General features: G+C 35.0%; 8 protein-coding genes across 13 annotated transcripts; 7 read left to right on the forward strand and 1 right to left on the reverse strand.

The window, feature by feature from the left end:
• Positions 1–1060: 1060 nt before the first annotated feature.
• Positions 1061–8311, forward strand: GLR3.4 (glutamate receptor 3.4). 4 transcript variants are annotated; one of them, XM_059593490.2, is made up of 7 exons: positions 1061–1288; positions 1946–2335; positions 3158–4497; positions 4709–4986; positions 6038–6069; positions 6194–6603; positions 7607–8311. In XM_059593490.2, exons 2-7 carry the CDS (start codon positions 2023–2025, stop codon positions 8063–8065), a joined length of 2832 nt encoding a protein of 943 aa, XP_059449473.2. In that variant the 5' UTR covers positions 1061–1288; positions 1946–2022; the 3' UTR covers positions 8066–8311. The 4 variants fall into 4 exon arrangements, with proteins under 4 accessions (XP_059449473.2, XP_059449472.2, XP_059449474.2 ...); XM_059593489.2 differs by having other exon boundaries at positions 1061–1274; XM_059593491.2 differs by lacking the exon at positions 1061–1288 and adding an exon at positions 1593–1715.
• Positions 8312–13955: 5644 nt separating this feature from the next.
• LOC132180957 (septum-promoting GTP-binding protein 1) lies at positions 13956–16878 on the forward strand. The gene is made up of 6 exons (XM_059593972.2): positions 13956–14378; positions 14585–14705; positions 14839–14935; positions 15247–15286; positions 15391–15474; positions 16635–16878. The coding sequence occupies exons 1-6, from the start codon at positions 14055–14057 to the stop codon at positions 16797–16799; spliced, it is 831 nt and encodes a 276-aa protein (XP_059449955.2). The 5' UTR covers positions 13956–14054; the 3' UTR covers positions 16800–16878.
• A 646-nt stretch (positions 16879–17524) lies between these two features.
• On the reverse strand, positions 17525–20865 carry LOC132180959 (hexokinase-1 protein). The gene is made up of 3 exons (XM_059593974.2): positions 20670–20865; positions 18168–18247; positions 17525–17815 (listed from the first exon to the last, which is right to left on the reverse strand). Exons 1-3 carry the CDS (start codon positions 20781–20783, stop codon positions 17746–17748), a joined length of 264 nt encoding a protein of 87 aa, XP_059449957.2. The 5' UTR covers positions 20784–20865; the 3' UTR covers positions 17525–17745.
• Positions 20866–22683: 1818 nt separating this feature from the next.
• LOC132180958 (uncharacterized) lies at positions 22684–25903 on the forward strand. Its single transcript, XM_059593973.2, has 2 exons — positions 22684–23162; positions 24777–25903. Exons 1-2 carry the CDS (start codon positions 22839–22841, stop codon positions 24957–24959), a joined length of 507 nt encoding a protein of 168 aa, XP_059449956.1. The 5' UTR covers positions 22684–22838; the 3' UTR covers positions 24960–25903.
• Positions 25904–26557: 654 nt separating this feature from the next.
• LOC132182902 (tryptophan synthase beta chain 1-like) lies at positions 26558–29315 on the forward strand. Its single transcript, XM_059596269.2, has 5 exons — positions 26558–26869; positions 27102–27458; positions 28075–28517; positions 28625–28719; positions 29011–29315. Exons 1-5 carry the CDS (start codon positions 26558–26560, stop codon positions 29184–29186), a joined length of 1383 nt encoding a protein of 460 aa, XP_059452252.2. The 3' UTR covers positions 29187–29315.
• An 8774-nt stretch (positions 29316–38089) lies between these two features.
• Positions 38090–41790, forward strand: LOC132169268 (uncharacterized). 3 transcript variants are annotated; one of them, XM_088516931.1, is made up of 3 exons: positions 38090–38148; positions 41296–41477; positions 41560–41790. In XM_088516931.1, exons 1-3 carry the CDS (start codon positions 38102–38104, stop codon positions 41757–41759), a joined length of 429 nt encoding a protein of 142 aa, XP_088373057.1. In that variant the 5' UTR covers positions 38090–38101; the 3' UTR covers positions 41760–41790. The 3 variants fall into 3 exon arrangements, 2 of the variants coding, with proteins under 2 accessions (XP_088373057.1, XP_088373056.1); XM_088516930.1 differs by lacking the exon at positions 38090–38148 and adding an exon at positions 40169–40439 and having other exon boundaries at positions 41238–41477; XR_015912166.1 differs by lacking the exons at positions 38090–38148; positions 41560–41790 and adding an exon at positions 39214–39814 and having other exon boundaries at positions 41238–41494.
• Positions 41791–45164: 3374 nt separating this feature from the next.
• Positions 45165–45716, forward strand: LOC132181578 (uncharacterized). Its single transcript, XM_059594828.2, has one exon. It carries the CDS (start codon positions 45165–45167, stop codon positions 45714–45716), a length of 552 nt encoding a protein of 183 aa, XP_059450811.2.
• Positions 45717–58692: 12976 nt separating this feature from the next.
• LOC132181580 (uncharacterized) lies at positions 58693–59286 on the forward strand. The gene has a single exon (XM_059594830.2). It carries the CDS (start codon positions 58693–58695, stop codon positions 59284–59286), a length of 594 nt encoding a protein of 197 aa, XP_059450813.2.
• The last annotated feature ends 11557 nt before the right edge of the window (positions 59287–70843 follow it).

Below are 70843 nucleotides of genomic sequence, written 5' to 3' on the forward strand. Positions count from 1 at the left end.
TATTTATTTTTTTATCAACGGTCATATTTTGAGCTGCGGATGATTTTGCTAATTAAAGTGTTGTTGAGAAAAGAAACAATCAAATAACCAAAGACAAATGTTGATGAGAAATTGAGAATGAATAAAATAAAGAAACATTTTGTTAGATTTATTGCTCAAAGATTATTAATCAATGTAACAAAACATGTATTGTACAAAAGCTTTTTAGATAAGTTGCTGGACCTAATTTTTGTCTCGTATTAATCAAATAAGTAATGTTTTTCTTGTCATCTCAAAATCGATGTACTTTTTAAAATTAACACTAAATTTGTCATAAATTACTATTAAATTTTGATCAAATGGTGATTTTAAAAGTGAAACATGACCCTCTTCAGTTCAAATGAATTGAATAATATCTAGTTAGTTAGAATAATGTTAGGGACCATCTTTTTATTCTTCTAAAGCTGATGTAGCTTTTAAAATCACTATTAAATTTTAGATGAATCATCCTTGAATTTTGACGCAATAGTGATTTTAAAAGCCACATCAGCTTTAAGAGGATAAAAAGAAAATAAAAATATGGTCCCTAGCATTACTTAATTAGTTATAATAGAGGGGTATTTTTGTCATTTTACTTTTTGAAGGGACAAAAATACCCGTAAATAATAAGATATTATCCAGTTCAAAGAAAATGGAGATGATCTTAATTCTAAGACCCAAGAAAGACACGGATATTCATTTTAGCATTAGTTAATACTATATACTTATATTTTATCCCACTTCTATATTAGTGGGCCGACCATTGAGATAATTGCTATTAATCAAAAGACTGGTGAATATGCTAGTACCTAAAATTACTCTATTTAAATTTACATGGTATATCTTACAAAAAATAAAAATAAAAATAAAAATTACATGGTATGGGAGATATATAAGCAACTGCAAACGTAACTATCCTGTTGGCTTTAACTAAAACAAGAAAAAACTGATAAACTACAGCTTGATTAATTTTATCCTTTTGTAAAACAGCAGTCGTACAGTAAGATCTAGCTACTCCTATATCTAAAAAGAAAGAAAAAGAAATAACTTCACCTTTTATTCTGGAAAGGAAGGTTAGACAAATAAATGTACAGTAGATACTAATAAAAAATAAAAGAGAGAATAATTCTTTGCTTGAGCTTGCTGGACTGTTAGGAGCTTTGAGGTTGAGTTTCCCTTTGCGTTTTTGGTTCTGTTCTGTGTCCTTGACCATACACGTTTATATGGAGTTTGGCGTACCCAAATATAGAGTTCAGGTAATCTGGAAATGGTAAATCTTTCCACCCAACTTCTTCTTGATATCTCTCTTTCAATATTAATATTGCTTTCTGTTCATGCATGTGGGTTCAATTCAGTACACTCAAGTATTGGTTCCCAAACCTGTTTATATAACATGATTATATTCTTTCAAAGTTTTCTGTTTTTTTTTTTTTTTTTTTTTGGGTTTGGCAATGATAGTACACTAATGGGCATATAATATAGGCAGTGTTGAATATATCCATTTTTAATATTGTTTTTTTTTTTTTTTTGTTCTTTAATGCTGGTTTCTCATGTGGGTATCAATTTTTAGTATCCAAGTTGGTGTAGCGGGCTGCTTAAGAAACAGGATTTTGATTCTGTTAGCTGGTGCTGAATTTACATGGTGGAGATAGGGTGACGAGCCATCTTGGGTGCTGAAAAATTTTGAACCTTTTGTGGTGGGGAATGGAAAAAAATTATATTAGAATATATGTTAAATGAATAAATTATTATTATTTTTATCAGTTTAATTTTTATGTTAGTGGGTGATTTAAGATGTTAATGGGGAAAATGTCTGCTTTTTGGCTTTTTGGATAACTGGTATTTAAGACTGAGATTTTGTTTCTTCAAACTCTTTGTTCACTGGCTCTCTGTGGGGTTTCTTATTCACACTGAAAATGGGTGACAGGTGCTTGAAGTAATGCTGGCCTGAGCTTCAGAACAAGAGCCAATCTAATAGTTGCAATTTGCAAAGCTTTATTAGATATGGAGAACCTCTTGACTCCTAGGCCTGATCATATTCTCATGAGAAGAACGCTGCTTTTAGTGATTTTTTGTATGTGGGTTCCAATGGGTGTGATGGGTATCTCTGGGAGTGCCAATGTTTCTTCTTCAAATCAGAGTGTCGTGAATATTGGAGCTCTGTTTACTTTTGATTCGGTTATTGGAAGGTCAGCAAAACCAGCAATTCTAGCTGCAATTGATGATGTCAATTCTGATTCGAGTGTTCTTCCAGGAACAAAATTGAACCTCATAAAACACGACACTAATTGCAGCGGATTTCTTGGAACTGTGGAAGGTATTTCGTGAAGCTCAACACTTTTAGAGTAGATGTAGAACTATTCCTTTCTTGGGTTGCCGAATTTTTCATTGATCTATTTAGATGAGGGGAATCTTTTGCCTTTGAATTCAGGGACTCTCTTATTTATCATATATTAGTTTCCATTTCCTTGTTCAAATTTGCTTTTGTATTTATTGCTTTGATGGGAAGGGACTATAATCTTGATAGCCTTACATAATAGTTTGGATGTTTTTTTTTTTTTTTTTTTTTTTTTTTTCTCTAGCTTAACTGCTAACAACACAAATGGCTATGAAATTATTTGTTAAGTATACAAAAAGAAAAACTTGGTGAAGGAGAAGTCACATGATGTCTAACTTTCCCCCCCAATCTTCCTGCTTTGAGAGTTAATAGTCACATGTTCTCATTTTATGGCAAAAAAAATTGTTAATAGTATTGCCAGTGAGTTCCAGCTTAAATGGCACTTCTTCCTCTCCTCTTAAGAAGGGTGTAGAGGGTAAAGTTGTGACTGTAAGACTACTGGACGCGTGTGTGACTTATCAATAAAAGAAATCGTTATGATATCAAAATGAGGTAGAGCAGATTTGAAGTTTATCCTTTTAGTAGAGTCATCCAATGGATATAACAATTATTTGATGTCAACTTCTTGTTGCTATTTAACAACCATCTGTGATCATCAGCACTTTCTAAAATGGAGTCTTAAGCAAGCTAAGCATTAACTAGGACTATATGTATCATGTATGATAATTATTTTGCTGTGTGCCTCTCCTGAAGGAGGGGGGAAAAATAACTAAAGTTTGATGGGTGTCCTTAACAATGTAGCTTTGCAGCTGATGGATGATGATGTAGTTGTCGCAATCGGCCCACAATCATCTGGCATAGCTCATGTCATCTCCCACGTTGTTAATGAACTCCATGTGCCACTTCTGTCATTTGGAGCAACAGACCCAACTCTTGCTGCACTGCAATACCCATATTTTGTCCGCACTACACATAGTGATTATTTCCAAATGTATGCAATAGCTGATTTGGTTGAATATTGTAATTGGAGGGAGGTGATTGCCATCTTTGTAGACGATGATTATGGCAGAGGTGGAATTTCTGTATTGGGTGATGCCCTGGCAAAGAAACGTGCCAAGATCTCTTACAAAGCCGCCTTTCCTCCTCACGCCCCTGACAGTAAAATCAATGACTTGCTGGTTGGAGTAAACCTCATGGAATCTCGGGTGTATGTCGTGCATGTAAATCCTGACTCTGGTTTGAAAATTTTCTCTATTGCTAAGTCTCTTGGGATGATGGCCGGTGGGTATGTTTGGATTGCAACAGATTGGCTTCCTTCCTTCCTAGATTCATCAAAAACAGCTGACCCTGACATAATGAATCTCTTACAAGGGGTCATTGCACTTCGCCATCACACCCCAGATACTGATCTCAAAAAGAATTTTAATTCTAGGTGGAACAGCCTAAAACACAATGAGAGTGTAAGCTTCAATTCATATGCGCTCTATGCATATGATTCTGTTTGGTTAGCAGCCCGTGCACTTGATGTTTTTTTGAAAGAAGGTGGAAATATATCTTTCTCTGATGACCCAAGGCTGCGAGAAACAAATGGAAGCAACCTGCGGTTAACATCACTCCGTATTTTTGATGGAGGCCAACAATATCTCCAGACAATTCTAAGGATGAACTTTGCAGGTGTAAGCGGTCAGATTCAATTTGATTCAGATAAAAATTTACTTCATCCAGCATATGATATTCTGAACATTGGTGGGACTGGGTCTCGTAGGGTTGGCTATTGGTCAAATTATTCTCAGCTCTCAATCATTTCTCCAGAGCTCTTATATACTAAGCCTCCTAATACTTCATCCAGTAATCAACGTCTTTACAGTGTAATATGGCCTGGTGAAACTATAACAAAACCTCGGGGATGGGTATTCCCAAACAATGGTAAGCCACTGCAAATAGCAGTGCCAAACCGAGCAGAGTACAAAGAATTTATGGCTAAAGACAAGGACCCTCCGGGGGTAAAAGGTTACTGTATCGATGTCTTTGAAGCTGCCATAGCCTTGTTGCCTTATCCTGTTCCCCATACATATATCTTATATGGAGATGGTAAAAGAAATCCTTCTTACAACAATCTTGTGAATGCGGTTGCAGAAAATGTGAGTGTTTGGGTTTCATTTGTAACTTTAATTTTTTGGTGAATTTTCTGAATATTTAAGTTTTGTTAGCTATAATATGGATGTCAACTTGTGCATGTGTACTTTTCTTATTACTCCTTTTGAGGACTTTCTGAACTAGAGATTATCTGATAATTTGATGAAATGTGGTGTTTGAATCATAATAGTCATTTTGACCTACTTCCTTCTTCAGAAGTATGATGCAGCTGTTGGGGACATTACAATTGTTACAAATAGGACAAGGATTGTGGATTTCACACAGCCTTACATGGAATCAGGACTTGTTGTTGTTGCTCCTGTCAAACAGCAAAAGTCAAGTCCTTGGGCTTTCCTCAAGCCATTTACCATTGAAATGTGGTGCGTCACTGGCGCCTTCTTTCTTTTAGTTGGAGCTGTTGTTTGGATTCTTGAGCACCGGATTAATCAGGAGTTCCGTGGTCCACCGAGCCAACAACTTATGACAATTTTTTGGTCAGTATGTTACTAACTCATTTAATGTCATTTTCATTTTTGCCAGAGATGGAAGCCCTCTAATTTGTATAAAACTACATGATATGTCTCTAGAAAATGATGTCAAAGCCCCTTGCCAATGGACTTTTCTATTGCCTGGGTGTCAATGAAATAATTTGGTTATGCATGAGACATAAAGTACAAAAATATTGCAGACTCTGAAGATCATGACTGCAACATATGCCTGTTATTGCATGTTAGAGCTGAAGTTGTCATGAGGGTATATAATGATTGTCTATTCGAGTATGGTAATAGACTATGATAAAAGTAAAAATATCAGTTCTACCTTTTCCCATGAAAATATTTCCATCATATGCACTTACTATATGTATGCCTTGTTGGAAATAATTTTGGATGGTGCACAAAATTCTTATAGAAATAAAATAATACAAATTTGAAAATTAACAATAAAATAAATAAAATACAAGAGATGAAAAGTAGAGTATGGAAAGATCTCACAATGCTATAGAATCACACAAGTGCGTTGTTCTTAAAGGTTGATTCGTGCCTCCCGGAGTATATAACTCGATGCGATCGGATCCTTTGACACGCAAGTTCCCAAGATTAGACTATAGCGTCTATCTTTATTAAGAACGCACTTTTAATAACGAAGTTTAATAGAACAACCATTTTGATCAACGTGAATTATAAAATGCAACAGCAAAAAATCGTTGCTAGTGGGGCAAAAACAGAGAAACAAAACAAGGCTCAAAACCAAATGTATGTAGCCAATATATCAAATCATTTGAACCAAAATAAGTAATTATATAAAATACTCCTTTGATGATATATATAAACAAACGTGATGTGGTTCTCTTAAAAGTCATCAATAAGACAAAATAATGACCATATCAATTAAAGAATCAAAAGCCATAAAATAGCGTAAAAGTCCTGCCTAAGCAGGGTTCTGCCATGGTCTAGATGCTTGCTATTAGATCTGCTTACCATGCTTGCTTTGCTTCATTATATCTTAGAAAATATCTACTGATTGAAATTGCTTCTCACCTTGCAGGTTTAGTTTCTCAACAATGTTTTTCTCGCATAGTACGTATTTCAAGCCTAATCTCTTGTGCTTTTGACAATAACTCTATGACATAATCCTTCTAGTGTTGATGGGGAGTCCATATTTGAAACTCCTAATATCCTTTGCTGCTTGGATCTGGCACAGGAGAAAACACTGTGGGCACTCTTGGACGGTTGGTACTGATCGTATGGCTATTTGTAGTGCTAATTATAAATTCAAGCTACACAGCTAGTTTGACGTCAATCCTCACAGTGCAGCAGTTAACGTCACGGATTGAAGGAATTGACACCTTGATAGCAAGTACTGAGCCAATTGGGATTCAAGACGGGTCATTTGCATGGAATTATCTAATTGATGAGCTCAACATAGCAGAATCTAGGCTCGTTAAGTTGAAAACCCAGGAAGAGTATGTTGATCTTCTTCTGCGTGGACCAAGAAATGGTGGTGTAGCTGCCATTGTTGATGAGCTTCCTTACATTGAACGCTTCTTGTCCAGCACCAATTGCGAATTCAGGACTGTTGGGCCAGAGTTTACAAAAAGCGGATGGGGTTTTGTAAGTATTTGTTTTCCTGCCATAAGTTAATTAACTGGCTTACGCCAAATGTGATCTTGATCTTAAATCGCATGTAGGGAGTTGGAAATTGAAATTTCCAGCTCCAGGCTTTTAAGTGAATTGCGGCAGAATTTCCAACTCCTTACAGAAGAAGTATATATGTATCATTCTATATCTAGATAAATGCCTTAATATGCTAGATATTGCACATAATAGTAGCCTCCTCTGTTAGACCTTTTATATTCCATCTTCTGTATCAATAAGCTACATGTTTTATGTAAAATATTCCTAGTAATGTTAATATTCTGATATATAAATAAATCATCAGATGACTCTTTTTTCTTTATATTTATTTATGCTCTTTCTATATATTCTTTTTGTTTCTAAGTTCAAGTATTGTTAATTACTTTCTGTTGTATTTAAAACATATCAAGGAATTTAAATTATTGGGGAAAATACACTTTGCCCCCCTGAACTATCCACCCATTTGCACTTTTAACCTCAATGTTTAAAAAGTGACACTTTATTCATCCAAAGCATCTGACATTGACACTTAATCCCATAAAGTATACTTTACCCCCTGAAGTATTTTGAATTGACACTTACTCAATTCAAAATACTTTTGGGGGGTAAAGTTTACTTCATGGGGTCAAGTGTCAATGTCAGATACTTTTTTGGGGGGGTAAAGTGTCACTTTTTAAATATTGGGGTTAAAAGTGCAAATGAGTGGATAGTTCAGGGGGTAAAGTGTATTTTCTCCTAAATTATTTTATAATATTATACTTAAGTTTAGATGCCAAAAAAGGGACAAAAAATATCGATAGATTTACACCTGATTCCCTTTGTAAAACAGTCTAGGCCCCTCATGGTCTCCTGTTCTAAACTTAATGAAAACTCTAGTTTACCCAAATGATTTCAGAATCTCTTTCTTAAGATAGGAATTCATGAGACGTGCACAATGGTCCAATATCTTTCTAATTATTCAATTTTTCCTTTGTCTCAGGCATTCCAAAGGGACTCTCCTCTTGCAGTTGACTTGTCAACTGCCATTCTTCAGCTCTCAGAGAATGGTGATCTTCAAAAGATCCATAATAAATGGCTGACACATTCCGAGTGCACTATGCAAATTAACGAAGTTGATTCAACCCAACTATCTCTGAAGAGCTTCTGGGGCCTGTTCCTTATCTGTGGCATTGCATGCTTCATTGCTCTTATTTTCTTCTCTTGTAAGGTCTTATGTCAATACCGCAGGTTTATCCCCGAGGCTGAGGAAGGGGATGTGGAGGAGATTGAACCGACAACACGGTCCGGACGCTCAATCCGAACAACTAGCTTCAAAAACTTGATTGATTTTGTAGATAGGAAAGAAGTAGAGATCAAGGAGATTCTTAGGCGAAAGAGTAGCGATAGCAAACGACAAGCCAGCCATAGCTCAGATGGGCAGTCCAATTCACCCCCTTAAGGAAAATTTGTTCTTTGGCTGGTGGAGCTTCTAATGCTTCTCTTTGGCAACAAAACAGATCAATACATTTTCATCTATACTTCAGATATCTGCTTCTCCCTCTTAACACTTAAGGTTAGGCAAGCTATATATATATATAGAAAGCATTGAGAAAATCTTTCATAGTTATAGACCACTTTGTACCTGTTTTTTCAATGAAGCAATGAAGCTATATTCAAGATGTAGATTGTTTTTACCATGCATGGTTTGAATGGAGAAAAAAGAGTACTTGTTCTTTAGAATTATAAGAAATGTTCTCTGTTGATCTTTTGTCTTATCCAAAATAGAACGATATGCTGTAATCATGTTGGCTCCCATTCGGCTTCATTTTCAGAGAACAAGAAAAATTGGCCATTTTTAGAATGTTCTTCTTCGTGGCAAAATCTGAAGGGATCCCATTTCTTTTCCATTCCTAAAGATATCTTTAAGAGCTTATGCCATGCCAGAAACATTATAAATTCCCCTCTGCGACCTAACCTGCAATATCCACATGTTCAGCAAATTCCGTTGAACTTGACAACTTTGTGTAACATACCATTGGCTTTGTTTGATATCACATTTTTCTTTTAAAAAAATATTAATAAATAATAATAAAATATATATAATTCTCATAGAATATTCAAAACTATTTTTACTTTTATGTTATATCAGAACATTTTTTTCAATTTACAAAAAAAAAAAAAAAAGTACCATCTAAAAAGCATTAATAAACAGAGCAATTGTCTTGAGGCTTGTAGATAGACTTGGTTAATCGAATGTCTACTACATGCCCAATGATATGTGCTCCTTTGTACACAAGTTATCCGATTCATTTTTAATTATTTTAGAAATTTGTGGGTAAGGATTTTTTATTTTTATTTTTTATTATTTTTTTTAAAAAAATTTTAATTTTTTTTTTAATAAAATTGGAAAATGGTTACAAGTGATCAAAATACCGAAAATAGGTGGGCTCCCCTACAATAGACCTAAACACAGAAATAAACAATACAAATAACCAGAACAAAGTAAGAAATGGGCCAAACAGTTAGCCATGTCCTCTCTAAGGGACCGAATAAAGCGGTTTTAAAAGCAAAAGAAGTGTAGGAAGAGTCATAAACCTCATGAAGTTTACAAACCCTAATTACAGGTGTAAGAACCCCATGAGGTCCAAACCCATCTGCACTCTTAGCAAAGAACAACATCGACCACCCGGAGGAAGCCAATATAGGGAAGGAGTTTAAGCGCACACTTACGTGGACCTTTTTTTTTTTTTTTTTTTTTTTTTTTTCAAACTAGCTTGATTCAACCCAATTTATAAAACCGACATCTATCCTTAAAGTATTTTATTTTTTTTAAATGCATTTTTAATAGAATTAACAATATGAACGTGAGAATTGCATATTCTAAGAATAGATGTCAGTTTAATAAACTAAATTGAAAGAACCCGACCGTCATAAGAGATGGAGTTTGAGGGCACAATTTAATTGATGCAAGCAATAGAAGAATCAAAACCCTAGGGCCTAGCCCGTTTAATTAAGGCTAAAGGACCAAACATCTTTTTCTTAATTAACATATGGTTAATTTGATTATCTATAACTTCTTGCCACATAATTCAAATCTACTTCATTTATTTATATATATGTATTTATTTTAAAACCTTCATCATCATGAGTCATGAGGGCACGTCACTCCGATATTCCTTTTATTAATTAAACATTATTTAGTTTGTATTTTTCCCTAAGAACACCCGTTTAACGTTGATAGGAGTCGTAGAATTTTGTAAGAATTAAAGTTAATCATATGACCCATGAGGTTGGTGACATGTTATTATATTAAAATATTACGTGCAGTAATGGGATTAATCCACGTTAATTTTTTTTTGGTTCGGTAAGAGACCGACCTTTGTGGTGCTGCATCAAGGTCACTATTGGAATTTTGTTTTTTTAAAAGTAGATTGCATTAATAAAAGAAAAGAGTTTACAAAAGGTTGAGATAATATTTGTTTGCCCGTCATAAATTAAATAATTTAATTAATACTTTAATATTTTTCCTCACATGTAATTTCAAAATTGCTCCGATTAAATGAGGCCTAATGTGTAAAATATTTAATTAAAATGAAAGGTAGATAATGAAACCATTAATTTTTTTTTTTTTTTTTTTTTGACATGTCCACACAAGGGAAGGGGGAGGGGGGATTCGAACTAGTGACCTCCGCTTCATTAGGCGTGGTCCACAGCCAATTGAGCTACTCCTTAGAGACATGAAATCATTAATTTTAATACCACGTTAAATTACCAGTTCTCCACCCGTAAGAAACAGTGTAAAGTCTTTGAAAAGAAATGGAGCATTAGAACAAAATATTTCAATACAACATCACAGTACAAGATGAAGCAGTTCAACACATAAGTTGTCCCAACAAAAAAACTATTGTTTTTTTTTTCCTTATCACTATTGAATTTTGACTCATTGTTAAAGTGGGTATACCATTTTTTTCCCGCCATTTTGTATGGTTGAGATGTCGAGCTTTCTCGCATCATCCCAATCAAGATTCCATATTTTATATATATATATTAGTTAGATCACTTTATACTTTTGATCTAGGAATGTACACATCACCAGATTGCCAGTAGGTAAGCCCCATTAAATAAGCTGACGAATAAAATAGAAGCATCATAGATACCACTTGTATCACAATTATATATCAATTTATATATGTAAGAGAAAGAGATAAGAAAGATGCTTGTTATTCAATTATAGTTCTATTGTTTAAGTGTTTTTTTTTAAAAAAAAAAGGTAAAACTGACCACATTTCATGAGGGGCAGAAGTATAATTTGAGAAATGATAAAAATTATTCTCTATCTCATCTTTCACCAATCTCCTTATAGTGAGCGGGTAAATCCATCGTTGAATTTATGTAAGATACACATGAATTTACAAATTCAATAATAGATTCATTAGATTTGCAAAAAGAGATAGTTGAAAGAATGATGTGTAATATGTTTCGTATAATTATTTTACGTGATGAACAAAACTGAAAGAAACTTTTTTTTTTGAAAGCATCCCTTTTAACTTATGGTAAATCTATGTGTTTATCTATATTGTCTTTCTTTCGCAGGCATATTCTTGATTGGAGGTCAATAGTAGTGTGATTTACAACATCATCAATATTAATGTTATTTACTTTCCTCTATGATTTTGTTGATTTTTTGTTCCTAAAACTTTTTTAAATCATGTTTAGAGTTAGTTTGACCTCTTGAACATTACACAATTCCTTCAAAATTAATATTGATGGAATTAGTAAAAATATCAAAATATATGGGAGACACAATTAAGCTTATACATTTGAGTTAAGATTATATTATATCAAAATTAGTTCATCCTTTTAACTTTATGACTGTGGAAGAGAAATTGTAGAAATTATATTTTTATTTTATAACTATTAATCTCACAATGTGGATTTGACAATCCCAACTAATCATTTGATCATTTCGTTGTTAAAAAATAAAAATTAAGAATTGATTGACACTGCCATGTTAACATCATGAAATAGTTATGAGATAAAAATGTTGTTTATAGTATTATTTAAAAAGAATTATAACAAAAGTAACTTTAATGTCTCTAATTAACACCAAAGCCCTAAACAAATAAATACAATATTGTCTCCAAGAGGTAGCTTAATCAGCTGTGGACCACGCCTAATGAAGCGGAATTCACTAGTTCGAATCTCCTCTCCCCCTTTCCTTGTATGGACATGTCAAAATAAATAAATACAATACAATACAATACTATACTTAATAAAAACTAAAACAAATAACTGAAAATTGGTCATAAAATAACCCAATCCATCGTTTCTTTGACTGAATGCCAAAAAAGAGCCGCCTTGAATAACAATATTTTTTTTCACTCAATTATGGAGTACACATAATCTCTTTACTTTTGTTAATTTTCGTAACTATATATAATTTTTAATTGACTAAGAGTACGTTTGAAATTGCGATTTCAGTGACAAAAACTGGAATTTTTAAATCAAATCACAAAAAGTGTATCATCTAGGAACATGTTTTTTAAAAATTGTAATTTAAAAATGTAAAAAAATCTACGTTTTCAAATCGCAGGTAATAAGGTGCAATGTTAAAAATGCACAATTTTAAAAGACTAAACTATGATTTTACCAAACGCTTAACTATGTTTTCATCCCTATTTTTAAATAGTGTTTTTTTTAAAAAAAAAAAATTGCCAACCCAAACAAATCATATATAGTACGAGAAACTCTAGCAAAAAAAGAAGAAGTGAGTAATGCTATTTAGTAGACTTTTATGATTGCCATAGAACTTGATGATATAGCCGTGAAAATTAGCCCTTAGATAAGCACTTAAAAAGAATGAGTGAGTAATGTTATTTAGTAGACTTGCACGATTGTCTTACAACTTGATGATATAATTGTAAAAATTAACCATTAGATAAGCACTATATCATTTCAATTCTGTAAGATATTTTTTTAAAAAAATATCTTATCTTCCCATTTTTGTCGTATATCGGTCTACGAAAAAAACATTAAAACAAAAATTGTTCTGATTGCTATCTAAAAGGTTTACACAAAAATGGGAAGAAAAGATATTTTTTAAACTAAAGAGATATAGGTTTCGGGAAATTAAATGTACAATCTAAGAAAGTCAACGATCCAAAATGGTTTCTCACCTTTTATAGTTAATATTGAATATAATAAATAGAGAGTAAGTGTGTCCATTAATTATTATTTTTTCGATTATTAGGATATAAATAAGTAGGTTGGAGAAATTTTCTTCAATTTATTGTATTATTATTATTTCTTTTGAAAGAAAATCATAGACTCTTCTATTGATCAATCAAAGTGAAATCGAGAGGACAATCATGACAAAAGCATCCGTCCAGCAAACTCTAATTTTTTCCTAATGGCTTTGACGGACAACAAGTAGCGCCACCTCAAAGGCTACACCCTCCATTGTCCCCATTAGTTTCTGCGAAATCAGAGCGGGATAGGCTTCTCAGTGTGAATTATTGAAAATCAAGCATATAGAGCAGATTGCTCTAGACAAATTAAATTAGAGATTGACTAGTAATGCTATATATATCATCTTTTTATTTACTGAAAGTTAATATGACTTTTAAAATTACCATTAAATTAAAGATGAATCATTATAGAATTTTATAATGATTAAATTAACATCTTTCTTTAAAACATGTAATTCTCCTCTCTAAGTTGTGCAAAATGCGCTCCTCCTCCTCCGAGCCACATTAAAGCTAACTATAATGTGGACTTTAGAAAGTCCTCAACTGCGGCTATCACTGTTCTCAACCATGATCAGAGAGTAATTCTAGCAAATTCAATAGATGTGCCAATTTTAGAGCACACGCTTAATAACCAAATGGACCACTTCTCATTATCAACTCATTGCCCGTTTTCTCCATTCGAATCAATAGGAGCAAAGACTTACCGGCCACCGCTCCCTTAGCCCTTTCCTCCTTTCTATTGATTAGGAATAAAAAAATCAAATAATTTCTTTCGACTTAATTTATAGAAAAACTTTATTTCCATTTAAAAAAAAAAAAAAAAAAAAAACCCTCAATGAAAGGAAAATTTACAGAAGAAAAGCCCGACCAACCGACTTAAAAATATTAGACAGAAGCCGGCAATCGGAAGTATTAAAATCATTAGATCTTGTCCATATTACCGGTCAACCGTCCCGTAAAAGCAGTCACATTGATCGCAAAAGGTCGTTGTAACTGAACAGAAAAATTAAAAAAAAAAAAAAAACACCCAATAAAAGCATATACTAAAAATAACCAGAGACGACCCTTTTGAGATCTCTCTTATGAGAGCCATTACAATCTCATCAGCTTCCATTCCCTCAAGGAGAAGAGAGAGAGACTCAGTCCCCAGCCTGCCATCATCCATATCCATCCAACCTTCTTCTCCCATAAACCTCTCAAATGACTGAACTTTGTCGAAAAGTTGTTCAGCTCAGCCTGCGGAGGAGATTTCGTCGTCGCATGTTGATCCTCCGCCGATGGTTCCGGCGGCTGTTGGACCGGCTTCTCTTGTGCTCCCTAGGGAAACCTATCCGGTACCGCATGTTGCCGCATACCATGGTGCCGTCTCCGTCGCCTCTAGGCACTCCCGAGGCCGCCGAGTTCGCGGCGGAGGAGCATGTTGACACACCCGTGTTTCATAACCACGACGTCGACAGCTCCGACTTGGTTGCCTTGAAGATCACTCTCTTGGGTGATCGTCAAATTGGAAAGACAAGTTTTCTGGTTTGTGTTTTGTGTTTTAAGTTGTTTGTTAATGTTTTCATTCAGAGAAAAAAAAAAAACAAAAAACAAAAAACAAAAAAATGCTTTCTGGGTTGTGTTATAGATTTTCATCAACATAATGGGTGTGTATTTTTCTTTGGGATTTTATCTCCGCTGCCATTGATGACTCATAAGGTTTCTGGTGATCATCTTGTTAATGGTTGAAGGAGAAGTATGTAGGGAAGCATGAAGAACAGAGAGCCCAGCAGAAGAAAGAATTGAATATAGTGGATAAGACATTATTGGTTGGAGGTGCACGTATTTCTTATTGTATTTGGGAAGTAGGAGGTATGCTGGATTTCTTTCTTTCTTTCTTTTATTTTTTTATTTTCTCAACGTGAATCCATGTCTATGTGTTTCTTTTAGGCATCATTTGTTTATATATATATAATATATCATGATTGTATATATATTCTTGCAGGTGATAAAAAAGCTTGGGATCACGTTCCTGCTGCTTGTAAGGATTCTGTTGCCATTTTGCTCATGTTTGATCTAACAAGTCGGTGTACTCTAAATAGGTGAGCCTTTTAAGTTTGGTTCCGTTTAACCGTTTTAAAACGTGCGGTTTAAAAAAATAGTAATCGGTAAAATCACGGTTCGATCTTTAAAATCGTGCCTTTTTAAAAAGACAATCAAACCGTCGATGCTTTCTAATGCACTCTGATTTTGTTTTAAAACCCATTTGGCTTACAAAATCGAGGGATAAATGCAATCTAAATCATCAATTTTTTACTTTTTTGCATTGATTATGAATTTGAAGGAATTTAGGGGTAAATGGATATGGTTTTCTTAAACTTGATTTTGATGGGTTTAATTTCCTTGATTGCAGCGTCATAAGGTGGCATCAAGAAGTGAGAAAATGGAATCAAGTATGCATATTTTTAATTTTTTTTCACAAATTCTTTGTTAGATATTTTTTGTTTGCTGATGCTCATCATGTATGTGATATTTCTTGTATGCATGATTTTTATAGACGGCAATTCTTGTTTTAATCGGAACAAAATTTGATGACTTCATCCAACTCCCCATAGATTTGCAGTGGACGATCGGAAGTCAGGTAAAAATTATAATTTGAGTTAAAAAATTCTTTCAATTCAGTCTATTAAATTAATGTCTGTGTGATAATTGCATGGTCTGAAAACAAATATAAATTTAATAAATTGATCGGAGGAATTTTCCCCTGCCCATTTTAGAGAAAAAACTTTATCCTTATTATTATTATTATTGTTTTTGTTGTTGTATTCATGGGATAATGAATTGAAATAAAGATCATAAAATTAAGAGAAGAATGGGAAGATGGTTCAGTTTGATAAGCCTTCAAATAGTTCATGATTTCTTAATTATCATCCCACTGTTCTCTTATAATTTTAAGCAATCAAATCAGTATTATTTCACCTAATATTCTCGAATACTCATTTAGATGTTAATTGTCAAGATTATGAATTATTATAGGCATTTTCTAGGGTAGAATATGAGCTAGACTAGATTTGTCAATCTTGGAGAATAGACAGACATGGATAAGGATTGAGAAGACTGCGCATTCTCATGAGTTATGAATGGATAAGGACGTTGCATCCTCCTCACGCCTAAGCAAAAAAATCACCTAGAATTGTTAGAAATTGCATTTTTATCTTACAACTATTTTACGACCCTGACTGATCTGTCAGTCTCATGAGTTGGTTAGAATTGACACATTAATATTGTGAGATAACAATGTTATTTTTAGCTGAAATGATTTGAATAATGTTAAAATTTACTTCTTATCTCACAATGCTGACATGACAGTCTCAACTAATTCTTGAATCAGTCATTATTAAAAAAAGAAAGAAAAAAAAAAATTTAAGAGTTTGTTGAGATTGACAGATCAACATCATGAGATAGTGATGTGATAAAAATGCGGTTTCTAACGTTTCTCAAATGATTTTTGTGCCATGCAAACAGTGACCACTCATTTTAAGGATAGTTTTGGTTTCATAAAACTAACCAACAACTCACTTTAAGGAGACATCCAATTCAAGGAACAATGGGGCATACTGTCACCCTATTTTAAGGAGACACCATCAATCCAACCACTATTTTCAGTGATGGTAGAGGCTCTCTAACTACCTCCTTTAAGGACAACAGGGGCTCACAAACTAACCAAGTTAACCATTTTGAAGCTCATATGATCTGCATAATGTGATATGATGATTTCTAATTAATCTTATTTCTTGGCAGGCAAGAGCATTAGCAAAGGCCCTGAATGCGACCCTATTCTTTTCAAGTGCAACCTACAACATCAATGTCAATAAGATCTTCAAATTCATCACTGCAAAGCTCTTTGACCTGCCATGGACTGTGGAGAGGAATCTGACTGTGGGAGAGCCCATGATTGATTTTTAGAAGATTAATCTGTAGATATAGCAAAAAAATAAAAGAAAAGAAAAAAAAAAAATCTGTCTAAATCCCAAGAAAATGACCTGGAGTCAGCATGTCACCGGATTTTTCATGGTTGTCAATCCACCTCCTGCAGCTTTGAATGTCATGGAGAAAGGCAGAGGCGGGAAGAGCCCGCATCTCCAACTATGAATAACATCTGTGTTGTTCATGTTCAGCAATTGTAGAAAGACTTCAAAGCAGAAAGAGAGAAAAAAAAAAAAAAAAAGAAATAGCAGAGATTTTGCATCGCTGTTTACAGAGATAGTCCATTTCTAACAATCAACCACCTCCCTCTACCAACACAAATGTCGGAAAATACTTGTTTGATTTTTTTTTCTTATCAAATTTATGCCTTTAATATGTAATTACCCATGAAACTCTTGTCATCAATTAAACAGCACTCAAGGAGAAACCATATTTCAATCAAGACAGATCACATCTTTCTTAGTATGTTCAAAAAAAAAAAAAACCCTTTAAGCATAAAACATTCAAGCAGCAGTAATCTTTTTTATTCTAAATTGTGGCCTGTGATATTTTAGATTAGCAAAAGGTTTCTTAAAGCCTGAAATTCCCACATTTGAGTTACAGGAACATTTGAAAATTGATCAATGGCAAATCTTTCATTGTTTGGCAAGGGACATTTTGTGATGCAGTATAAGCAACCAAGTAGCAATACATAAGATAAAAAAGGACAAACAGTTATGCCTGACAGATGGTATAAATTATGATCACTTTGGTAAATTTTGGGGTGCACGTAACATCTTTATTATCAAATAGAAAGCCAAAATCTTAGTGTCACTCCAACTTCATGTAAGCCTTATATTTGATAGACAAGAAAACTGGAAGTTTGGAAATTATAAAACTGCACCTAAAACTAAAATTGTCTTGAAGGCTTTCTGCATAAGTAGCTTCACTCAAGTTTCACCTCTGTCTTCGGGGGATCCAACTGCAAATAGGTATATGGCTCTGTCGGCTCCTCCCTGCACCACCACAAACACTGTTCACATAATGGTGGCATTAACATAAATCTAAAGATTTTGCTGAATGCACTTCCACAAACATAACAATAACCTTCAGATCAATGTGCCACCATAACAGGCCTCAACTTGTGGAGTGCTGAAAATAGAAAATCGTGGCCACAAGAGCAGCTCTAAAGAGCCATCTTTCTTTTTTAGCCATCTTTCATCAACTAAATTGAGGGCATTTATGAGATATGTTTAGCATTTAATGGTTCGTATTTAAATGTGAATAGATTCCATGGATCTATTCATACATAGTTGAGTATACATTTAAAAGAATAGATTGGAACTGCATACTAAACATCAACCATACCCAGGTTTAGAACGCATGCATTGCCAGAAGAGCTTGAAGGGTCCTGGAACTGTCTTAAATGGGTTTCCCTCAAAACATGCCTACAAAACAAACCAATGTTAATTGAACCCAAGACGAGTAAAGGCAAATCTCCCATTTCTTAAACCACGCATGAAAGGAAACTGGAAGAAAGAAACAGTCAACAACCCTTTTTACATGACTTTTCCATTAGCTGCACATTGCAGGGGGACAAGGAGAGATTCTAATTAACTAAAAACAATAAATAAGATTGATTATTTTCCTCCATACAAACATCAACCCAGAAAAATCAACTATGCACTTAAAAAAAAAATACAATATGCATGTCCTACCAAATCTCCATTACAATTGAAAATTTCACCTAAATCAACTCAAAGATGATCATTTTCTGAAGAAATCAATTATGCTACTGAGTGAAACGCATATGACCTGTAAAACCACAAATTCAAGATAAATCCTCTGACCAAAGAGCTTATGTTTCACCACCCTCTCGCAATTCATCCTCTAAAATCCCTTGCCCTCTACCAGCGCAATGGATTCTCCATGTTAAAATGTAATGGCCACTTATTACATGTTCCATGCTATATTTGCTGTTAATGTTATTTTCTATTTAAGTTTTTCTTCTTCTTCTTTTGGTTGCTTGAGTAAAGAGTGTTCATTTTTGCTTCTAAATTAAAAAGAGCGGCACTTCACAATATAGTTTGGCAGGTAAGAATACCGAAGCAAGTTCAATTTCAAAATGTTGATAGGTAATGAAAGGGTTCTCAACTAAAAAAAAAAAAGGCATTCCCATCCATTCTCACTCCCACACCAAAAAATTCCAACTTAAATCAAGCACAAACATGAAACCTTGATGTGATAGAAGTGGATTGAAGAAAGGTACAAGGACATCAAAGGAAGACGAAAAGCTAATAGCTTCTGTTACCATGTATGGCAGGTAAGATATTCAGTGGAAAGGCCTGTTTTTAGCTCTTGAAATGGTGGATTGGAACAATCTTTAATTTGGTTTTCTTAATCTATCTCCAACATTAGTTCTTGACTTATTTGTTTCTGTCTCATAAAGCTACTAGTGCCTCTGTTGTTGTTCGCCCAAATATAAAATTTTCTTCAATGAAGGACGGTTTTCATTTTCTTATTGTTGTCATTGCTGTTGCATATGTTATCATCATTCTTCATCTTCTTCCCTGTCAAAATTCTTCAACAATTTCTATAACAGTCAAAATTGAATGACCTCCTTTGTTCTTTAACTCCAGTATTATCACCTATTATTTCACTCCTCATTACACTTCCAAGTTCACAATATGTTCTCATTGGTGAAAATATACATGTATCTTCATCTTCTTCCCTGTCAAAAATCTTCTTCAATTTCTATAACAGTCAAAATTGAATGACCGCCTTGGTTCTTTAGCTCCAGTATTATTACCTATTATTTCACTCCTCCTCATTGCACTTCCGAGTCCATAATATGTTCTCATTGGTGCAAATATATATAACCTCTCTTCTAAATCCAACAACTACCCAAGTAATTGATAGCTCACAATCATCCACACGACCATCCTCAATTGAGTTCTCCTCTGTCACCAAAGATATTGAAATGGCAACTAGGACAACTATTGTTGTGGACGCTAGTGTTACATCCTTAGAAGCATGTACAGAAACCAATGGGAATTTTTGGACAGAGCCCCTATGAATAGTGATATAAGGAGGACTAGAGTTCTCCTAGAATCTTCCCAAATATGATGTGGCTTTTAAAATTACCAACAGATCGAAATTCAATAATGACCATCTCAAATTCAATGGTGATTTTAAAAGCAACATTATATTTGGTAGGACTCTAGTCTTCTTTATATCATTACTCGAGGCCCAATGAAAAAAGCAAACCAAAGAGACTAAAGAAGGACAAATAGTTCTCCTCTAAATCCAAACCCACAAGCCAGTGTTTTATCCTGTTTATGTCTTTCTTTTTCTTTATTTGGTCGGGGGGTAACGAGAGCTTATTTTAGCTCCTAAACCAAAAAAAAAAAAAAAAAAAAAAAAAAGAGGATGGCACTTCATTATACTAATTTGGCAGGCTAGAATCCAAAAGTGAGTTCAATTTCATTAATTTGATAGGTAAGCAAAGAGTTTTCAACTAAAACAAATAACCAAAAGGGCCATCCCCTCTATCATACACACAAATTCCCACTAAAAAAAGCACAAACATAAGCCCCAATTAAAACCCACAAACCCTCAACTTCCCAAGAGTACCCAACACCCCCATTCACACACCAGATCCCTATAAATGTACAATCAAATTAACCAAGACAAACCCAAGAAACCCAAGTAAAAGACTGAACTTTAAAGATTACTATCACCAGAACCAGATATTATAAATACAAGCACTTAGAAGGTGTAGCTTTTTAGCAAATCAGTAAGTGAATAGGTGAAAAAATTGACAAAAGTGTACGCAAAGAGAGGGTTTTGGTTTAAGAGTATGAGGATTACTTGGATGACATCCTCGGCTCTGTCATTGCATCTATGGGCCTTTGGCTGACGGTGCGCCTCCTCTGGCGTCCCCCATGGGCTCTCTCTCCTCGGCACCGGCCTTGTCTCGCCCATTTCTCTTCCTCTCTCTGATCCTCCAAAAGAGTCACAGAGAGGCAATTGGCAACAGTTTTTGTCTTTCGAGCCTTTCTCCAAGACGACACCGCTTTTGGCTTTTACACGTGTTTTCTTGCCCTTTTCAAGGTATTTTACCAGATAGATTTCCTTCACTTCTAGTCATCATTTTTATTTTTTAATCTGAGTATTTTATATTTTATTATTTCTTACAAATTCTTAATTTGTAACAAATATAAAATTAATAAATATAATAATTATGGAGTCAATAACTATGATAAATACTAAAATTATAAAATAGGACTAATTTAATTTAAAAGCAATAATTAAATGATAAGATACTCTATACATTATAAATATTATATAACTTATTTACTGTTCAGCAACATTAAATCGTTGGGTTCACAGAGAAATTAGTTTAATCTTGATTCTTAGATATTATCTTAGAAATTAAAGCAATACTACAAGCTTAACTCTTATTCAATATTTATTAAAAAAATAGTTATAAATCCAATGGTTTATGGGTACTCCACATTAGCCCAACTGTATAGAAGTTTTATGAGAGTTAAACTTTTAGATTTATTCTAGAAATAAAAGTGATGTATCTAGATATACCATTTACTAGAGGCTCTCTCGAATCCTGCAAGACTTACTTAAGCTAGCAAGGCTTAGTTTAGCCTAATAAAGCCCGTTACTTCTTGGATTATGATCGACGAATCATTCCTTCATCGAGGGAGTTATTAATCGATGATCACCTATTTGATAGACATGTAGTGAGAGGACATAAAAAGAAAGATATCCAATCATTTATGATTTTGCATATTTAAACTCAATTGAAGCATCTCTTGGAAAAAAAAAACAATTCATGAGTAAATGCCGCCTTTCTATCGGTCCATTTACCTTTGGCCATTGCCAGTCAAATTACCATGTCCATATTGGTTGAAGTCCTATAAATGAAGGTAATGGTCCCTACGTTGAGGTATGCTTATCTTTTTCCTATACTCTCTTATCATTAGGTTTTCTTTAGAATACTTCATTGAGTTAAGCGTTCTAGTGTTTTATACTCACACTTTCGACAAGTCATCTTTGCCTACTTTGTTGTCTTAATAAGTCTCATTAAGTAGACTACCGATGTGCCATCAACTATAAAAACAATATCTATAATTTTATGCTTATCTCTTTCCTATACTCTCTTATCATTGGGTTTTCTTTAGAATACTTTATTGAGTTAAGCGTAAGTGTTTTCTGCTTGCACTTCCGACAAGTCATTTTTGCCTAGTTTGTTGTCTTAATAAGTCTCATTAACTAGACTACCGATGTGCCATCAACTATAAAAAACAGTATCTATAATTTTTATATTACAATAATGATATGTTCATATTTTTAAAAGATACTAGACATGGCAAATTCGATTCAAGAAGTTGATTCCATAAATACAACCCTTTGATCAGGTAATGGAGCCAAATTGTCATGATATAAAATTTAAGGGTTAAATATGAATTTGATTCATATGGTTTATCACTTTATCAAAAAGTTTTTTTTTTTTTTTGGATTTTCAAAAGCACCTTTATTAAAATGAGTTTTCTGCCTATGACCACTTTGACAAAAATTTTATATTTGGTGACAAATGGACGGATGGATAGTGATAATCATAACATCGGTATAAGTGACTATTTATTCCCGTTGGTGTATTATAATATTATTATATTATTAAAAAAAATTTTGAACAATAATATTATAAAATATACTATCGTAAGTGACTATTCACTCATGCCGATGTTATGATTATCACTGTTCTAAATTTGCCGCTCTTAAAATTTTAAATAGCTCTTTAATATAATAATAATAATAATAATAATAATAATAAACAACCCAAATTGGCCGGGGAATTCCACTTTTCCTTCCTATTCTTCTTCTTCTTGTAGCCTACTCGGCGCCCATATAAATATCAGTCCCCGTTGAATTTTCAACGTTCCAGATCCCCATTTTGCTCTCTCTCTCTCTCTCTCACAGACAAGCACAAACACAAGCAATCTCCAGAACAAAATCATCAAAATGGGAGCTTTACTGAAGCTCACAGACGCCGTGCTCTTTCTCTTCTTTCTGGTGATCGCACTCGCAGCGCCGCTGATAGACGCGCAGACGTGTCTTCCTCTCAGCTTGTTCCCGCAAGTGATCGTCGACCTCAAGAACTGGTACTCCCACGAGTACGGCGACTATCTTGTGGCGGAGAAGCCCCATTTCTTCGTGGGGATTGTGTGGCTCGAGCTTCTCTTTCAGTGGCCACTCGCGTTGCTCAATTTGTATGGGATTCTCGGTGGGAAGCCTTGGTTTGATACCACGTGCCTGCTCTATGGGGCCTCTTGCTTCACCTCCATGGTAATTCCCCACCCCCCACCCCCACCCACCCCCCACCCCCTCCTCTCTCTCTCTCTTATGCTTTGTTGGGTTCCATCCATTCCATAGTAAAATCAATTTTTTTACCATTATGATTGGTTTTAGGTCCCAGATTCAGCTGATGATAATTCTTTTTGGTATTGGTGAAATGGGTTTGTTGCAAATTTTCCAATAAATCAGCCTGTCTAAAACAATCTGCGAAACTCGTAATCTTGCTAGTTTTATCTGATATAAGCTGTCGACTAAATCCTTCCAAAATGGTGAACTAGCTTGAAAAAACACAGATCTGATGCATTGAGCAACGGCGGCTGCATAGTTGGATCCCATCCATCCATCATATGATGATAATTTGTCTTGGTTAGTTACACTTAAGTTCTTAGAGAGCTGCTGCCATACGGTTGTGACAGAAAACATGGGTTTTCTGCCCACCAATCACAACATGACACATCAACATTTTAAGAAAAATGCAAAAACTTAAAATGAGAACAAAACACCAAAACAAAAAAAAATGAGGACAAAAATGAGGAACCACTAGCCCCATCTGGGTGGCCGGCGTGGCCACTCCCAGGCCACGGGGTGGCCGGCGCGGCCACACCCAGGCCACGGGGTGGCCGGCGCGGCCACACCCAGGCCACGGGGTGGCCGGCGCGGCCACATCCAGGCCACGGGGTGGCCCGCGCGGCCACTCCCAGGCCACGGGGTGGCTCGCAGGCCACCCCAGATCTGGCTGGGGTGGGCCCGCGCGGCCATTCCCAGGCCACGGGGTGGCCGGCGCAACCACCCCATGGCCACGGGGTGGCTCGCAGGCCACCCCAGATCTGGCTGGGGTGGCCTGCGCGGCCACTCCCAGGCCACGGGGTGGCTGCGCCGTGGTGGCTGGGGTGGCTACGGGCCACCCCTAAGGGGCGGAAGCGGAAGCGGCGTTTTCGGGGCGGCGGCTTCAGGCGGAGGTAGGCGGCAGGTCAATGTGGGAGGAATAATATGGTGTTTTGTTCTCATTTTGAGTTTATGTGCTAAGCTGAGGTGTCAGCTTGTGAGTGGTGGGCAGAAAACCCTCCCTTTTTGCCTTGACCGAATTGAAGTTATTCCCAAGTTCTTAACCCATCAACTTTACATCTGCCGAAAAAACCCCTCCTGTTTGGTCTAAAAAACGCACGTGCATGACACATGATCAAGATTCTATCTGATTTAAAGAGCTGGCCTAAAGGAAGTTTTTTTTTTTTTTTTTTTTTTTCATAAATGATAGTTTAAGGCAGATGGTAGTTCGTGCTAAGAAAAATGTATAAATGAGTGATAGTTGAAGGGGTTAAGTTTAATTAACTTTTTGTGTACTTATAATTTATCATTTTAAGGGTTCATTCAGGATGAAAACTAGATTAGTGAAGCTGCAAGTATTGTGGTCAGTAGCAGAGTAGGATATGTCGCATAAACTCCTAAACTTTCTTGCCTAACCTTTCTATAAATTGTAATGGGAATTGTTTGTTTGGTAAATGTGTAGGTCTGCTGGCTTCCACACCAAAGTAGACTTTGTCACATTGGTAGAAATCCACTTTAGATTATTGATCTCTTTCTTCTGTGCATTTGTCTAAATTTCAGGTTACAATATTATCAGAACTAATGGGGTCTGGAAAGGCATCTGATAAGCTGTTGATGATGTACTTCCCTTTCTTGGGTCTAGGTGTTTTAGCCATTCTGCGTGGGCTGCTGCCACACTCTGGCAAGACCACTTCTTCAGCCATTGGCAAGAGACCTCTGTTGGGCAGGAAAAAGAGGGTTTGAGATACAACTAAGCTGCTCAAATTTTGTAACTTTGAGTGGGTTTGAAATCATTTTGGTGACTTCCTGATTTAGTCTTGATGTGTTTTGAAGGTTTTGATGTAGTGGTGGAACCCCTAACCAAGATATGGTGTTATTTTTAACTGGTTTGATTGTCATCCATTTTCGATTTATGAGTAAAAGGAATTTGTATGGTTGGACTTAGAGATGGTTTCTCTTAAGCTTGACCCTGGAGCTTATTGCTGTTATTCTCCCAAATTGTTTGTGTAAATTTCGTGTCTACCTTATTAGAAATGGTATTTGGATTCTCTGTGCAATGTATCCCTTCACCACTCTGTTAATTTCATTGAAGATGAAAGATCCCTTAATTACAGAAAGGCAGGCTTTACTTTATATGAAGAAAAGAACAAAAGGATCATGTGATTGTTAAAGCAGATGGCTAGCATGACTGGCAGAGTCTCAAAGCATGTGGCTTTCTATAGATTGTTGGTATCAGTGGATTTGTGTGAGAGATTAAGATATTTAATTGGCCACTGGGGGAACACAGGACCTTAATTCTTGAAGGTGCATGGAAAAGCTAGACTTCCCCATTATATTAGAAGATCGGGCAAACGGTTGTGTGAAGTTTTACAGGTCTTACCATTGTTCTCTTGGCATGCATGTATAGCAGCTCTGTTCCAAGATATCTTTTTGGCATTATACTTCCAAAGATTCATCAGGTACAACTAGGGATGTAATTGAGCCAAGTATCGACCATTTGAATTGAGCTTGGTAAAACCGTGTAGATGATTGAACTTGGCTCGGCAGAACCTATCGCGTACTACAGACTACAGTTTAGAAAGGTTGAGTATACACGTGTAAGTGTAGACATGTTTTGAGTCTTACATTGGAAATATGTCATGAGTGTGAGTGATTAATAATAAAGCATAGTTGAGTTTAAACGTTTATGCATTTGGGTTGAGTGGTATTTCAGCATGCTTTAATAATGGTCGTACTAAAAGACTCCTAAGACATCAACCTCGGTAACAAGTGGTTCATACAATGCTTAAAAAGTGGTTCATATAATGATGCGGCATGAGTAATGCTAGATGTGAAGTAGTTTTTAAATACTGTAATAGATTAAAATTTAATAATAATTATCTCAAATTTAATAGTGTTTTTAAAAGTTATATCACATTTGAGAAGATACAAGGAGGATTCCTCTTTTTAGCATTACTCGATTTGACATAATGTATATTGTTATACGCAATAAAACGAAATCTAAACGATAAAATGAGTGAAATGAATAAGCATTCCATTTGGGACAAAAAGCCATTATTTGCGAAAAGAGAAAAGCTTGGATCCATACTATTTATTTGTCTATTTATGGTAGTGTTTTAATGTACCAACCATCATCCAAAATCAACACTCTTGTACAAAATAAATCAGATTTCTTTCCTAATTTTTCTCAATGGGTGCCTCTCACCAACCTCTAATAAACACAATTATCAGGTCCTAAGTCCTATTAAAAACCAAAAAACGGATACCCAACAAAGCACCAAATTTTCTGTCTTTTGCTAATCACGTTGTTTGTCTCCCTCTCTCTCTCTGTTTTTCTCAACATGGCCATTTCCACATACCATGCTACGTCTCTTCCCAAAACCTGTCTCCCTTCCTTCACCACCCTCAAAGTCCCATCAAAACCCAAGAATCTCCATCTGGGTCGCCCCGAATCCAAGCGCTCATTCATCTCTTGCAGTTCTACCGTATGTAACATCAATAGCGGAGAAAACGATTTTACAACTTTGCAGAGGCCGGACTCCGTCGGTCGGTTCGGACAATTTGGCGGAAAGTACGTCCCTGAAACCCTCTTACCCGCTCTTACCGAGCTTGAGAAAGCTTTCCATTCCCTCGCAGACGATGAAGATTTCCAGGTTCGTATAATTAAATTTTAGCAATGAATTTTGTTTGGGTGTTTCTGAATATATGGAAAACGTTCTGTTACGTATGTGTGTGGTGGGAATCAATTTTGCTGAGCGGCTTGATTACATGAATATTGCATGTAATATGTGTGTGGGTTTAAAGCTGTCAATTCCATTATCATTGTTCTTGTTGTTTATATATTTTTCATAATTTTCATTTATGTAAATTTTTTGGTCATTGTAGAAAGAACTGGATGGAATTTTGAAAGACTATGTTGGACGTGAAAGCCCTCTTTATTTTGCTGAGCGGCTTACAGAGCATTATAGAAGTCCAAATGGAGAGGGCCCTCATTTATATCTGAAGAGGGAAGATCTTAACCACACTGGATCTCACAAAATTAACAATGCTATTGGTCAAGCATTGCTCGCCAAGCGTTTGGGGAAAAAGCGCATAATTGCTGAGACAGGAGCTGGTCAGCATGGAGTTGCAACTGCTACTGTATGTGCTCGATTTGGTTTGCAGTGTGTTGTCTACATGGGTGCCCAAGACATGGAAAGGCAAGCCCTTAATGTGTTTAGAATGCGGCTTCTGGGTGCTGAGGTTTGATTCTTTTCTTGTCCTCAGAAGATTTTGTTTAGTTTTCCTTCATAAATACTGGGAAAAATTGAACACAAGTGTTCATATTTCATTTATTTTCTCACAAAACTAGTCAGATTTTGTTACTACTAGTTGAGGTGAGGGGATAGATAACATAGAGAAGAATTTTAGCAATTTGACTAGCAAGACTACATGAATGCATTTTGTAGGTTCCCTTTATGAAGAAAGGTCAATTGGTTCACAAACCCTGTACTGAACTCTATAACTTGCTTTAGCAATCTCAATTTAGAATACCATTGAGGGCATATATTGGAATCATAAGTATTCATTCATCATCTCAGAAATTGAGGGCTTTTGATTGGTTCTTTTTTGGGTCAACCCCAACAAACTTCACCCACTAAGCAAGCTTAGTGAGAGCATGATCAACGGATGACACTAGTGCCTTCTTATTTTTTTTTTTCAGTTGTATCTCTCATAATCTCATTTACATTAGGTTCCCTCGGTTTAGGGTTTTTGTAAAATTCGTAACTTGTTAACTAACCTAAGACATGCTGATTTAGGTGGAAACACATATGGCTGATGTTTTGAATAAGAATTTTCAACTCTTGTTCTGATGCAGGTTAGAGGAGTCCACTCCGGGACAGCAACTCTTAAGGATGCTACATCAGAGGCTATAAGAGATTGGGTATCTAATGTAGAGTCAACACACTATATCTTGGGTTCTGTTGCAGGGCCACATCCATATCCCATGATGGTCAGAGAATTCCATGCAATAATTGGGAAAGAAACAAGAAGACAGGCGTTGGAGAAATGGGGTGGGAAGCCAGATGTGCTCGTTGCCTGTGTTGGTGGAGGTTCTAATGCCATGGGACTCTTCCATGAGTTTGTCGGAGATTCAGATGTCAGGTTGGTCGGCGTCGAGGCTGCAGGTCATGGATTAAACAGCGGCAAGCACGCCGCGACCTTGACGTTAGGGGAAGTTGGAGTATTGCATGGGGCCATGAGCTATTTGTTGCAGGATGATGAAGGACAAATAATTGAGCCTCATTCGATTAGTGCAGGGTAAGAAACAAGCCCAAAATCCTCCTTTCTTATTGTTCATGCACTGTAATTGCCTCTTTACTATCTTGTTTACTCAAATTGATTTTCTTCATCATGATCAAATATAGCTTGGATTATCCTGGCGTTGGACCAGAGCATAGTTTTCTAAAAGAGAGAGGGCGTGCTGAATACCATAGCGCCACCGATGAGGAGGCTCTAGAAGGTAAGGTCTTTGACATTGTTGCTACTCATAGTGTGCTTGCATACCTGCTGGCATAGTTAAATCTGTTCATTGAAGAATGAATATGCTCAATTTGAGGCTTTTCAAACTTGGATCATAGAAATTATAAATGATTCATTCACCAAATCAAAGGATCTCCCTGGTAATATGCTCTTTAGGCCTGTTATGAATGTAATTTGGCATGTAATCCTACTGGTTCAGTGAAGTTGGCAGGCAATGAGTTTTCCTGTTTGTTTGCAATATTCAGTGACATTTGTATCATTTCTGATGCAGCCTTCAAGAGAGTGTCTAGATTGGAGGGCATAATTCCAGCTCTAGAGACATCACATGCACTGGCTTACCTAGAGAAGCTTTGCCCTTCTTTACCAGACAAAACAAAGGTTGTCGTTAGCTGCAGTGGCAGGGGTGACAAGGATGTTCACACAGCCATTCAACATTTGCAAGTTTAAAATTACCTCTTTTGTTCTGCGATTTCTGGAGAGATGGGTTAATGAAGTTTGGTTTATTTTGATGTCTCCCTTCATATCACCAGGAAAAAGCAGTGTGCTAATGAAGAAGCCTTCTTGAACCTTTCTTTACTAGTCTTGAATTGAAAAAAACTGTCACCTTTTCATTTCACCTCATGGTTTTTAGGAAATCTGAGCAAATATAAACCACATTTAAGCTCTATCTAGTCGATCTTCCCTTGATTCTTAAGTAATAGGTTTTGAAGTTTTCCATACTCTCTCTGAAAGTTGTTAATCTCCACATGTACTAAATTTGAGAACCGAAAGTTTGAGATTGAATAGCTAAATATGTCTATAATTTTGCATATATGATCGTGAGTTGGAGGGCCATGATTTGTAAAGAGCCAGAGTGCTACATTTGATAGGGTTGATAAATTTTTACATAATCGGCAAATTTGACACGAATAATGTTATACCCATCAGGAGTTGATAATTTTTTATATGATCGACAAATTTGACATGAATTATGTCATTCCCATCTTGAATTTTTGCATGATTGGCGAATTTGACATGAATTATGTCATTCCCATCACGGATTTTTGCATGATTGGCGAATTTGACACGAATTATGTCATTCCCATCAGAAATAGTACAAATAAGAGCATTCTCCTCAATAGAAATAACATCCTTCACTAAATCCGGCAAACTATCATTCAAAGGAGGATGAGAAGTGGAAATTTTTTTGATGAAATGGTCCACTAGAAAAGCACCAATATTATCTCTACAACAAATAAAAAAACCATCTGAAGATTTTAAACTTGAAATGAAATTGTAGCTACGACGATACGCAGTAGAAGCATGGAAAAATTTGGTGTTGAGATTCATACAAGTGAGCCATAACTCTCTTGACTTTTGCTTTCACATCTCTTTCTCTCTAAGTAGTTTCTCTTGTAAATCCGTTTGAAGAACAACCTTTCTATCCGCATTGATAGAGGAATGGGGGCAGCATTGAATATCACTGATTTCAACCATTAATCAGTGATATTTTATACCACATTAATAATTTTTTATTACTATTCCAACAAAACATTTGCAACAAAAGTACCAAATCTTGCGAAACAGTTTGTTAAAAAAGGGTAAAGTTCACATATTCCCTCAAACTATCACCTAATTGACAATGTCCGTCTGCCCGTGCAAGTCTAAATAAAATCTTCATATCTCCCTTAAACTTTCAATTGTGACAAAGTCCCCCCACAAAGCTACCAAAACAGTGTCAATGTTCCCTCCAATGACGAAACTACCCCTAGTAAAAAAAATAAAAAAACTAAAACATCTAGAAAAAACCTAAAACTAAAAAATATATATATAAAAAATCTGGCCAATTTTTTTGTTTTTTAAAAAAATTTCTTTTTATAAGAAAAGAAATTAAAAATTTTTCATTTATTTTTTTATAAAAGTTGATTTATTTTTTATTTTTTATTTTTATATAAAGTCCACCCCCGCAACTACCACCCAATTCACAATATCTCCAAAACTTTCAATTGTGACAATGTCCCCTCCCAAACAACCAAAACATTGTTAATATCCCCCCAAGGTTAACAAAAGATAAAAATGCCCATATATATTTCTTAATAAGACAAAAATACCACTATAAATTAAAAAATAAATAAAACGAAAAATTTTAATTTTAAAATAACGATTTTTGAAATGAAAATTTTAAATTTTCTTTTAAACGAATTTTTTTAAACTGAAATTTTTATTTTAAAAAAAGAATTTGTTAAGTTTTGCTTTAGAAAACGAAAATTTTTATTTAAAAAAGTTATAAAACAAAAAAAAAAAATCGAAATTATTTTCTTATAAAAATGATTTTTTTTAAAAAAAATTTGCCACATTTTATATATTTTTTTTAATTTTATTTTTTAGTTTTAGATTTTTTTAGAAGTTTTAGTATTTTTTGTTTTTATTTTACTAAGGGTAGTTTCGTCATTGGGGGAAACATTGACAATTTTTAGTAGTTTGAGGGCACATTGTCACAATTGAAAGTTTTGGGAAAACATTGTCAATTGAGTGGTAGTTTGAAGGGGGTATGTTGATTTTTTCATAATTTTTTTTAAATAGAAATTTCTGTTTTAAAAAAATTAAAATATTGTTTTTAAAACATAATTTTAAAAAAGAAATATATATTTTTTAAAATAAAACATCCTTTTTGTAATCAATTTTTTTTTTCTAAAAAAAAAAACTAATTTTTATTTTATTTGAATTTATAAAGGTATTTTTGTCTTATTGAGAAATATAGATGGACATTTTTATCTTTTTGGTCTTCTTTCTTCTTGGATATATATAATCTTTAGATAAACAAATCCAAATACGATTAGGATTCTAAAATCCAATTAGTATATATATTTACTCTCATTAATTCATAATTAGCTTCTTCTTCTTCTTCTTCTTCTCCGATGGAAAGTAGCAACGTGACGATGCCGTTATCTGAGGGTGAGATGTGTGTGACCTTTGGGTTCGAACCAGAGTACCCAGAAGAGGGAGACATCATCCCCGTCCATGTGCCGGTGCAGCGCAGCCTATTGTCGTCGGAGGAATCCGCAAAATCCATAATACCACTACTGCGTTCCCGCATGGCCCTCCCGTCGTTCTTTCGGCGCCATATTCTTGACGAATTCATCAAGGATTTGTGGGAGTATGTTTGTTCGTTGCCTAGTGACATGCACCACGTGCACGTCTACGGCTACGTTTTCCGGGATGTCTTCGACCCAGACGAGGGTTTTTGTTGGTACTATTTTTGGACAGAGGATTTGATTAGCACCACCGACGGGCCGGTTATGACGTCACCCCGGTGGTCAGAATCCGCAGTACAGGCGGTGAAGCTTGAAGAAGCTTTGGATTGTGCGATTTGCTTACAGGAGCTTCCGGTTGCGTTTGAAGCTGCCAAGCTGCCATGCTCACATGTCTACCATCGTCGCTGTATTGTTAAGTGGTTTGATCGGAGTAACCAGTGTCCCCTCTGTCGTTCCCCCGCCGTCTAATTCAATTATGTAAAGCATTTACATTGATTTACTTGTATTTTTTATGCAAAATAGTTAATAAAAACTCTTTTTTATTTTATTTGATTTATATCATTTAAATTTAATTTAATTTTATAAGGATTATATTTTTTAGTGTTTAATGCTTAGCTTCATTAAAAAGTTCATATTTTGGCCATTTTAATCTTAGGTGGTATGGTCCATTTTAAAATTAATAGATTCTAAACAATAAATTAATAGATTTCTGAAAAATGATCATGCCATCTAGGATTAAAATGATCAAAATATGAACTTTTAATGAAGCCAAGCATTTCTCTTTGCTTATCTATTTTATATAAAATTAAGTAAGAAATGACTAAGCTAATGTAAGTGCTCTATCTAACATGTTTGATGAGTTAGGATTTGCCGCAATTTGAGCACCGAAACTTGTCTAACACCTAATCGGATAAGTGAACCTCATTTATTTATTTTTTATTTTTTCTATTCAATGCGGGAGAGGGGGAAGAGGGGGATAAGTATATATATAGCAAATCAACTCTACTGTCATATAGGCTGATTTAAATTCATTAATAAACGACCCTTAACTTCAAAAGAAAAGAACGAAAATTGCTTCATTCAATAAAGGGGAAGGAGAAAAAGAAACATTAATATTTCTCGAAATTGTAATTCTAGTTTTCTTCATATATAAAAACAAAGCTAGCGAGATTTCCTATCTGTAACAATTTGCAGCTAGGAATATTTGGAAGTTTAAAAGTGGTTTTATTAGGGCCGGCAAAGCAGGTTAGCGGGTCGGGTTTACTCGACAACCTGATAAGGGTAGACCTGAACTTGACTCATTTTTGTTAAATGGGTCAGACCCTTAAACTGAACACTACCTACAAGTGATCCACCACAATTTGCTTGACCCGTTTAATAAATGAACCACAAACAAGTCAACTGGTTTGACCCATTTTAGACCTAAATGTGATCTGTTTAACCCGTTTGACCTAATTGGACACAACCCATTTTACCTATTTAACATATATTTATTATATAAAAAATATATAATTTGATAAATGGGTCAAGCATGTTAACTTAAAAAATTGTCGGCCCTAGTTTTGTATAATGTCAAATGTCTGGAAGATGGGTTATTGAAGTTTGGTTTCTTTTGTTCAAAACAAAAAAGTCCTCTACTTAAAGAATGTTTGGAATTGTGTTTGATAAATAGAGTTTTTAAGTTAAAAAGTGTTTTTTGGCAAAAACTTCATTTTTAAACTTTTACTAAAAGTGCGTTTTGACTATTTTTGGACTTTTTAGACCCTTAAAAACGCTTTTAATATTTTTTACCAAACATGTATTTTTGTCTTCAAACAGACTTTTTGAGTGTTAAACATATTTTTAGGTCTCTCAGACGCACACCCAAACATGACATTAATTTGGCATATAAGGAGGAAGCTATGTTGTGTGGGAACAGTCATTTGCCAGGTTGAGGATGTATGATCATAGCTACACTACAAGAAAGATACTCATCAGGGGCGACTTATTAGGGGCGACTCAAAAGTCGCCCCTAATACTCAACTATTAGGGGCGACTTTGAAAGTCGCCCCTAATAGTTCCGTATTAGCGTCCACCTCGAAGTAGACGCTAATAATGGGTCGAAAAGTTGACTATTAGCGTCCACTTTACAGTGGACGCTAATAAGTCGACCCTAATATACGCGCGGGAATTATCCTAGGGGCGGGAAAAATTTAAGCGGCGAAAAAAAAAAACTTTTAGGGTCGACTATTGTCGACCCTAATACTTAACCAATAGCGTCCACTTAAGTGGACGCTGAAAGATGGAAAAAAAATAAAAAAAGAAAAAAAAAATCACATAAAAGCTCAATAGGGTCGACTTTGAGAGTCGACCCTAATAGGTAGGCATTAGGGTCGACTTTTGTCGACCCTAAAGAGTGCGTAGAAGAATTAAAAAAAATTTAAAAAAATAAATTTGATGACCAATAGCGTCCACTAAGAGTGGACGCTATTGACCTATTATTAGGGTCGACTTTGAGAGTCGACCCTAATAGTTAGGCATTAGGGTCGACAAAAGTCGACCCTAAAGAGTGCGTAGAAGAATTAAAAAAAATTAAAAAAATAAATTTGATGACCAATAGCGTCCACTAAGAGTGGACGCTATTGACCTATTATTAGGGTCGACTTTGAGAGTCGACCCTAATAGTTAAGCATTAGGGTCGACAAAAGTCGACCCTAAAGAGTGCGTAGAAGAATTAAAAAAAATTAAAAAAATAAATTTGATGACCAATAGCGTCCACTAAGAGTGGACGCTATTGACCTATTATTAGGGTCGACTTTGAGAGTCGACCCTAATAGTTAAGCATTAGGGTCGACAAAAGTCGACCCTAAAGAGTGCGTAGAAGAATTAAAAAAAAATAAAAAAAATAAATTTGATGACCAATAGCGTCCACTAAGAGTGGACGCTATTGACCTATTATTAGGGTCGACTTTGAGAGTCGACCCTAATAGTTAGGCATTAGGGTCGAAAAAAGTCGACCCTAAAGAGTGCGTAGAAGAATTAAAAAAAAATAAAAAAAATAAATTTGATGACCAATAGCGTCCACTAAGAGTGGACGCTATTGACCTATTATTAGGGTCGACTTTGAGAGTCGACCCTAATAGTTAAGCATTAGGGTCGACAAAAGTCGACCCTAAAGAGTGCGTAGAAGAATTAAAAAAAAATAAAAAAAAAAAATTTGATGACCAATAGCGTCCACTAAGAGTGGACGCTATTGACCTATTATTAGGGTCGACTTTGAGAGTCGACCCTAATAGTTAGGCATTAGGGTCGACTTTTGTCGACCCTAAAGAGTGCGTAGAAGAATTAAAAAAAAATTAAAAAAAATAAATTTGATCACCAATAGCGTCCACTAAGAGTGGACGCTATTGACCTATTATTAGGGTCGACTTTGAGAGTCGACCCTAATAGTTAGGCATTAGGGTCGACAAAAGTCGACCCTAAAGAGTGCGTAGAAGAATTAAAAAAAAATTAAAAAAAAAATTTGATGACCAATAGCGTCCACTACGAATGGACGCTATTGACCTATTATTAGGGTCGACTCTCAAAGTCGACCCTAAAGAGTGCGTAGAAGAATTAAAAAAATATTAAAAAAAAAATTTGATGACCAATAGCGTCCACTACGAATGGACGCTATTGACCTATTATTAGGGTCGACTCTCAAAGTCGACCCTAAAGATTGCGTAGAAAAATAAATAAAAAAATAAAAAAATAAAATTTAAGCTAATAATTAATTATAAGATAAATATCACATTAATGATCTTTTATACTAAAAATTTATTAAATTTAAATTTGTTGTTAATATTTTAATAATAAAAACATATTTAATATTTGACTCATCCAACATATAATTTGATGTAATATCTCCTTCCATTAGGATTTGGCGTTAAAATGTTATTTCCCAAAAATTTACCTCCGATAATATGTCATTATTTATTTTATATAAATTATCGGATATTCGATCGATCGTGATAGGATCAAATGATCGATCAAACTTCAAACAAATTAAAGGTTCGTTCACACATCCGTTAGGTCCTACTGCATTTGTTCGATTGATCATGATAGGATCAAATGGTTGATCAAACTTTAAACAATTGAAATTGAAGGTTTGATCGAATATCCAATCAATCATAATGAATTAGTTCGATTGATCGTGATAAGATCAAATGATTGAAACAATTGAAAGTGAATTAATTCGATTGATCGTGATAGGATCAAATGATCGATCAAACATCGATCCTACTGAATTAATTTGATTGATCGTGATAGGATCAAATGATCAATCAAATATTCGATCGATCCTAATGAATTAGTTCGATTGATCGTGATAGGATCAAATAATCGATCAAACATCCGATCGATCATAATGAATTAGTTCGATTAATTGTGATAAGATCAAATGATTGAAACAATTGAAAGTGAATTAATTCGATTGATCGTGATAGGATCAAATGATCGATCAAACATCGATCCTACTGAATTAATTTGATTGATCGTGATAGGATCAAATGATCAATCAAATATTCGATCAATCCTAATGAATTAGTTCGATTGATCGTGATAGGATCAAATAATCGATCAAACATCCGATCGATCATAATGAATTAGTTCGATTAATTGTGATAAGATCAAATGATTGAAACAATTGAAAGTGAATTAATTCGATTGATCGTGATAGGATCAAATGATCGATCAAACATCGATCCTACTGAATTAATTTGATTGATCGTGATAGGATCAAATGATCAATCAAATATTCGATCGATCCTAATGAATTAGTTCAATTGAGATCGATCCTAATGAATTAGTTCGATTGATCGTGATAGGATCAAATAATCGATCAAACATCCGATCGATCATAATGAATTAGTTCGATTGATCGTGATAGGATCAAATGTTTAATCGAACATCCGATCAATCCTAGTGAATTAGTTTGATTTATTGTGATAGGATCAAATGATCAATCAAACTTGAAAAAAATTGATGGTTTGATCGAACATATGATCGATCCTAGTGAATTAGTTTGATTGATCGTGATAAGATCAATTGATCGATCCAACTGGATACAATTGAAGGTTCAATCGAACATGTGCATCTTACATGTTCAATAAATACATGTAATTTTTATAGATGAGGTTAAAAAAAAAAAAATTTCAACCCAATTTGGAGAAAATTTTTGTCTATATATATATATATATATATGTGTTTGTGTGTGTGTGTGTGAGAAAACTACAAAATGATGTATATATATTAACAAATAAAAAATAGAAAAATAGGAAACTTTACTAATTATGACCCAAAAAATTAATTTTTTTTTTCAATCAATTTTGACTTAAAAAAAAATTAATAAGCTAATATAATTGTTTTAATAAGTTGAAATAAAAAAAAATTAAAATGTAGACAATCAGCGTCAACATTATAGGTTGACGCTGATAGTATCTGATATAAAAATATGTTAGTTTGGTACAAATTAGAAGGCGGGATCCATTGGCGCGGCGGGTGAAATTTTTGGAAAATTTTTTTTTGTATCTCCCCCTTTTTTCTTCTTCGCCTCTCTAACCCATTCTTCTCATCTTATCCCCCTTCTACAGTTCTGCACAATACTAGGAGAGAGAGATAGAGAGAGACACACACACACACGAGAGAGAGAGAGTGACGGACAAGCGGAGAGAAACAGATAAGATCGAGAGAGATGCGATTCAAAGTTGCAGACGCACAACCATGCATTTTCTCCCTCTAGTTGCAGACGCACAGCCAGGTTCTCTCTCATCCGGCCCTCTTTCTCCCTCCTCTCTCTCTCTCTCTCTCTCTCTCTCTCTCTATTTTGTTCTCTCGCAAACCCTAGAGGACTTTAATTCTTTTGTTTTAATTTCTTGATTCAATTTCTCGCGAGTGTTTAATTACTCTTATCGAGACTGTTCTGAATTTCTTTGCTCATTGATCGACGGAACTTCTTTCTTTTTCAACTTTAATCGGTTATTTTTGGTTAGACAGCCTGTTTGGTTGCCGAGAAAACATAGGGAAAAATCGAACAGAAATCAAGAATTTTCAATTTTTAAACTCTTGGATTCGTAAGGTACTGATTGGCTATGGTACGTGTGTGCTTATATATATTTTTATTTATTTATACGTGTATAATGTGATTGTGTTGTTGGTGATTCTTGTCGTTGATTGTACTCGTATGCTTTCGCTTAGAAATTGGAATATATCTCAGCTATGTTGTGCAATAGCTTTTGTGATTGATAGTATTCCAGATAGAAATGGGGATGTATCTCAGTGCCCCCAAAACTGAAAAAACATCACAAGATGGGGAGAATGACAGACTTAGATATGGGTTGTCATCAATGCAAGGGTGGCGTGCAACCATGGAAGATGCTGTGAGTAGTCTGTGTATTGTTATTGTTTCAACTTGTTTTGGTTTTCACACGTTTGCATTTTTTGTATCCCATAAAATTTTTCTGTCAATATGAAATCATTATTATGCCCACTGCTTCTTTATATAGCATTCACATTTTCTGTCCTTGGGTATACTTTGAACTTCAAACTAGACACCCCCAACCCTTATCACTCGAGGGAAATTGGTTTTAGATTCTTAATTTACTAACTAGCATTTAATAACTTCTTGGTATGACTTTTTATTCACTTGGATTGAGGAATGTTATAAAATAACTATATGTGGCATATACCTGATTGGATTTGATGACATGCGCTTAGTCATAATTGGATTTGGCCAATTATGACTAAGAGCATGTCTAAATGGCTCGACAAAGTAATAATGCTCTAACACAATAGAATTATTTTAAAATATTGTCATTATATTTATGTTGAGAAACCTACCTTATCTATAAAGAGTGAAGCTCCTATAAAAACTATAACTTTATACAATAAGCGGTGTTATCCATTGAGAACTTGCCAATAAGATAGTCATGGAGGTATTCTATTTGGAGTCACATACATATATTTGCTCTTGTAGTTCCATGTTGTTGTATCTAATATTATCATTTTGAGTGTATGCATCTCATAAACAAAGGAGAAATAATGATGGAAGAAATACTTCGACAAAAAGAAATAATTATCGAAGAAATGAGTATAAAGAATAGGAATTAGAGCCTCCTACATTTTCTTCTAATTCTTTACTACAAAAATAGTAAAGTTGTACCTATAGTTATAAAATCACATTTGAATGTCCAATATATTGTAAACCATTGTCAGATTCAACTACCGAATGCCCTAAGCTCAAGTTTTCTATGGTCCTTGTCATCTTTTTTCTTTTTTGTCTTTTTCTTTTGTTGGTCAAGACATAAGCTCATGGCATACTTTTCTTTTCTTTCTTGTGTAGGTCTAGGCCATCACATGCAACTAGTAGCATCTAGGAAATTTTGCTGTTACAAACTTCTAAAACATGATTACTAATCTTTTGTAGTGAGAAGGATCTTATGAGTACTTAGGATTCACAACAAAATAGAGTTTGGAAGTAAAATTAGGGATCTATGGGGCTGTTTACACGGTTATTAGAATTGTTGTTTAGAGAGCAAAACAGTTTGCAATAACAGAGAAAATAAAGTAGAGTGCATTAGAAGAGAAATAAGAAGAGAGAGGAAGAAGTTTGCAATCTGACTCATTAAACTACTTTTGGAATTGTTGTTATCCCCTGCCTTCTGCAATTCTGCACAATACCAGGAGAGAGAGCTAGAGCGAGAGAGAGAGAGATCGACACAAGAGAGAGAGAGAGAGAGAGTGACGGACAAACGGAGATTGACAGATGAGACCGCGAGAGAGAGAGATGTGATTCAAAGTTGCAGACACACAACCATGTATTTTCTCCCTCTAGTTGCAGAAGCATAGCCAGGTTCTCTCTCATTCGGTCCTCTTTCTCGTTCTCCTCTCTCTCTCTCTCTCTCTCTCTCTCTATATTTTGTTTTCTTAGGTTTTATTCAATTTTTTTACTTTAATCACAGACCTGATATATATCTCTTTGTCTCTCTCACTAATGAACATTTGTCTTTCTCTAGTTGCCGAGCAAGGAAGAAAGAAGAGCTTCAGGTAAATTTTCTTCCCCTTCGTCTTCTCTCTTTTCGTAACTGTCCGAAATTCTCTCTCGTCGGAACCCTGTTTTCTCATGCTTTGGTTAATTTCCAATCTTGATGCATATTTCTGAAGTTTACACTTCATGTTGGCATACCTATGGATGATTTGAGAGTATTTTGCTAATTTGAGGATTATTGGGTCAACGCTAATGGTGGGTGTTGTTTTGATTTTGGGATAATTTCTTGATTTGATTTTGTGTGTTTCTTGATATGGGATTTTATTTTGGGGACCCTATTCATAAATGTTCTTAATCATTTATATGGAATTTGAGGATTATTGGGTCAATGCTAATGGTGGGTGTTGTTTTGATTTTTGGATAATTTCTTGATTTGATTTTGTGTGTTTCTTGATATGGGATTTTATTTTGGGTGCCATTTGAACTACATCTTATTGGAGATGTTTTGTGGTGAAAACATCTCATCTTGGGACTCCTGTGGGGCATTGTGCCAATTTGAATAACCTTCCTCTTGGGACTCCTGTGGCGCAAACAGAATTCAAAAGCAGAAAAATCTCATCTTCACCAACCAGAGACTCTGCATTTCTCTATTAATGGTTTCCTGTGTGCTTCCCATATCAAATGGTACGTATGCAACCTTTAACATCTCCTCAGTTCTCCAAAAACCCATCTTCTTTCTAATCTTAAAAATTCATTCACTCGGCTTTCATGTAATAGCAGCAAAATCCCCATCCAAAAGCATTTTGTTTTCCTCATAAAACCGAGAGAATTTGATGGTTGTCAACAGCTTAGCATAATTCCAGCTACATTAATATTTCTACTCTTGGAGTTGGAGTTAAATGTGTGTTTCAAAACTATAAAAGACATTTGTGATAAAGATTATATTTTTAGCATACCCATCTGTCAAAATGTTTAGCATTCCCTATGAAGCCCAGAAAAAAGATGGAAGTTTGGTATACCCACCTCCTCAGCCATCTCTCTCTTCATTCTCTGCTCCTTATTACAGTACCAACTATGAGAAAGAAGCAACCCCAACATCATCTTTTAGCAGAATCAGTCCAGTACTTCTTTTGCTTATAGTAATTCTAGCAGTAATCTTCTTCATCTATGGTCTTCTCCATTTACTTGTAAGATTTTTCTTGATATGGGATTGATTTTTATGTAGTAGTATATTTTCTTGAGGGAACTTCATCAATTAATGAAGATCATGTTATGTAGGGCCTGTAACTTTTCTAGTCCAGCAAAAAGTTAACTATGAAATCAAGGCATAAAGAAGTTATTAATAGTATTCCTTTGAATTTAAATGCTATTGTATGTTTCCCTTTTCTCAGAAATAATATACTTTAATATATGAATAGCAGTGCTACTTATTCTTAAATTTGATGTGTGATTTGTGAAACATGTGATACTATGATTTTGTAGTTTTAAAATGCTTACTTAATCGGGCTGCTATTGCTGGTTTGGGCGTATCGGCTGTTAGTGATGATGATGATGATGCTGAGCACAATGATCATCCAGTTCTATCAGCTGCTTCTCTTGCTGCTGCTGCAAGAAGCACTTTGCGTCCACCTTCCTTGCAGACCCTTCTTGAGGATGTGCCTGACTCAGCAGCTGTTCCTCACACTTCTTCCTCTGGGGGTGATTCTGATGGAAAAAGCAGATGTGAGCTCAGCAGTTTTTATTTTATTCAATTATAGTATTTCTGTTATTGCTAGTTCTCTTACAGTCATATTTTTATTTAAAGCGAATAGTCTTGGAGATTGCTTGAAGAAGTTGACTATGAACTTACACTTTGATGTTGGAAGAGAAATATTACATATTCCCACCTTCAGCTTTTCTAGCTTTTTAGCAAGTTTATCATCATTGCAGTTAACACGTGGTGATGACTTGATATGCTTTGCCCTGCCCCAATATCCATTTCCACAAACAGAACAAAGATCATAAAATTCAACCAAAAAATGTCTATCTCCAGAACCCAAAGCTGAGTTCATGTTGATAATTGGAAAATATTACATTTCTTTGGAATGATTTAAAGTCTTTCAGAACTAAAAAAGTTGGTGAATTATGTAAATTAATATTTGTTGCCATAAAGGAACTAGAGCCACAAAGTAGTACTCCAATAGAGAGATAAGAAAAGTGTCATTTTGCTACAAGGTAAATCTTAACAATGATAATAGTATGCTTTAATGTTCCCTGGTTCTGCGATCGATCGCACTTGGAGTGCGATCGATCGCAATTTTCCGAAAACCTACTGATGCTGAGATCGATCGCAAACTTGTGTGCGATCGATCGCAATTTTCCGAAAACCTACTGATGCTGCGATCGATCGCACTTGGAGTACGATCGATCCCAAAATTTCGAAAACCTACTGATGCTACGATCGATCGCACTTGGAGTGCGATCGATCTCCAAATTTTGAAAACCTACTGATACTGCGATCGATCACAAACTTTTTTGCGATCGATCGGAGTTTTTTTTTTTTTTTTTTTTTTTTTTTTTTTTTATGACTATTAGGGTCGACAAATGTGGACCCTAATGGTCTCCAAATTTTGAAAACCTACTGATGTTGCGATCGATCGCACACTTGTGTGCGATCGATCGCAGTTTTTTTTTTAGGACCATTAGGGTCGACAAATGTGGACCCTAATGGTCAACTAATCAGCGTCCACTTCAAAGTGGACGCTGATAGTCAATTTTTTTTTAATATTTTTGGACCATTAGCGTCCACAAAAGTGGACGCTAATGGTTTAACTATCAGCGTCCACTTTGATTTGGACGCTAATAGTTATTATTATTATTTTTTTAAAAGGGCCATTAGGGTCCATAAAGTCGACCCTAATGGTTAACTAAAAGTGGACGCTATTGCTTGACTATTAGGGTCGACTTTCGCTTCCGTTTACATCATCTTTAGGGTCCAAACATTGCGACTTTTAGGGGCGATAAAGTGGACGCTAAAAGTGATCATTAGGGTCGACTTTTAAGTGGACCCTGATAATCAGACATTTGATCATTAGGGTCGGACTATTAGGGTCGACACTTTTAGGGTCGAAAAGTGGACGCTGTTGCCAACAGCGTCCACTTTAGGGTCTTTAGGGGCGACTTAAAGTCGCCCCTAAAGACCTAATTTCTTGTAGTGCTAGTACTTATCCTAGTAATCATTAGTTAATGAGAAGTTTGTTTCAATGGCCCAAGGAAATTTTCAAGTGGTTAGGGCATGTATTAGGGCGTGAGTTCGAATCTCTGTATATGCCTGATTAATATTAGCTGCCTTAGATTCCCATTGATGTCTTGGTGAGGCTAGGTCAACCTATGGTTCAATTGGACTTGAGGAAGCGCCTGCGATTCCTACCGTCTAGGCCCCTCATGTGGGGCTCTCAGCGGGTAGGTGCTACTATGGTCACGCTTAAGTAGGATAGCAACAATTGGTTTCCTTGGCCTGTCCTTTGCTCAGAAAAAATAAAAAATAAAAAATAAATAATAATACAGTTTCTGGTTTGGTGAACCCAAAGGAAAATTCGTAATTCTTTTGGTGTTGCTCATTCTCCAATTTGCAAGATAAAAAAGGAGGTTAAGAGAATACGTCGGGGATGTTTATGGCGAATCCTCCTCCTGTGATAAAGTTAGTCTTCTCTTTGGTGTGATTATAGCATAGGGGAAAATATCGCGTAGCTCTCTTCTTCGGCGTGTGGAGCTATTTACAGGGTAGATGGTTTGATGTTCACAATGGCAACTGGGCAGAGAATCCGGGATTTAGGAGTAACCGACGAAGGAGTTAATGGTCCAATCTTCTGGCTGTTACAAGTTAAGAGTAACGCCTCAATACTTTAATGGATTCATGTAACGGTTCCGACCGTCAATGTACATCTTATGAATGGGGCTTGTAACCATTCTCATGATTAGTGCGCATCTCGTAAACGGCATTCCACATTCTGTGAGTAATAAGTGTGTTGCTCCTGACTGTATAGGCTTGGTTCTCAACACAGGTTTGGTATGAGACTTATTTCGAGCTGTCGTTTTGTGCTCCTTAGTAGTTGTTCTTGTAAACTTTATTTATTTTATACCACATTAATTACTCCTTATTACTATTCAAACAAACCACTCGCCGACTTTGGAAAACACTAACTTTGAAAGAAAACCAAATACGATTAGGCTTGAATAGAATAAAATAAATATAAAAGATGCACCGACTATAAGTGGATATTGAATCTCACCCTTGCAACAAATATTTTGGTCTTCTTTCTTCTTGCATTGCAAAAAAAATCAATTTCTGACGTGGTAGTTTCACATGTCAGGAAACTACCACGTCAAATGTTGGCACGTCACTAAAAAAATGAGCGGGATATTCAACTTTTTTTCTCTTGTTATTATTTATTCTTTTCCTCTTCTTTTATTTCCCTACACTCTCTCTCTCTACTCTCTCAATCTCCCTCTTCTCTTTGCACCGCCAACTCCCTCTAGAGGGAAGAAGAAAAAAAAAAGGAGAAGAGAAAAAGAAGAGATGCAGCAGAAGAAGAAGAAAAAGAGAAGAAGAAGAGAAGCAAAAAAAAAAAAAAAAAAAAAAAAGGAGAAGAGAAGATTAGAAGATTTTTTGGGTTTTTGAAGATTTGTTGGGTTTGAGGTTTGAGTTTTTGATTTTTCACGTTATTTCTTGATTTGGGTTTTTGAAAATGGAGAAAAGAGAGGGAGAGCTGAGGAAACAAAATAGGAAAAAAGAAGAGAGAGAGAGAGTGAGAAAATGGAGAAAAGAAGAGAGGGAGAGCTGGAGAAAAGAAGAGAGAGAGTGAGAAAATTGAGAAAAGAAGAGAGGGAGAGTTGGAGAAACGAAAATGGAGAAAAGAAGAGAGAGAGTGAGAAAATTGAGAAAAGAAGAGGGAGAGCTGGAGAAACGAAATTGGAGAAAAGAAGAATAATTTTAATCGAAAAATAATTTAAATTAATAAATTTTTTAATTAAAAAAAATTTCAAAAAAAATAAAAAATTATTATTTTTAATAATTTTGACGTGTCAAACAATAACACGTCAGTAAAAAAAATTTACTGACTCTTAATATTTTCGACCTTCAACACATGTTAGAAATGCCACGTCAGAAAAGTTTTTTGACATGTCAGACACCATGATAAATTAGAAAACTCTGGTCAGGAAATAAATGATTTTTTGTAGTGAATTATATATATAAGTTGTCTTATTTTTTTTTTTCTTTTTTTTTGGTATGATCCCACCGCCTTAAGTTAGAAACTTGATACACTAATTAACATTGAAACAAATCCAAATACGATTGGGATTCTGAAATCCAATTAGTATATATATTTACTCTCATTAATTCATAATTAGCTTCTTCTATCTTCTCCGATGGAAAGTAACAACGTGACGACGCCGTTATCCGAGGGTGAGATGTGGGTGAACTTTGTGTTCGAACCAGAGGACCCAGAAGACGGAGCCATCATCCCCGTCCATGTGCCGGTGCAGCGCAGCCTATTGTCGACCAAGGAATCCGCAAAATCCATAATACCCCTTCTGCTTTCCCGCACGACCGTCCCAGAGTTCTTTCAGCGAAATTGTCTTGATGAATTCATCAGGGAGTTGTCGGAGCATGTTTGTTCGTCGCCAAGTGACATGCACCACGTGTACGTCTACGGCCATGTCGTTTTCGATTGCTCCGACCCAACTGAGAGATTTTGTTGGTACTATTTGGGGACAGAATCCAATGTACAGTCGGTGAAGCTTGAAGAAGCTTTGGATTGTGCGATTTGCTTACAGCAGCTTCCGGTTGGGTTTGAAGCTGCTAAGCTGCCATGCTCGCACGTCTACCATCATGGCTGCATTGTTAAGTGGTTTGATAGGAGTATCCAGTGTCCCCTGTGTCGTTCCCCGCTGTCTAATTCAATTATGTATCATGTTTGATGTGTCTGGATTGGCCCCTAACTTATCTGACACCTATTTGGATAAGTGAGTCCCACCCGTCCACCGTATTAGTATATAACCTTGACATTAGATTAGGAGAAATGCTAGATGTTCTTCAACTATTTTTTTGGTGTCCTCCTAATTGTGATGTGACTTTTAAAATTATCGTTGAATTTGAAATTATCATTATTGACTTTTAATTTATTGGTGATTTTTCAAGCTACATCATAGTTGAGAGGACACCAGGAGAACACTAGAGAAACACCTAGCATTTCCCTTATATTAGGGGAAGGATTTTCTTTGGTCAGCTTATTCATGTTGAAATTTAGATTTAATGCTTGTTTTGTTGAATGTAATGTTCGGATGAAAATCATCAACTCTATTGTCATAGGCTCATTTAAATTCAATGGCACTAACTATATATAATTCCATTTTGAATAGCAAATCAACTCTATTGTCATAGGCTCATTTAAATTCCATAATAAACCATTGACTTCAAAAGAAAAAACGAAAACTGCTTCATACGGTAAAGGAGAAAGAGAACATTAAAATATTTCTTGAAATTGTAATTCTATTTTTCATCATATATAAGCTTTCCTATGTATAAGAATTTGCAGCTAAGAATATTTGGAAGTTTAAAAGTGATTTTGTTAGGGCCAGCAAAACAAGTTAGCGGTTCGGGTTGACTCGATATATATATATATATATAGGGAAAACTTCACTTACCCCCCTCAAACTTTCGCGCTTTTTGTAGACACCTTCCATTGTTCAAAAACTCTTACTTTGATGTATCCAACTTTCGTTTCCTTGCACTTTTCCCATTCCGTTAGAATTTTATGTGAAATCCTAACTGAGGAGTGTAAAATTCCAATCTTGCCCTTATTTTTTATTAAAAATATATATATTTTTTAATCTTGACCTGTGGGTTTACCCGTGGATCTAACCCACTCGTATTGTGACCCACGGGTCATATTATTATTATTATTATTATATCTTATAAATTTTTTTTTTTAAAAAAAAAAAAATAAAAAAAAAATAAAAAAAAAAATAAAAAATAAAAATAGTGACAGTGTGTGACCCACTGGGGGTCACAAAGTGACCCACCAGCGGGTCACAAGTGACCCCTGGTGGGTCTTGTGACCCCCGTTGGGTCACGGTCACAAAGTGACCCACCGGCGGGTCACAAAGTGAACCCTGGTGGGTTAGTTCTTTATCATTTTTTTTATTATTTTTAATATAACAATTATAATAATAATTTTTTATTTATAAATAAGGGTAAATTTGAAATTTTAAAAAAAATTAGGGGTATAAAGGACTTTTACTCATTTGACTGTTTGATTTAACTACAAAATCCTAACGGAAGGGGCAAAGTGAAAAAAAATAAAAATTTGATACATCAAAGTGAGAGTTTTTGAACAATGAGGGGTGTCTGCAAAAACCGCGAAAGTTAAGGGGGGTAAGCGAAGTTTCCCCATATATATATATATAATTTGATAAATGAGTCAAGCGGGTCAACTTGTAGGTCAACCCATTTATGACCCAAACCAGTTTATGGCGCTAGTTTTGTATTTCTTTTAGGGTTAAATGCATTTTCAGTACCTGAGCTTTGAGCCAGAATCAAATAGCACATTGGTTTTAAAAAATGTCACAAATGGTACGCAAGCAAATAAACTCACTTGGTACTTTCGTCATTATTTTGTTAGTTTTTTTGACGGAGTGCCACGTACCCCCTACACGTGACCTGGTACCTATAGTTTAAAGGCGACACGTGGCGTGCTACTTGTGTTTTTGGGTGCCACATCAGAATAAAAAATATTTAAAAAAAAAAAAAAAAACCATGGAAAAACTTAATAAAAAACCCAAAAAACTAGAACAGTCCTTTAGCAGTTTATCTTGAACATGAATAGCCTAGGTTTTTTAAGGACCCAAAACAATGCCCATCTTCCACTTCTAAAAATAATAATAAAATATTATTTTAGATTTAAAAAATAATAAAATAAGGGGTGGCTGGCCACCCCATCTTGGCCATAGGGGGTGGCCGGACCACCCCATTTTAGCTGGGGGTGGCTTGAGCCGGCCATGGGTGGTGATGTAGGAGAAAATTGACAAAACTATTATTTTAATTATGCATGTGTATTTTAATTTTCCTTTTTAATAAGGACTAGGTTTTCCTTTCCTATTAGCATTTGTTTTCCTTTTCTTATTATGATTTGTTTTTCTTTTCCTTTTTAATTTAGGGTATGCTTAGCCTATATAAAGGCATCTAGTCTTTGTTATATTTGAATTCAGTTTATATTATCAATTAAATTTATGTCTTTTAAAGTTATTTCTCTGTTTGGTTATTTAGGGCACTTAAAGACTTTCTCTTCCATATTTGTTATTTTCTCTCTTCTTGAATTCCCTTTTGAATCTTCAATTCTTAGTTTCTGCTGCTGTTATATGCTGTCAGAACAATCTTAATTCTGTCCGACATCAGTTGATATCAGAGCTTAGCGTCTTCTTGGGATGAAATTTGTTAATTAGTTTTTCATGACTAATGGTCATGGTCGACATGGACAGGTTCCAAATGAGTAAGTCCCTTACCATGAGCGTAGTATATAAGACATGATGATTGAAGATTTGCAGATGCAGGTTGCAGAGTTAACTCAGCGTCTGGTGCAAAACTTGGAGATGTATTGTGATATTAACGGTCGCAATTCAGACTTCAATTTCGAGAACTCATATCACAAGCCTGTTCTGGTTCGGGAACAACGTGTTTGAGATGAGTGGCATGAAGACTTAGGCTTCAGAGTTGAGCTTCCAGAAATTTATGGTACATTGGTACTCTCACATCCTTAACTATTCTTAGCAAGTCTCAAGCCCATCTACCAAATCCATCTCACGTGAAGAAGAAAGATAAATTTATTGAGGAAAATTTTTTCTGTAGATTGGGTATTTCCACTGATCTATGACATCTAGCATGACGAAAATGATTTATTGAAAGAGCTAAGTTTTGTGCTTAATACTGAAAATTTTATTAAAGAAAATAATAACTATGATGTGTTTGATAAAAGCCCTAAATTTGAAAAGTTTAATTTGGAGGTTGAAGAAATCGATTTAATGGATTTTATTGGGGTATACAATATTTTATCAAATTCTCTTGATGATGGTGGTTTTGATCACTTTTATGTGGTAGATGAGAATATTATGTTGAAAACAGAAGAGATTGTTGATCCCTTTTGGGAGATCTTCATGGCACGTGAAATGGAGAAAATAAGTGGAGTGCGTGTGAAGATTGCATTATCTCAACTTGTTGTAAAGAATTCTCAAGATTATACTCACATTCTTGTGGTAATTAAGGGATTGTTACTTATATTGGGATGTTACATTATTTTACTTTTGAAGAGAAATGATGGAAGGGATTGATTAGTCATCCGAAGGATTGAGGCAAGAACCATCATAATGCGAGGACAAATTATCTCCAACCCCGCAAAGATGACTTGAATTTGGGGACAAATTCTTTTCCAACCCGGGGAGACTAATGCAGGAGAAAATCGACAAAACTATTATTTTAATTATGCATGTGTGTTTTAATTTTCCTTTTCAATAAGGACTAAGTTTTCCTTTTTCCCATTATGATTATATTTTCCTTTTTCTAATAAGGATTGGGGTTTTCATTTCCTATTAGGATTTGCTTTCCTTTTCCTATTAGGATTTGTTTTCCTTTTCCTTGTTAATTTAGGAGATGCCTAACCAATATAAATGCATCTAGTCTTTATTATATTTGAATTCAATTTATATTATCAATTAAATTTAAGTTTTTCAGAGTTATTTCTCTGTTTGCTTATTTGGGGCACTTAGGGACTTTCTCTTCCCTATTTGTTATTTTATCTCTTCTTGAATTCCCTTTTCAATTTTCAATCATTAGTTTCTACTGCTATTATACGCTGTCAGAACAATCTTACTTTTACCTGGTGTCAGGTGTCCGGACCACCTCATGGCCATTGGGAGTGGTCTGGCCAACCCCATGGCCAAACGATCCTTTTTTTTCCTTTGGCCCTTGGGGGTGGCTCGACCACCCCTGTTGGACCTGAGGGTGGCTTCAGCCACAGGCCACCATAGACTAGCCACCCCCAGGGTCAACGGAGGTGGTCCGGCCACCCCCAAAGGCCAAATGGAAAAAAAAAAATAATAAAATAAATAAATAAATCGTTTGGCCCTTGAGGGTGGCCGGATCATTCCCAAGGGCCATGACTGTGGTCCAACCACCCCTGGTCGGCCATTGGGGGTGGCTCTCAAGCCACCCCCAGCTAAAATGGGGTGGTCCGGGCACCCGCTATGGCCAAGATAGGGTAGCCATCCACCCTTTATTTTTTTATTAATTTATTATTACTTTTTTAATCTTAAATAATATTTTATTATTATTATTTGTTAGTGGGACAAGTGTCCCATTTGTAGCTTTAAGATTTCTAAGAAGAAATCCTTGCCATGAACTAGATATTCTCCAGTCCATTTTGGACTCGAGAGGATCTTATTCCGTTACTTTTGTTCAAAACAAAAAAAGTTCCCTACTTAATTGGGCATAGAGCATTCACAATGCAAAAGTTAATTATTACTTTTATCTAAAATAGTAATCAAATTTGTAAAAAATAGTAGCATCACTTTTCAAGGGAGTCATTTTATTTTTTATTATTTCTTTCACATGTTTTCTCTTTTTCCCAAAACTTTTTCCAAAAACTTTTCCCAAAACTTTATCCCAATAAAGAGTAAGCAAATATATTGATAAAAATATAACTAATCGAATGTATGAGACATTTAAAAATTTATTAGCTAAACTAGATAAATTGAGTTTTGAGGAGCCATTTTGCATAAAAATTTGGCTGCTCCATTGTGAATGCTCTAAGGAGGAATATCTATGTTGTAAGGGAACCGTCATTTGCCAGGCTGAGGACCTATGATCCTAGTACTTATCCTAGTAATCATTAGTTAATGGGAATTTTGTTATGCTTACAAAAAACTACACAACTAAAAATTAGGGGTGTTCAAGCGGTTATAACCGGTGGTTATTGGCTATAACCGCTAACCGCAACTGTCTTGGGCGGTTAACGCTTTTTAATAACCGCAACCGCTTAAGCGGTTAGCGGTTATTCAATCCAATAACTGGCGGTTTTACAACCGTTTTTTTTATATGAGCTTTTAGACTTTTTAAGTGTTTTGGGCCTTTAATTGACTTATTTTAAACGTTTTGGGCCAAAATTTTCTTCCAAAACTACGTCGTTTTGAATGTTATATTATAATTATTATTAATATAAAATATATATTTATATTATTATATATAAGGGTAGGCGATTAGTGGTTGGTGGGGCAGTTATAATCGCCTCGTTTGAACACCCCTATTGAAAATGAAATATAATAATAATAATAATAATAATAAGTATGAATATTTACGGTTGGACCTACTTTTTTTTTTTTTTTTTCCAAATTGGATTGAAGAAAATTACTTTCAAAACTAATCTATTAAATTGGATTAATGTTAGAGGAAGAACTAGAGTTCTCGTGCGTCATCATTTTAAAATTACCATTAAATTTTTGAGATGTTATTATTAAATTTTGATTTATCGGTGATTTTAAAAGTCATATCACATTATTCCATTCAATTTGAAAGGAATTAAATACATAACTTTTCTTCAAAAATAAAGAGGATCACATTACATTTGAGAGAACACAAAGAGGAATCTAGTCCTCTTATTAGCATTTCTCATTAACTTGATATATGTCCTTAGACTATATAATGGTTTTGAAGTTATCCATATTCTTTGTGAAATTTATTCATCTCCACGTATATCAAATTTGTGAACCAAAAGGGAAAGCAAATAAATTAAGTTTGAGATTAAATAGCTAAATATATCTCTATATTTCTACACATATGATTGTGAGTTGGGGGCTTTGGCTTGCAAAAAGGCAAAGTGATGCATTTTGAACTCTATTATCACCTTATTGTTTTAGACAACTGTTCACTTTACTGCAATGATAATTTAACATAGTATGAGAGAAGAAGTATTAAGTTCTACAATTTGAGCATATATATATAATCATAATTGTTAGGAAATTAATCCTATTTCCGAGACCCGTGAGATGCGAAAAATAAGAAGAATGCGCAATAACAAAGATAAGCAATCACACACAACACAAAGATTTGAGTGGTTCGGCTTAACAAGCCTACATCCATTGGCAGAGACGACCCGGAGAAAATCCACTATCAAAAGAAGGAGTACAAAAATAGTAGAGAGAAAATCACTTAAATCCCAAAGCCTCAAAACACCAAAATCTTACTATCACACAAGAGAGATTATTCCCAAAATAGAATACAAAAGACAGATGTACAAACTCTTCTTTTGTTGGAATAGATGGTGGCTGATCTTTATTTTCTTTTCTCACTCTTCAGCACCTTTTTCTTCTAATCACTTGTTTTTGGCTCCTCCAAAAACCACCAAGAAGAAAACACTGTGGCAGCCCTTGTACCTCCTTCTCTCAAATTCTCTCTTTTTCTCCTCCCTTTGGTGCTCACATATATTCACGTTTGGCACACACAAATTCACCTTGTGCTTTGTTCCTTATATAGAAGCTTAACTCTCCTTTTATATGTTGGCCTAGGACTGGAGTCCAAGTACACATAGGAGAAGGACTCCAAAACCCACAAGTAAATGAGCAAACCGATTGAACCAAGAACCTCTCCTACTTGAAGAAGGAGACAAACCATTAGGTCCCACCATGACTTTTAATTCAAGTCATACTTAACAATCTCCACCTTGACTTGAATCCCATCAAGTCTACCAAAACGTGTCTCCTCTGAATGTCTTCGCCTCAGCCTCTAAGGGCAATCATACCCCACGAGTGTCACTCAAGTCCAAGCGCCTCTTGAACTTGAGCATAAGATCTGATTTAGACATTACACCATGCCTCCTTATCTGCCCCGTCGACCATACAGCTTTCTCCAATGACTCTTTCTTCCTGTAGGCCCATCTGCACACTTTAGCCTTCTTTTCCTTGGGTAATTCTGCCAAATCTCAAGCTTTACCACTTCGTTGTGACTCCACCTCTTTCAACATACCATCCTGAACAGACAATGGATCTCCACTACTAACTGTCTGAGCAAAAGAAACCATATCTTCGAAGCCATACCTCTTTGTTGCTTTTCGATCACGTTTCTCTTTGCCTTTTGCTAAAGAATAAGACTCTTCCCGATGCTGTAAATCTCTTGAAGATTTTCTGTCATCAAATTCATTCATGAGTGAACATTGTTCATCAAGCACCACCTTCACGAATTGTTTCTCTTTCTGCACTGTACTTTTAGAAAGATCATCTAAGTTGACAAACTTAGACTTCTTCAGTTCCTGCTCTGTAACATCAGGCTCTGCATTTAATCTATCCTTGTACATAGCATGCTCATTAAAAGTCACATTCTGACTTCTAATGATCTTCTGATTTTGATCATTCCAAAATCGATAACCGAAGGCCTCATCTCCATATCCAATGAAGAAACACTTACTAGATTTACCATCTAGTTTACTCATAGCATCAGACTTAACATGGACATACCAAGCACAACAAAAAACTTTCAGATATGAAAGATTTACCTCTTTTTCACTCCAGACTTCTTCCGGTAGTCTATGGCTCAAGGGAACGGAAGGCTCCCTATTTATCAGGTATGCAGTAGTGCTCACTGCATCAGCCCAAAAAGTCTTTAGTAACACAGCATACAATCTTATACGCCTAGCACGTTCATTGAGAGTCTTGTTCATGCACTCAGCCACGCCATTCTTCTACGGCGTTCCTGAGATAGTTTTCTCCATTCTAATCCCATTCACTGAGTAAAACTGTTTAAAGCTCTTGTCTTCGTATTCTCCTCCATTGTCAGATCTTAAACGCTTTAGCTTCAAGCTCGTTTCAATCTCAACCATGGCCTTCAATTTCTTAAAAGTCTCAAATACATCAAATTTACTTTTCAAGAAATAAACACATACCTTCTTGCTTGAGTCATTAATAAATGTGATGTAATACTGTGAGCCTCCAAGAGATGCCACTGGTGCGGGACCATACAAATCCATGTGTACTAGCTCTAGCTTTCTAAGCTTAGGTGCTTTGCCAAATTCCGCGATACTCACCTTCTTCTGCTTCCCTAGGATGCAGCCTTCACACAAATCAGACTCAACTGACTTCAACTCCGATAGTTTCCCTTTTGACATAAGTACCTTCATCTTTTTCTCGCTTATGTGCCCAAGCCTTAGGTACCATAATTTTGAGTCAGCACCCATATCTGCAACAGCAACTGTATCCTTACTATTCGTAGTCATATAGAGAGTACCCGTCTTATGACCACGAGCCAAAATCCTAGCTCCATTGCTGACCTTCCACTTTCCACCGTGGAAATGAATTGAATGCCCTTCCCCATCAAGCTGTCCTATTAAAATCAGATTCTTCTTCAGCTTTAGAACATGTCTGACCTTCTGTAGCTTCCATACCGAGTCACTGTGAACTCTAATGCAAACATCGCTTAGGCCCACAACATCCAGCACCGTTCCGTCAGCCAAATACATCTTCCTAAAATCTCCACCAGCATAGTTCTCGAGAATTTCATGGATCGTTGTCATATGAAAAGATACTCATGAGTTTAAGACCCAAGAATCAAGGGGACTGTCAACAGGGAGAAGTAGGGCATCATATACTTCTTCTGTCATTACGTTTGCATAATCATTCTCAGTTTCCTTTCGTACTTCCCTATAATTCTTCTTGTAGTAGCCAGTCTTGCCACAGTTCCAACACTTAGGTTGTTGGCCGAATCAGAATTTGCTTCTCCCTTTTCTGAAATTTGATCTGCTTTGACCAGAGTTTTTGTCTTGTCCTCTGCCCCGAGTCTTGAGGTTTGAAGCAGGACCAGAACAAGAGGCTTCACCCACATCTCTTCTGCGAACCTCTTCACTGAGAATCAAATCCCTAGCGTTTTCATAGCTCAATTTACTCTTTCCTACAGAGTTACTCGCAGCCATCCTCACTGCTTCCCAGCTATTTGGAAAAGAGGCCAAGACGATCAACACGCGAACCTCATTATCAAAATCAATTTTCACCGAGGATAATTGATATGTGATAGTGTTGAACTCATTGAGATGATGTGCCACCGAAGCCCCTTCTGCCATCTTTAGGTTGAACAATTTCTTCATCAAATATGCACCTTGTTGTTAGCCGACAGTTTTTCATACATACTTGATAAAAGTCGCCATTATACTTGCTGTAGTCTTCTTCTTTACAACGTTGTGTGCAACTGATTTTGACAATGATAACCTAATAACTGCTAGGGCTTTACGATCAAGCATAGCCCACTTGCTATCATCCATGTCGTCGGGTTGTTCTTCTTAAAGTGATTGATGAAGATCCTTCCCATAAAGAATATCTTCAATTTGTACCTTCCAATATCCAAAATCTTTGCCATCGAATTTCTCGATTCCCATCTTTCCTTTTTCACCTACCATCGCTCCCACTGGAACCAAAAGCTCTGATAACAGTTGTTAGGAAATTAATCTTATTTCCAAGACCCCTAAGATGCGAAAAATAAGAAGAATAATATTGTTAAAGTCGTTAGCTTAGGTTAGCTTAGGTTGTCCCTCGAAAAGATATGCTATTTCGGATCATGCTTGTTAAGATTGAGCTCTCCAAGAGCCTTTCATATGAAAGCCCTTCACCAAAGGGAAATTTGTGTTTGAAGAATTTTTATTACCAATTATTCCCCGTCATCTTAAAAAGCTTATATGCGATAAATTATATATGGAGATTCAAACTCAAGACCGCTAATTTAATACCATGCTAAATCATCGAGATTAAATACCACTTAAATCAAAAGCCCAAACTAGTGTTGTTAGAGTTAGAGCCTGTTTGAGATTGCGTTTGAGAAATAGAGATTTTAAGTTAAAAAATGTTTTTTGGGGCAAAAGCTTTATTTTTAAACTTTTACCAAATGTGCGTTTTGGTCATTTTTAAGCTTTTTTGGATTCTTAAAAGCACTTTTAATTCTTTTATCAAACAAATACTTTTTTCTTCAAATCGACTTTTTGAGTGTTAAATGCACTTTTGAGCACCGTGCTTGAATAAAATAAAAATAAAAGATCGATCACTACAAGAAATCTACTCATCAAGGGCGACTCATTAGCGGCGATTGTAAAGTCAACGCTAATGATCACCTATTAGCGTCGACTTTTGAAAGTCGACGCTAATAGGTGAGTATTGTTAATAGTTGACCCAAAAGATAAGTATTAAGTGGACGGTAATAAGTCGATGCTAATATACTCGTGGGAATAGGGAAAACTATTAGGGGCGACAAAATAACTATTAGTGTCGACAAACGATGCACCGACATTAATTCGATGAATCTCACCAATATAACAAATAATTTAGTCTCCTTTCTTCTTGCATATTATCTTTAGGAGAGTGACTTCTATAAAAAGGTGGTGTAAACCCACCCCATTGTGCCCACCACTCATTAAGTGACACCTCAGCATTTTAGAATAAACCTAAGTTTAAGGAAAAAAATACTACCACACCAGATTATTCCACCTAAACCCTAAAAAATCAAATTTTTTTTTTTTAATTTTTTTTTAAAAAAATTGATGTGGTGGCAGGGTAGCCACTCCATCCCCCACTTGGAGTGGCCGGCGAGCCACCCCATGGGCTTAGGTGGCCGCGCGGGCCACCCCCAGGCCATGGGGTGGCCGGCGAGCCACCCTCAGCCTTGCAAATATTCTTAAAAAAAAATAAATAAATAAAAATTGAATAAACCTAAATAATTTGGTGTTTTTGTTCTTATTTGGATTTGTACAATAATCCTAGGTGGCAGCTTCTTATTGGTGGGCATAAAGAAGGTAGTTTACACCACTAGCTTCCTTATAGAAGTTATACTCTATCTTTAGATAGGTCTTAATTCCTAAGTGTTTTTTTTTTTTTTTTTTGTAATACTATATATTCCACCGCCTTAATTTAGAAACTTCACACTAACTTTGAAACAAATCCAAATACGATTCTTCTAAAAAAAATAAATAAAATCCAAATACGATTAGCATTCGGAAATCCAATTAGTATATATATTTACTCTCAAATATTCATAATTAGCTTCTTCTTCTTCACCATGGAAATTAGTAACAACGAGATGATGCCGTTATCCGAGGGCGAGATGTGGGTGAACTTTGTGTTCCATCCAGATGGCCCAGAAGAGGAAGCGATCGTCCCCGTCCGTCTGCCGGTGCAGCGCAGCCTATTGTCGTCGGAGGAAACCGCAAAATCCATAATACCCCCGCTGCTTTCCCGCACGACCCTGCCTGAGTTGTTTCACCACAGTCCAGAATTCATCAGATATTTGTCGGCGAGCGTTTGTTCGTTGCCCAGCGACGTGCACCATCTGTATGTCCACGGCCACGTGGCTTGGGATGACGGAGACCCAACTCTGAGTCTCTGGTTTTACTATTTGTCGACGGGGGATTCGAGCAGCAGCACCGACGTGATCAAGGTTATGATTTCACACCCGGAGCCAGAATCCGCAGTTCAGGCGGTGGAGCTTGAAGAAGCTTCGCAGTGTGTGATTTGCATAGAGGACCTTCTGGTTGGGGTTGAAGCTGCCAAGCTGGCATGCTCACACGTGTACCATCGTGGCTGCATTGCCAAGTGGCTTGATAGTAGTAACCAGTGTCCCTTGTGTCGGTCCCAGGTTGTCTAATCGTAGGATCGGGATTGGCTGAAATTTCTACACAGAATTGTTTATAAATTGTAATTTGCGAAAAATAGATTTCATTATTGTTATTATTTTAATCCAGATTTCATTATTATTGAAAGCATTAATTAATTAGTCAAATTATTTGGCTTTACTAGCGTTACGTTCTACTTAATGTTCCAGTTACGATAAACTTCAATTTGACATCAAATCCAGCCAACAGCACTAATTAACTAAAATTTGATTTGATTGATGTGGTCAAATGAGAAATGTTAGGTGTTCTTCTAGTGTTCTCCTGATGTCCTTCCAATTGTGATATGATTTTTAAAATCACCAATAGATTAAAAGTCAATAATGATAATCTCAAATTCAACGATAATTTTAAAAGCCACATCACAGTTGAGAAAATACCAAGATAACACTAGAAAAACACATAACATTTCCCGCGGTCAAAATCTTGTTCTAACAATTATATGTTCTTACAAGACTCGTTAACATTTGATTCTATGTACATGTACACTGTGCGGACTCTATATGTTGCACATATTATTGCTGATAATCATGATTTTTAACACATTAAAAATTAAATTTTCAATGTATTTACTAATGGTAAGTTTTCTCCAATCTTGTAAATCATTGAGGATTAACTTTTGGACAAATTGGATATCCACCTTGCAATGTTCAGAAAATCCCACTAAATAAAATCACAACATCTTTCTCGAACTAGCTGGCATTCGACTATGGCGTACCTTTGAAATATCATCTTAGGATCTCAACATTGGTAATATATATAGGTATTATCGCTTTAAGCTTTATCTACTTGTATGATCTATAAAGTTCTAAGGTTGCATTACGCTCTTATTTCTCTAAGTAAGTTTACAATACAAGATTCTCCTAGAAAAATGATATTGAATACGAATAGACTTCTACTCTAATTAGATTAGCTAGATGATAATTTTTAACTATAACTAAAATTCAATTATAACTTAGTGATTTTCTTCAAATTCAGTGATAACTGTAAGTTAGTAGTAATAATCCTCAACTTGGACTATTATTCTAAACTCCATGATATACTCTATCAGAATAACCACGGCCTGGTCCCCCTCTCCTAATCTCTTTTATTAAAAAAAAAAAAAAAAAAAAAAAAAAAAAAAACAAATATGATTAGGATTTGGAAATCCAATTAGTAGCGTATATATATATAGAGAGAGAGTCTGAATTCATGAGCTTCAATTCTTCTTGACCATGGAAAGTAACAACTTGACGATGCCTTTATCGGAGGGTGAATTGTGGGTGAGCTTTATGTTGGAACCAGCAGAGGACTCAGACGAGGAAGACATCATTCCCTTCCGTGTGCCGGTGCAGCGCAGCCTATTGTCGTCGGAGGAATCCGCAAAATCCATGATACCCCTTCTGCTTTCCCGCACGACCCTGCCGGAGTTGTTTTACTACTGTCCGGAATTCATCAGAGGTTTGTCGGAGTATGTTTGTTCGTTGCCTACCGAGATGCAGGATGTGTATGTCCACAGCCAACTGGCTTGGAATGCCATAGACCCAAGAAATAGTCTTTGGTCTTACCGTTTCTCGACAAAGGATTCGACCACTATCGGCGACATGTGGACCATTATTTGGTCATACCCGCGGTCTGGATCCGAAGTGCTGGCAGTGAAGGATGTGAAGCTTGAAGAAGCTTCGGAGTGTGCAATTTGCTTACAGGATCTTGTGGTTGGGTTTGAAGCTGCTAAGCTGCCATGCTCACACGTCTACCATCGTGGCTGCATTGCTAAGTGGCTTGATACCAGTAACAAGTGTCCCTTGTGTCGTTCTCAGGTTATCTAATTCAAATATTGTGTTTTCCCAGTAGCTTCCTCGTCATTTTCCGTACATTTAAGGATCCAAACTACTTGTTGCTTCTCTATATTAACATACACCCCAATAGCTTCCCTTAATCATTCCCTATATTATTAATTTGATGTGTTACACTAGGATCTAGATTTGCATTCCTACAAAGAATTGTCTATACATTGTAAATTGAGAACTTATAAGTTTAAGCATTCTTAATCCATAAAATAAGACTGATCCGTTGATGAGTTTTTTTTTTCGTCATTGGTGTTTATGTTTTTGCATTCTATATGTTTTATGAAATTTCCATGAGAAAGAGCTTCTAAACTGATATGATCAATTCAACTATTTTTTTCATCTTAATTTATGAAAATTCTGTCATCTTAATTTATTTCACAAATAGTTGAATTGATCATTTGAGTTTATATTTTGGCCCCAAGAAATTTCTATATTTTATTTAGCAAGTTTTTTGCGTTGTATTTTGAGATAATTGAGTGATATTAGCAGATTAAAAAAATAAAAAATAAAAAGAAGAAGAAGAAGAAGAAGAAGAAGAAGAGTGATATTAGCCAACTTTCTCTCTTTCTTGGACTTGGACTCCATAGGAAGGATGATTCAATGGAACACAACCTTCCAATGATGGGCGAATTCAGAATGTGCTCAAAGTACAAAGAATGAATACTATATCTCCTAACAAGAAGAGGAAATCAGTTCTCAATGACAATGATTATGTTTGCCTTTTTGTACAGACAGTTATAGGAGTTGATTGGTTGCATTTTATAATTTATGGACCTTATTGTGTTGAAGATGCGTTTTGGTCTTGCACGTTGATCTATTTTGTATAGAACGATTATGAATGTTGGTGGCATTTCATTGGCTTTTATATATGCTTGTAAGAAATATTGAATATGTAAATAAAATTCTCTGATATGAACTTTTCAAATGTGTATGAAATTTTTCTTTCTCCTACTTGTAAATGACTCATTGATTACAAACATCAAATACTAAACAAATAAGAAGAGCCTATCTATAGTTACACGAGATAACAAAAAATAGTTATCATGTAAGATTTTGTATTGTGGTAAAAGATTATTGTATCTTATTCACAAAGGAGTACATGATATTTATACACGAAGGAGATGTGTAGTGTGTTGTCAATTACAGATTTTACAAACACAGAATTATAGTCTAATTTCCTTGTAGAGTGTGAGTTGCCTTCCTTGTTTGTGTCACAGTCCATTGCTGCAATGGTTTCCTTCTTAGTATTGGATCTTTCCTTGCAAGGCTGATTTAATTTGGATGTAATCCTTGGGTGGAAACATCGTATCTTCAGGATCCTTGGGTTGCAAATGACCATGCAAAATTATAGTAAATTGCACCTGAAAATTGATAAGCTCTTTCTCATGAAAATTTCATCAAACATATAGAATGCAAAAACATGAATACCAATGACGAAAAATAAAATAAAAAATAAAAAATTCAAGAATGTTAACAAACAAAACCAGCCACAGACAAAACATAAACATCGTTTGTCCTGCTAATTGAAGAACAATAATCTTTATGATCTATTTAATTAATTGCAAGAATGACACAGGAAGAATAATAGAATTACAAAAAGTTGTCACTGGTTGGTGTGGAGCGACACCCTCAACCTTTTAAGCATCGGAGCTATAAGTTAGGTTAGGGCTGCATCAAGCCAGAATATGAAGCCACAAGAAAAGGAGATGAAATTAATCAATCACCAATAACATCCACTTAAAACAACATTATCAGCACTAACTAAACTTTGAAGCAACAAGAATCCAAAAGGAAAACAAAAAGGCCCTCAGCATCATTCCTTAACAATGTCTTGCTTAATGGTGTTCATAAGACATTTTGCTCAAGCTCTCTCCTAACATAGCTCTCATAGATGGCAAAATGAACTCAATAGAGCCTGATTGCAGGGCCCATGGTGCTCTTCAAATGCAAGCACCTCACCTATTTTCACACCAAATGCACAAAATCAATTACCATTGAACAATCAGAAGATACTGCACAAATAATATATGTAATGAACTCACATTTTGCCAATTTTTCTTTTATGATGAAACAAGGAAGTTGACACTCATTTGCACCAGTGCCGCAAACTTGCATGCATTCACATCCTTGATGTTATAAGAAAGATACAGAAGAATCTAGCAGCCAAACTAAATTCTATCCTATTGTAAATACTAATTATATTGATATGGCGATAATCACAAGAAGCAAGTCTCTAAGTCGGGGATCATCAAAATATAAAATCCTACAAAATGCGAACCAGATCAAAATTCTGTAAACACCTGAGCTTCCAAACTTTCATAATACCAATCACAGGACTGAATTACATATTCTACATATAAAAAGTTTCAGTGTGCAAAATTATTAATAAATTATTTTGAGACCTAAGACTTCTAAATTACAATAATGCATGAAACACCGCAGGACGACAAACATATCTCATTGTCAAAAAGGGTTATAATTTTACGCTGATTTTTCTAATTTGCATAACTATTCAGGAAATCAAACCAAAAATCATGATTTTTAATTGACCAAACACCAAGCGATTAAAATCCAGACAAAATTTTCTATTCTTTTTATTTCTATTGAGAAAATGAAATTAAAACCAAAGGTTTCTATTGAGAAAATGAAACTAAAACCAAAGGTTTCTATTACCTCAAATTCAGTTTCTAATTCATAAAACTAAAGCATCAAAAGCCCTAAATCCCTTCCATCATCATTATCAAAATCAGATAACAAGATAAACCCATTATCAAACAACGAATTTACAGCTTTGCCATAGCAAACGGCAACACGAAGAAAAAGAATCGCGAGAAACAAAAAGAATATTATACAAACGAAGCATCGAAGAGAGAGAGAAAGAGAAAGCGACTATACTTACTGCCGGTGGAGGAGAGAGAGAGCCTTCTTCAACACTGGTGCCTAGTGGAGGAGAGAAAGAGTACTTGCCGGTGGAGCAGAACCCGTTCTTAGGGAGGGAGGTAGGTCGTCGGTGGCCGGAACCCTTGCGCCGGAGTGAGAGAGAGGCTTACCGAGGAAGGGAGAGCGGGAGTGGGAGGGGATTTTGTGGTTTTCTGACTTTCAAAATTTTCAGAAAACGATGCTTCGTTTGTATATTAGGTTTCAATTTAATTTAATTTTTTTTTGGGAAAAATATAAAAAAGCCCCACAAACTATCAGCTATTTTCGATTTAGCCCCATAATGTTCAAAAAGTGATAAAGTAGCTCTCCAAACTATCAAACTATTGCATTTTGGCCAGTCCATTAGTTAAAACCGTCAGTTTGGATGGAAACTACAAAACGATGTCGTTTTGTTATGGGTAGTTACTACAATGCCCTTTTATGAAAAAAAATAAAAATTTGGGAAAAATATAAAAAAGCCCTCCAAACTACCAGCCGTTTTCATTTTAGCCCCTTAATGTTCAGAAAGTGATAAAGTAGCTTCCCAACAAAACGACGTCGTTTTGCAGTTTCCGTCCAAACTGACGGTTTTGACTAACGGAATGGCCAAAATGCAATAGTTTAATAGTTTGGGGGGCTACTTTATCACTTTTGAAACATTAAGGGGCTAAATCGAAAATGACTGGTAGTTTGGGGGGCTTTTTTACATTTTCCTTATTTTTTTAAAAGTGCCACGTAGGATAAGAGTTGGGTCATTGTTGGGTATTTTTTTTCTTCGTATTAATGGGGTTAAATACTAAATGAGGTTTGATACAGACACAATACAAACCCAACTCATGACCAACTTCTCTCCTACGTGTAAAAAAAATTTAAATTTTAAACTAAATAAATTGTTTTTTTTCCCAAATTTTTATAATCCAAAAATCCTCTTTATCAATTTTTTCTTTTTTAAATGACATATAGGAGAGAAGCTGGCTATAAGTTGGATTTATGCTGTGACCTTAACATTTTTCATATATATATATATAAGATGAGGTTTGATATGGACACAACACAAACCCAACTCATGGCCAACTTCTCTCCTACGTGTAAAAAAAATTTGAATTTTAAACCAAACAAATTGTCTTTTTATCAAATTTTCATAATCCCAAAATTCTCTCTCTCATTTTTTTTTTTTTAATTGACACATAGGAGAGAAGTTGGCCATAAGTTGGATTTGTGTTGTGACTTTAACATTTTCCATATATATATATAAGATCATTTTTTGCCCATAATAGTCCTAGGTGGCAAGAGATCATAGGCCCCATCCGTAGTTGCTGTGGTCTCATCCACTGATTGGCCTATGACCTCTTGCCACCTAAGACTTGACCTCTCCAAAACTTGATGCTTTTATATATATATATATATATATATATATATATATATATATATCCTGATGGACAGATTTCAAAGCAAAGCTTTAAACTTAATCTCCTCAGGTACCTTGGATAATCAAGTACTTGCCTCGAATTTGATTAAACACACACACTACAAAAAAAATGTGTGTTTTTTGACGTGGCAAACAGTAACTTATGTTTGCCACGTCAAAAACTTTTGACGTGTCTAAGCAAGCACGTCAAAAAAAATTTTGTTGACGTGTCTTTTTTTACACGTCAAAAGTTTTTTGACGTGTGGAATTGACACGTCAAAAGTTTTTGACGTGTGGAATCGACACGTCAAAAACTTTTGACGTGTCAATTTGACACGTCAAAAACTTTTGACGTGTAAATTTCACACGTCAAAAACTTTTGACGTGTCAATTCCACACGTCAAAAACTTTTTTTAATAAAAAAAAAATTAACAATAATTTTGATATAAACAAATATGCATTAACAAACAATTAATGTTAATTGGCATAAAAAATTAATTTTTATTGTCATTAGTATAAATTATAGTTTATTATCATTAGTATATATGTATGCATGCGTTAATTGATCAGTCTAGTAATATTAATATGATAGCTACCCATATTATTCTTATAAAAATATATAAAACATACTTGTTACATTTATTTTATAAGACCTGCAAACCTCATATGAATTCGACAAACACAACATATGCGGCCGGTTAGTTGATACATTTAATTATATATCTATACATCTAGAATATTAATTTGTTTATTTATTTATTCTCTAATTAATTTTAATTGGAGAGAATAAATATATATATATATATATATGATAGAGTAAATACTATTTTAATAACATTTAAATAAATAAAATTTTATGAAAATAGTTTAAATAAGATAATATATATATATATATATATTATAAGTTTTTGACGTGCCATGTTTGGCACGTCAAAAACTTTTGACGTGTCAAGCATGACACGTCAAAAACTTATATTAATTTTAATTATATATATATATATATATATATATATATATATATATATCAAAAATAATTTTAATTATGATATAAAAAAATATGTAATAAACAACACTTAATGTTAAATTGATCAGTCTAGTAATATTAATATGATAGCTAGTCATATTAATTTTGTAAAAATATATAAAACATACTTGATACATTTATTTTATAAGATCCGCAAACCTCATATGAACTCGACAAACACAACATATGTGGTCGGTTAGTTGATACATCTAATTATCTATACATCTAGAATATTAATTTATTTATTCTCTAATTAATTTTAATTGGATAGAGTAAATATATGATAGAGTAAATATAATTTTAATAAAATTTAAATAAATAAAATTTATAATAATTTAAATAAGATTATATATATATATATATATATATATATATATATTATAAGTTTTTGACGTGCCACACATGGCACGTCAAAAATATTATATATTTATAATATTTTTATAATATATTATAAATTCATTATATTATATAATTAAAAATATAATATAATGAATCATATTATTTTTGTTTTATTATAATTATATATGAAATTATATATATATATATATTAAATCAGAAATATACATATATAAATAAAATATATTTTTTATTAGTCTTTTGACGTGCCATGCAGGCTAATAAAAGTTATTATTTTAAATTCTTTTAATTATATATATCACATATAAACGATATTATATATATATATATATATATATATAGATAGAGTTTTTGACGTGCTGGGTTTTGGCACGTCAGAAATTTCTGACGTGCCAAAACCCAGCACGTCAAAAATTATTACTGTTTCAAATTTTTTTTTTTTTTTTTTTTTTTATTAAAAAAAAATCTGGTTTATTTTTGACGTGTAACTTTTAGCACGTCAAAAATTTTTGACGTGCTAAATGTTAACACGTCACTAAAAAAAAAGCGGGATTTTTAACTTTTTTCCCTCTTTTTCCTATCTTCTTTCCCTCTTTTTTTCCCTTTATAATTCTTTTATATCTTTGGTTCTTTCTCTCATTTCCATTTCCAGACTCAACTCTCTCTCTCTCTCTCTCTCCTCTCTCAATCTCCTTAGCTTCTCTCTGCAGCCGGCCAACTCCCTCTAGAGGGAAGAAGAAAAAGAAGAAAAATAAAAGGAGAAGAGAAGTAGATCTGCAAAAAAAAAAAAAAAAAAAAAGGAAAAGAGAAGAAGAAGAATAGAAGATAAGAAGATTTTTTGGGTTTGGGTTTTTGATTTTTCAGGTTAATTTTTTTATTTGGTTTTTGATTTTTGAAGATTTTTTGGTTTTGAGTTTTTGAAAATGAAGGAAAGAAGAGAGAGTAAGAAAATGGAGAAAAGAAGAGAGGGAGAGAGCTGGGGGGGGGGGGGGGGGGGGTAACGAAAATGGAGAAAAGAGAAAAGAAGAGAGGAGAGAGCTGGGGGGGGGGAGGGGAGAGAGAGAGCTGACCATTTAATTGAAAAATAATTTAAATTAATAAATTTTTTAATTAAAAAAAAATTTAATTAAAATATTTTTTTAATGGCCAAAATTTTTGACGTGCTGAAATTCAGCACGTCAAAAATATTTTTGACGTGGCAAAATTGACACGTCAAAAATGTTTTTGACGTGGCAACATTACCACGTCAAAAATATTTTTTTTGACGTGTTACTCCCGACACGTCAAAAGTTTTTGACGTGTCACTGTAGACACGTCAAAAACCCCAGTTTTTTGACACCTACCCTTTTAACGGTCGATAAACGTCAAAAACGACGCGTCAAAAGAGGTTTTTGACGTGTCAATACCATTGACACGTCAAAAACCCCTAGTCAAAAACTAGCCCCATTTTTGTAGTGACAAAGAATTTTATTATGTTCACGTTAACCTCCCAGCCATTTGGAAGATCTTTGGTATCTGCTGTTTCCAAGTATAAAGAGTACCAATCTCCTAGACATGGATACGAAAATGCTTATATTTCTCTATTCGAATAAAAATAAATTAGAAAAAGAAAGCAACAGCTGAAAGGAGAAGGAGAATCCAGAAGATGCAATACCATTGATAACCTTCAACTTCAAACTGGCCGGAGTGACATTTTTCCTCCTTCATCCCTAATAGTAATGAAAAATTCTTGATTTGAAATGTATAATTGTTAAGGAGTTTGCAGTTACTCCAAAGAAGAGCGCTCGATCACATACTTTAGAGCGATCGAGCACAGTATCAAAGAGGTCCGAAGTGCAAAATCATTCCGAGTGCGATCGAGCGCACTCACTAGGGTGCTCGATCGTAGTACCCGAGAGTACTAGTTCAAATCCACCCCGAGTGCAATCAAACGCACTCACTAGGGCGCTCGATCGCAGTACTAGAGACCTACCACCATAAAACTTTTGTCTCTTCCATCTTTTTACTAGGACTTTTACTTATCTCTTGTAAAAGTGTTCTGTTTATATCACTTCTCTTTTGATCGATTGTAATCCTTTGTATTATCTCTTATTCTTTGTTTAAATGTAATTATCTTCTTATCACATCAAAACTTATCTTGTTAGCTTGATGTGATTAAATACAAGTGTAACTCTTTTCTATTTAAGTTCAATGAAAAAGCTGTAGAATGCATCTTGGCCAAAGTCTCTTTTCTTGATATTATTTTACTATAATGAGGTGCTGAGAGATCTCTAGTTGATCGTATCATTCCTGAGGAAAAAATAAAAATAAAATTATAAAAGTATAAAGTTCCAAATCTATCATGTGAAACATTTGGGTAATTTATTCAGCATAATTAATAACAATTAACAAACTACTTGCGATGCCATTTTAACAATTAATACTAAATAAAATAAAGGAAGCTAGTCACCAAAAATCAGAGAGCGAGCAAGAGAGAGAGAGAGAAGACCCGTTGCATCATTGTGAGAAGGGAGAGGATGCCAAGTTTTATTTTCCATGTCTAGCTTTCTTTTGAATTCTTCTTTCTCTTGACGGTTCTAAGTAACGTAAGGGGTTTTTGGCAATTAAGGAAGGAGTTCCAATGGCCGTTTGCTTCGCCTGCCTGGGAACAATTGGTTTGATTTATTTATACAAAACCCAACTTTCTTTCTTTTTATCTGTAAAGCCTCGTCAATCTTCACCTTCCTCAACTTTCATTCTGTATTTTTTTTTTTTTTTTTTTTTGCTTTGTTGTGTTTGTGAATGAGTGGGCTTGATGGTAATTGCCCGTACGTGTGATACGAATTTCTTTTGCATTAATTTTGTCATGTTTGTAAATTTGATGAGCTATTAAATTCTCGTGGATTAGACTTTTGCACCATAATTTCAAATTTAGAATCTGATTAAATCCCATATATTGCAAGAAAAAACAATGGGGATGATGGCAAACAGACAATAACTCGGGGCATATATCTTTGACGGTAAAGGGCATTAACACTGAAAACAATGGGGATGATGGCAGGAATCTTACTAGTAATGCATGTATTTTAAAGTTAATTTCTCTTTTTTATTTTGCGAGCACATTCATAAAATCTTTACTATAACCCTCTCAGAAAACCCTGCAAAAATGATGAAACGCATTCTTTAACAAAAAACTTGTCCATATACTTTTCAATTATCAATTAATTAACTTCCTGCTTTTTATAACTTCGCTTGACGCTAGCTGGATAGTGTATATTGGATAGTAATAACTAATAAGTGCTAGGGAATTTTGGATACTTTTGACAATTATTTAACAAGTAACCAACAATGAGAGAGAGAGAGAGAGAGAGAGAGTACCATTTGCATCAATGTGCGGATGAAAAGTTTGATCTCCCATGTCTTTCTTTTGAACTCTTCTTTCTCCCATGTCTTTCAAAGCAGAACTGCTGTTGAGGAAGCTGAAATGAGAATGTATATATGCATTATTAAGGAAGGAGTTTCAATAATATATATGGGTGTACTCGATGGCCGTACTCCGTTCCAATATTTAGTGTGTATATATATATATATATATATATATATATATATATATATATATAGATTGAAGTATTTATTTCTCTTAAAAACTTAGATACTTATATAACTTTGAAACAAATCCAAATAGGATTAGGATTCGGAAATCCAATTAGTGTGTATATATATACTGTCATTAATTCATTCTTCGATCTTCACCATGGAAATTAGTAACAACGAGACGAAGTCGTTATCCGAGGGTGAGTTGTTGGTGAACTTTATGTTGGAACACCTAAAAGAGGGAGACATCATCCCCTTCCGTGTGCCGGTGCAGCGCAGCCTATTGTCGTCGGAGGAATCCGCAAAATCCCTAATACCCCTTCTGCTTTCCCGCACAACCCTGCCGGAGTTGTTTTACTACCGTCCGAAATTCATCAGATGTTTGTCGGAGTATGCTTGTTCGTTGCCTACCGACACGCACGATGTGTATGTCCACAGCCAACTGGCATGGAATGCCATACACCCAAGAGATAGTCTTTGGTCTTACCGTTTCTCGACAAAGGATTCGACCACTATCGGCGACGTGTGGACCGTTATTTGGTCATACCCGGATCCGAAGTGCAGGCAGTGAAGGAGATGAAGCTTGAAGAAGCTTCGGAGTGTGCAATTTGCTTGTAGAATCTTCTCGTTGGGGAAGCTGCTAAGCTGCCATGCTCACACGTCTACCATCGTGGCTGCATTGCTAAGTGGCTTGATACCTGCAGTAACAAGTGTCCCTTGTGTCGTTCCCAGGCTGTCTAATTCAAATATATATTGTGTAACATGTTTGATGAGTTTACAATATTATTGCTAGGAATAGGATCTAGCTAGATTGGCTGCAATTCCTACAAAACATGTTCGGATAAGTGGACCTTATCGGTTTATCATTAAAAAAAATTCTGATTCGTACCAATGTATGTATAATTTTCTTTATGGAATATGACCAATGCATGTATATCGACGTACATTTAATTTTTATGGCAACAAAAATAGAAAAAATGTCAAAATAATATTAGAGCGACGTTATTTCATCAGAATGAAAGTATGAGTAAATTATATGAGAGATATGATTGTTAAGTATACGTGTGAGTGAAAAATAATTAAATCTCAAGTTAAAAATATATCGTAAGAATTAGTTGTTAATATAAATCAATTGATCGAGCCCAAATCTACAAATAGGCTCCTGATGATGATGCGTGGACAGTTGGTAAAAAAATCTTCCGTTTATAATTAAGGAGAAGTGCAGTCAATGTGACCATTGATTCATGCTTAAGGAAGAATTAATAAACCAGAATAAATTTAAACATTTAAATTAATTTTCTAATTAACACTTATTTGTATACCCTATATATCAAGAAAAATTCACTTTTGTCTTCAAGGAGTAGCTTAATCGGCTAGAAAACATATCTTATAAAGCGGAGGTCATTAATTTGAATCTCCTTCTCATTTTTTTCCTCATCTTGTGTGGACATGTAAAAAAAAAAAAAAAAAAAAAAAATCACTTATGAAGGGATGGACAATGGTGCAAATTCAATTTCAATGCTATCGATGGGAATATGAGATAACTCTTTTCGAGATTTAATAAAAAAAATAAAATTTAAATTGTCCAACCACCTTTGGACAGATAGGTTCTATATGTAGTCTCTCATAATTATTGTTCAAATTACCCGCAATTTAAACAATAAATTACTCGTGACCTCAATAGGGACAGGACATGACAGGAGATATATATACACGCAATCAAACAACTCTTAATCTCAAAATCCCAATTAATGGATACTTTTTGTTATTATTAAGTTTTTTTTTTTCCTCGAATAGAACATAGCTTTAATCCAGAGTTTCATATTTGCCAAGGAAAAAATAAATGGATTAATGTTCTTTTTATTTATTTATTTTTTTTTATTTTTTGACATGTCCACACAAGGGAATTGGAAGGATTTGAACTAGTAACTTCCGTTTAATTAGGCGTAGTCCACAGCTAACTGAGCTACCCATTGGAGACTTATTGTTCTTCATTAAGACTGCTTCAAAAACACCACACCCTACCAAACAAAATAAATCTTAATCCATCTTGATCTTGTCCGTCCGATATGCTGTGGTACATTAAAAGAACTCTTGCATATATTTTTTTCGTAAGTTGATACATAAATATTTGGAACATGAACCTCTCGCCTCATCTGACCGTCTTAGCTTACACCAAAAGTCAGTACATTCTTCTATTCAATCATTTCCATTTTAAGTTCCAAAATATAAAATAAGGTAAATATATCATAAGT

Source organism: Corylus avellana, chromosome 5 (assembly GCF_965113065.1).
Source record: "Corylus avellana chromosome 5, dhCorAvel1.hap1.2, whole genome shotgun sequence".
Lineage (NCBI taxonomy): Eukaryota > Viridiplantae > Streptophyta > Magnoliopsida > Fagales > Betulaceae > Corylus > Corylus avellana.

Coding starts and splice junctions, on each gene's coding strand:
- LOC132181580 (XM_059594830.2), top strand. CDS start 58,693: ATGGAAAGTAACAACTTGACGATGCCTTTATCGGAGGGTGAATTGTGG.
- LOC132180958 (XM_059593973.2), top strand. CDS start 22,839: ATGGGAGCTTTACTGAAGCTCACAGACGCCGTGCTCTTTCTCTTCTTT. Junction 23,163..24,776: donor CCTCTTGCTTCACCTCCATG/GTAATTCCCCAC, acceptor TCTAAATTTCAG/GTTACAATATTATCAGAACT.
- LOC132180959 (XM_059593974.2), bottom strand. CDS start 20,783: ATGGGCGAGACAAGGCCGGTGCCGAGGAGAGAGAGCCCATGGGGGACG. Junction 18,248..20,669: donor GAGCCGAGGATGTCATCCAA/GTAATCCTCATA, acceptor TTTGTTTTGTAG/GCATGTTTTGAGGGAAACCC. Junction 17,816..18,167: donor TGCATGCGTTCTAAACCTGG/GTATGGTTGATG, acceptor GTGGTGGTGCAG/GGAGGAGCCGACAGAGCCAT.
- GLR3.4 (XM_059593490.2), top strand. CDS start 2,023: ATGGAGAACCTCTTGACTCCTAGGCCTGATCATATTCTCATGAGAAGA. Junction 4,987..6,037: donor CAACTTATGACAATTTTTTG/GTCAGTATGTTA, acceptor CTCACCTTGCAG/GTTTAGTTTCTCAACAATGT. Junction 6,604..7,606: donor CAAAAAGCGGATGGGGTTTT/GTAAGTATTTGT, acceptor CCTTTGTCTCAG/GCATTCCAAAGGGACTCTCC.
- LOC132180957 (XM_059593972.2), top strand. CDS start 14,055: ATGACTGAACTTTGTCGAAAAGTTGTTCAGCTCAGCCTGCGGAGGAGA. Junction 14,936..15,246: donor AGTCGGTGTACTCTAAATAG/GTGAGCCTTTTA, acceptor CCTTGATTGCAG/CGTCATAAGGTGGCATCAAG. Junction 15,475..16,634: donor AGTGGACGATCGGAAGTCAG/GTAAAAATTATA, acceptor ATTTCTTGGCAG/GCAAGAGCATTAGCAAAGGC.
- LOC132169268 (XM_088516930.1), top strand. CDS start 40,409: ATGGTTTCCTGTGTGCTTCCCATATCAAATG. Junction 40,440..41,237: donor TGTGCTTCCCATATCAAATG/GTACGTATGCAA, acceptor ATGATTTTGTAG/TTTTAAAATGCTTACTTAAT. Junction 41,478..41,559: donor TTCTGATGGAAAAAGCAGAT/GTGAGCTCAGCA, acceptor TTTTATTTAAAG/CGAATAGTCTTGGAGATTGC.
- LOC132181578 (XM_059594828.2), top strand. CDS start 45,165: ATGGAAAGTAACAACGTGACGACGCCGTTATCCGAGGGTGAGATGTGG.
- LOC132182902 (XM_059596269.2), top strand. CDS start 26,558: ATGGCCATTTCCACATACCATGCTACGTCTCTTCCCAAAACCTGTCTC. Junction 26,870..27,101: donor CAGACGATGAAGATTTCCAG/GTTCGTATAATT, acceptor TGGTCATTGTAG/AAAGAACTGGATGGAATTTT. Junction 28,720..29,010: donor CGATGAGGAGGCTCTAGAAG/GTAAGGTCTTTG, acceptor TTTCTGATGCAG/CCTTCAAGAGAGTGTCTAGA.